Source organism: Sus scrofa, chromosome 15 (assembly GCF_000003025.6).
Source record: "Sus scrofa isolate TJ Tabasco breed Duroc chromosome 15, Sscrofa11.1, whole genome shotgun sequence".
NCBI classification, from domain to species: Eukaryota; Metazoa; Chordata; class Mammalia; order Artiodactyla; family Suidae; genus Sus; species Sus scrofa.
Window position 1 is genome coordinate 115,157,021 of NC_010457.5, and position 72,089 is coordinate 115,229,109.

At 36.7% G+C, this 72,089-nt stretch overlaps 1 long non-coding RNA gene across 2 annotated transcripts; it reads left to right on the plus strand.

Annotated features, from left to right (window-relative positions):
- LOC110257139 lies at nucleotides 4,734-27,704 on the plus strand. Of its 2 annotated transcripts, none has more exons than XR_002339385.1 (3): nucleotides 4,734-4,798; nucleotides 6,671-6,753; nucleotides 24,949-27,704. It is a non-coding gene; the product is annotated as an uncharacterized LOC110257139 (long non-coding RNA). The 2 variants fall into 2 exon arrangements; XR_002339384.1 differs by having other exon boundaries at nucleotides 4,773-4,894.

Here is a 72,089-nt window from a genome sequence, read left to right on the forward strand (position 1 = left end):
CCTATGAAGAATACAGTTTAGATAAACTCAATAAGACAAACTTGAGATTCCTTTCTTTCAGAACAAGTAATGGAGTTACAGCTTCAAAAATGTAAAACTAATTGTGGAGTCATTTTTTAACAACTGTTCTAAGTGGAACGAAACAAGAAGAGAACTAATTGGCATCTCCTGCCTGTAATCTTACTGCTTAATTTACACAGGCACTGGAGTACTAACCTATGGCAAAAATCTGACCTACGAAATTGTTTATTACGTGCCTCTGCAACATCTCCACAAATGGTTTCATGATACATAAACATATTGAACAATACTGAACATATTGTTTGAATCAAACATTCAAACGAATCCAGGAAAATGTCAAATATCATATTGGGATTTTTTTTTCTGACCTAAACAAACATTGCTTATGAACAGTTAGTGAATGGGTTATTAGTAGGACAAAGGAAATGCATGAAGGAAATAAGCATTGTCATGTTCCTTTTTCAAGAACCCACAAAGAAGCACATTCAACCGTTTAACTAAATCATTAGTCAATGATTTAGTCTTTACAGATCTTCAATCAATGCTATTGAACCCAGCATTTAGTCTTTACAAATCTTAATTTGTAAAGAAAGGACTCATCTATTCTTTGTCAGAGTTTGAAGAGTAACTACAGTTTCCTCAGCATTGAAAGCAGTCCTTTTGAATGATAGTAATAGGTACCATTTAATGAACAGTGATGTTACAGACAGAGCTAGGCACTTTATCTTGCTATCTTGTTAACTCTCATACTACCAATATTTAAGAAAGTTATGATAAAATATTTAGTTTTCAATTTTCAGTAAGTCCACAAACTAAGAGGAAATTTTAAAAAACTTGATAATATGAAGACACCAATAGCCAGCAAATTAAATAGTGTGATTTCAGCTGTGCCAATATGGTCTCTCTACCTACACCACAGGGGAAAAATAAAACTGGACCATTGAAAAACCACAAAGTGTGTTGTGGTAGGACAATACCAAAGTAGTAAGGATATTAGAGACCATTTGATTTAATGCTTTCATTTTGCAGTTGGGGAAACTAAGGCCCAAAGAGTTTATTTAATTTGCCCAAAATTAAACAGTGAATCAATGGAGTAAGTAAGATTAAGCATTATAGTTTATTAATTCTGAAACAGATTATTTTCAAGGTAGAATATTGAGGCTAAAATTTCTTCTGTTTATTTCTAAAAATAATTCAATTCTTCAGAAACTGGTTTTGATCTGATTGATTTTTATCATACATGTTTGTATGTGTGTTGTATGTTTATGTGTGTCTGTGTGTATTTTTTGCTCTGAAAGATCAAAAAAGTCACACATAAGAAAAGATTCTCTTTTCAATTTTCCTGATGTATTTGAACAGTTTAAATTTATTGAAATTCTCCTTGAAATCTATATGCATCAGCCGATATACCAAAGACAAAAGATACTCTTACTTGCCTACTCAAAACTTAGTTCATCAGCCATAAAGGAATACTAACTGAGGTATGGTTTATTTCCTTTACAGCCAAATGGATAATTTTAAGGCTCATTAAAGTTATAATTTCAATTTGAATGGCTGAATAAAGATGGTGGTAGTTTCCCCAGCTGGTTTCTTTCAGCCTCATATTTGTTACCACAAAAGCTTTATTAATTATCTGCTGAGGTTTTCATCATAATGATAATCAAGGAATAACAATTTTGTTTATGGAGAAATGCATGAAAGCTGCTAATTTAGCCAAAGGATTAAAATGAAATATCAAGAAAGCAGGGTAATATTTATTTCTGTATAAATAATTAAGCGAACTTAGATGGGAACTTTGGGATGACTGAAAAGCTAAAAAACTACTCTATTATTATTTACCAATGGAAAAGTTAAAATATAAACATCAAATTATCAATGTAACTATTTCTTTAATCTTGCTACAGAATATGGAAAATGAGTTTGAGACTTTTTCCCCATGTAATTAAGCAATGGTATAGGTGATATGATGGTAAGTTCCAGAGGTAAGTTACTAAAATAGTATCCTGATTCCACCAGTTACTTACTATATGTGATTCCAGAAAAATTACCTGAACATCCCATGAATGATTCCAGGGCAATATTAGCAACTGTGTCATTGATTTGGAGTGTGGATTAAATGTAAAGCACCTAGAATAGTGGCTAACACATAGTAAGCACTCAATAAATGCTGGCTGTAATTGTTACTATTTGAATATATTTACTGTTACCTACACCAATGTATGCAAGCCTTGTATAAACAGTTTTACACAGATTATAGTAACAAGTGATCCACAAGCCTAATGATGTTTACTTTTAGTACAGTAACCCATAGTAAGTAAGTAAAAACTTGACTAAATTAACAATAAATAATCTATTTTGACTCAACTGCTATAAGTTTTGCTAACGGCAGCAAAGAACTTTTTTTTTTCTTTTGAACTTGTCAATAGTCCCTAACCTCTAGGATACTCCAACCTCTAGGATATAACCCTATCAACCATATAGATGATACAGTATTGATGTGATAAAAGGGGTACCCTCAACACTCTCAGAAGGAATAAATTGTCACATTTCTTCAAAAAGAAAGTTTGGAAGCACAATTGGGACATTTGATAAAACATCATCTTTTGACCTAGTAATTTTATTTCAATGGCTCATAAACAAAAAAAGTCACTACTTGGCCATACCACATGTTCATCAGAATGAGCTTCAGTTGGGTTCAATACTGTCTTTTTTTTTTAGGGCTGGGCTGCACCTGCAGTATATGGAAGTTCCCACATTAGGGGTTGAATCAGAGCTGCATCTGCCAGCCCAAGCCATAGCCACAGCAACAGATCTGAGCCACATCTGTGACCTAAGCCACAGCTTGCAGCAACACCCGATCAAGTGAGACAACACATCGAGTGAGGCCAGAGATTGAACACACACCCTCACAGACACTATGTCAGGCTCTTAACCTGCTGAGCCACAACAGGAACTCCACCAATACTGTCTTTAATCTAGGGTACAAACTGAAAGAGTAGCCCTGGTCGAGTACATTGCAAGTCTTGCAAAAGGAGAAGTATGGCTGTTAAAGCTTCTACCCAGAATTAGTACATATCGCTTTCACTCATATTTCTTTAGCCACAGCCAGTCATTTGCCAATCCTGATGCCAATCAGACAGAGAGGTAATCCTCCCACAAGGAGAGATCACAGATATGTGAATGGTGCAATAATCTAGTCCATGGAAGAACTAGAATAATTGTACTTTGAGGTTTTTAAATATTCTATATCTAAAGCGACAAGACATATGAAGCAAGGTGCTAGTTGGCATTCCTCAATTTCTCCACCTGTAAAATGGGGATCACAAAATCTCTGTCAAGTTGCTTTGAAGGGGAAAGGATAAAATGTATAAAATATTCAGTTACTATCAGTTCTCATTACTTTATTTCGTAGATCCTTGGGATGCCAACAGAAAGAGCAGGAAAGTAATCACCTCAAACTGAATTGCCTTTTGCCTCCAATCATCTTCCATTTGCAGTCTCCCCATCTCAATGGATGGGAATTTCATCCTTCCAGTTGTCGGGCAGTCTTGATCACTGCAGTCATCATTAACACTTCTCTTTAGTTCCACACCCAACCCACCAGGAAATTCTGTCAGCTGTTACTCTGAAACATATTCAGAATTCACCAGTTCCTACCACCTCCACTGCTACAGCCCTAACCTGAGTCATCAAAGCTTTCACCTGCATTACTGCAGTAGCCTCCCAGGTACTCTCTCCACTTTAACCTTACCCTATCAAATTCTACTCCTAATACCAGAGCCAAATTTTCTTTAAAATACATCAGTCAAACCACTCCTTGCTCAAAACCCTTCAATGATTCTGAATTGCACTCAGAGTAAAGACCACATCCTTTAAATGACTCTAAGGCCCCAACTTATCTTTTCCCTGTTATCCCTCTGACCTTACTTCCTACTCCTTTCCATTTTATTCAACCTCTGAACCCTTTGACACTTGAGCCATTCTTTCTATCCCTTGGATGTGCCAAGTACACTGTTACCTTTGGATCCCTTCAAGCTCTTCCATATGCCTGGAGGGCATTAACCCCAGAGAGCTAACACCCTTGCTTTGTTCAAATGCCACCATCTCCTTAAGGCCTTCTGTGGACACCCCAAAAATTTAGGAAATCCTCCCTTACCTTATTCTACTTTGTCAATTTTCATGCAACTTTTCACTTTCTAACATACGATATAGTTGCTCTTTATGTTTATTTTGTATTGGACATCTCCTGCTAGAAATGTTTGTTCTTTGAGAGCTGAGATCTGCATTTTGTTTACCAATGTATCCCAAGCACCTGGAAGAGTACCTCACCTAGTAAACTTGTGGTGGATTAAGGAGTATAATATTGTGAAAATAATATATATAAGATATTGGTCAGCAGTTGGGTATGATATAAGAAAGGCAGCATTTAGAGATAGGGAGAAAAACAGGCACTGCAAGGTTTTTAAGCCTATACTTATGGCACTCTTTTCTTATGAAACTAGTCCTTGGTATAAAAATCCACTAAAAAACTATCTATTCAAGGATAGCTGAATTTTATAATTCAACAAGTCAAATGTATGCCTAATAAAAAATTACCTAGTAAGACAAGAAAGTCATAGTTAAACTAGTTAAGTTTACACTTAGAAAGTACTGATAGATTTATCTCGAGGTGCTTAAAAATAAACTTGGAAGTGATCCCTAGGAAAGAACCATGCAGCAATAATATTTAACGCTTCCTCTCTGCCCCAGCTTGTGCTCGATTTGGCTTTGGAAGGAGGTAAAGACATAGTACAATTAATTTTGAAATAATAAAATAGGATATCTTCTCCCCCTCGATATTTTCTCCTGAAATGGACAGGTTGGCTAAGGAATGGTAAGAAGGATTAATTTGCTGATCTATTAATTCATTTACTATTTTACTATATAGGGAAAGCATAAACATGTTCTATTATTTTATATTTATATTATTTTATTTAGAATAGGGTATATTAATTAGTATATTAAATTTCATTTTATATACTATAATCTTATATGTTCATAATATTTTATTTATAATAAGGTATATTATTTAATTAGTACATTAAATTTTATTATATATGTATATACTATACATGTATAAATGGTATGGCTCATCAGACTAGTAACAGACAAGGATTAAAAACAAGGGTCTGAAGGACTCAGATAAGAGGGAAAAAGAAAACATCTTCAAGGTAGTTGCCGTGTTTTATACTGCTATACTATTATCTGCATCAGACACAGGGCAGCATACATAGTAAGAGTCTGGAAGTTATTTGTTGATAGATTAAACAAGAGATGAATTGCTTGCAGTTTAAGTACCAGCTAAATTGAAGACTTGGCTTCAAGGTCAGCTGTGCTTAGAGAAATCTTAAATCATTAATCTAGAAAACTGCTGAACCCCATCTTTATTAGAGCATAAGTATAAATTTTTTAAACTAGTCATAGCAATTCTTTCTATAGCATGGCTTGCAAAGGGTATTATATTAGTGAAAGTCCTGGAAGAAAACAGAAAACACATTGAAACTTGATTATTGAAGAGAATTTAACAAAAAGGATTAATTACGAAAGTGTGGACAGAGTTTGTGGAAGAACTGCAAAAGACAGTGCAGTTTCTCAGGGGAGCTATTAACACACCCTTCCCCTCCGTTCCTGACTGAAGAATCTGAGGATGGAGCAATTACTGATACATGGATAAAATAATTCTATGGCAAAGGCCGCTTGTCAGGAATCATGGCAAATTGCCTGTATTTGTATTCCAGGCTTCCATCTCCTGTTGCCAATGCCTAAATCCAACTGGACTAAATCCAACTGGAAGCCAAGGACAAAAAAACACATGGAAGTGGTCCATAGGGGTCCACTTCCCAGGGTATAGGATAGGCAGGAGAGGATAGAAGGTAAACTGAATGTGAAGTGGAAAACATCAAGCACAGGTACAAATCACTCATTCCACTAAATATGGAGAGAAGCAGATGTCACAGCAACCCTGATACCAATGAATAAAAGCAAGTTAGAATAACACCTCCTTGACATATGCAAATGAACACTGACTTCATTGGGAATTATGTATATATAGAGTCTCTTGAGAATTTTTATATATACAAAAGGACATATTTCATGATAAAATGTTATAGAAATAAGTAAAAATGACCAATTAGAAGCACAATGACTAAATCTTCAAAAAAATCTTTATACCGGAAATAGATTATAAAACTTCCTTCCATTACTTACCATTTTTTGCATTTCTACAAAAATATCACTTCCCATTAATATCATATAAATATTTTAGAACTAATTTCACAATTACATTTCCACTAATATGCTGCATATAATGCTTTCCATTTACAGAATTCATTTTTGTGAAGTATATTAATATATTTTAATTTTACTTTGTATTTCCTTTATAACCACCAGAATTTTATCTATTTTGTTAAATGTTAAGTATTATTTAACTTCATTGACAGGTTTAATTACTCTTCAAAATTTATTCCTTAGTTTTGTTACTGCAAAAGTCTCATTCTATGAAGTGTGCTGATAAAAATACAGTGAATACACATATACTTAAAAATAAAAACTACTGTTTAAATTGTCTTCGGTAGTTTGTCATCTCCTCACTTATGGTCTGTATTTGCAGGAACTAAAAAACTGGAGCTGAATTTCCAAGTATCCCTGCCATTAGAATCCAACAATGAGAGTCTCTTGCACAGGATTCTGAAGGTAAAGGAGAAACAAAAGACAAACGATTTTCTCTCTAGTAGAAGTTGAAAGAGCTGGGGATTTGGCAGATTTTGCAGAAGCTACTCAGTATTCTCCAGACAATTATCCACCTAGTGCAGGAAGCAGCTGTGACCATCACTGGTGTTTCCTATGGATCCTGCAATCTCTGGACTACTAGAAATGAACCCAGATTTAGAAGCAGGATTTCTGATTTTAAATCCTCCAAACTTTTCTATGGATTTATGAGCACCTACTTTACTGTTATTAAATACTGTTCTATAAATACACCTTCCTGCTTAAAACATTTCAGGTTGTTTCTCTTTTCCTGACCAGATATGAAAAGATACAAAATTTGGTTAAAAAGCAGGGCGGGGTGCTGCCAAACAATAACTTAAAATATGGGGTACTGCTTATTGGATAGATAATGAGAGGTGAGTTATCAGAGAGCCTGCAAATATGAATATGCAACTGCAAGAATATTTGAGTAAACTGTCACATGCAATAACTTGGAAGGTGTACCCACTGAGCGCCTCCACAGAGTGGACCCTGAATCTCAAAGAACAATGATACAAAGACAAAGCAGGAGAGAGATTGCTACTTTTAGAAAAGCCTGCTTGCAAAGTTGGCCCTTGGCTGGTATCTGAAAATTCAGATTTCAGGAGGGCTCTTCTCACCATAGGAATGGCTTGTTATGCCTAAAATATCTATGAAACAATGTGGTTTCTGCTAAACAGCTGCTCTCATTCTGGGAGACTGAAACTTAGGTACGTGCTAGGCAGAAGGTGCCTACGTGACCGGTCCCTGGTGAAAACCGAAGGCAATTAGTCTCTAATGAGCTTCCTTGCTAGACAACATTTCACATGGATTATCACAGCTTGCTGCGGGAATTAAGCATATCCTGTGTGAATCCACTGGAAGAGGGCTCTTGGAAGCTTTACCTGGTTCCCTCCAGACTTTACCCCCATGCCTTTTTTCTTTGCTGATTTGGCTTTCCTTTCATTTCAGTAAATCACAGCCATGAGAATGATCATATCATGAATCCCAATAGTCCTCCTAGTATATCCTCTAAACTGAGGATAGTCTTGGAAACTGCCAACACAAACGGACAATCAAGTTCCTACAAGAGTGTCTAATGGGGGGTGTTAATTAAGGAATTTCCCTCATTCCTAAGGTAGAGAATCCTGATGCATCCTGCCCAGTGGACTGAATCATCTCTCTGGTTATGGGCCCATGACAGCTGTGTGTCTCCTATTCTTTTCCTTGCTGAATGGGCAATTTTACTGTAGTTGCCTTGTCTACTCCACCATTGAGAATTCCATGTGGGTGTCTTGTCTACCAGCTTCTAACCTACCCTCCTATATTTGCTTTGCTATGTTGTTCTTAGACTCTGAAAATCATATTTCTGCTTTGCCAGCTGGTTCCCCAGTAGGCTATGCCCAAAGGGGATATTTGGAGGAGCCTAAAAGTCTGGTTAAAGGAAGAAGGAACCCTACACGTACTGTTTTTTCTTGTTTTTATCTGTGCCACACCAGCCTTACTCTTTCACACTGGAAGTCACAGTCCATTTCAGTAGCAGCAGTTGAATCCATTTTGCAGTTTTCTCCAACCCCTAGCAGAAACAGCTTTGTTTATGGCTTCTCAGAGACATCAACACCAGCTGAGCAATGTCCCTTCCTCAGAGGTTGAGGCCTCAACCCTATAGAGTTTCTCCCTCCAAATTTAGAGATTCCAGTAGCAGTTGATCAGCATCTCTTTCATGAATTCTACATTTCAGCTTCACAGAGCCTCTTCTCCACGCTCCTAAATATTAATAATTCAAACCTCTTCCCTTCATTCCCTACGTCCTGGCGGTGGTGGCTACTAGTTTCTATGACCTCTTAGAGTTCTAATTTTCACTCAGTTTTTCAAAGACCAATTTTTTTTTATTAAAATATAGTTGATTTCAATGCTGTGCCAATTTCCACTGTGCAGCAAAGTGAGCTCAGTCACACATAAACATGCATTCTTCTCTTAATACTATTTTTCATCATGGTCTATCCAAGAGATTGGATATAGTTCCTTGTGCTATACGGTAGGCCCTGGTTTATCCATTCTAAAGGCAACAGTTTGCATCTACTAACACAACCTCCCAGTCCATCCCACTCCCTTCCCCTACCACTTGGCAACCACAAGTCTGTTCTCTATGTCTGTGAGTCTGTTTCTGCTTTGTAGATAGGTTCACTTGTGCCATATTTTAAATTCCACATATAAGAGATCTCATAAGTTATTTGTCTTTCTCTTTCTGACTTATTTCACTTAGTATGAGGATCTCTATTTCATCCCTGTTGCTGTGAATGGCATTATTTCATTCTGTTTTATGGCTGAGGGCTATTTCATTATATAGGTGTACCACACATTCTTAATCCATTCATCTGTCAATAGAAATTTAGGTTTTTTTCAATGTCTTGGCTATTGTGAATAGTGGCTGCAATGAACAAAGGGACTTAACATGTATCTTTTTGAGTTACAGTTTGGTGCCGATATATGTCCAGGAATGGGATTGCTAGATCATATTGCATTTCTATTTTTAGTTTTCTGAGGAACCTCCATAGTGTTTTCCATGGTGGTTCTACCAATTTACATTCCCTCCTACAGTGAATGAGGGTTCCCTTTTCTCCATACCCTCTCCAACACTTGTTTTTGTAGACTTGTGGCCATTCTACCTGGTATGAAGTGATAGCTCATTGTACTTTTGATCTGCATTTCTCTAATAATTAGTAATGCTGAGCATCTTTTCATGTGCCTAATGGTCATCCATAGGTCTTTGAAGAAATGTCTATTTTGGTCTTCTGTCCATTTTTTGATTTTTGTTGTTGTTGTTGAGCTGTATAAGTTATTTGCATATTTTGGGAGATTAAGCTCTATTTTCTCCTTTTGTCCTTTTGGTTTCTTGGTTTGTTTGTTTCCTCTTCTGTGCAAAAGCTTATAAGTTTGATTAGGTCTCATTTGTTTATTTTTGTTTTTATTCCTATTGCCTTGGGAAACTGACCTAAGAAAACATTTGTACAATTTATGTCAGAGAATGTTTTGTCTATATTCTCTTCAATGAGTTTTAAGGTATTTTGTCTTAGGTTTAAGTCTTTAAGCCATTTTGAGTTTATTTTTGTGCATGGTAAGAGGATGTGTTCTAATTTCATTGATTTACTTGCAGCTGTCCAACTTTCCCAGAACCATTTGCTGAAGAGACTGTCTTTTGCCCATTTTATGTTCTTGCTTCTTCTGTCAAAGATTAATTGACCATCAGTATGTGAGTTTATTTCTGGGCTCTCTATTATGTTCCATTGATCCATATGTCTGTTTTGATACTAATACCATGCTGTTTTGATTACTATTCTTTTGTAGTATTGCCAAAGACTATTATTGTATTGTATCAAACTCTCTCTTTTAACATAGCTGGTCTGCTTCTTGATTGTATTCTATTTGTGGCAGGGTGAGGAGAGGCAGAAATTTGGGGGAGGTAACTACTTGTCTTACACTTCACAGGGCACCTGTACATGAAAAACCACACCCAGACTTAACAAGAATACTGCAGCATCTAAAGACCTTGGACTATGACCCTGCTGCAGGAATTGGAAAGAATTTTCTGTTGTCTGTCTTAGAAATTTTGTGAACATGTTCCACAAGTGGGAGGAAATTTGAAATGGGTATTAGGTGGGCGGAAGAGCAGATGGTGGAGAGACCATTTAGCTGTTCACCAAACTTGTTCCCCTTCCTTCCTGGGTAAGTAGCTTGATTACAGTTTCCAGACCCCTTGCCTTTAGGTGTGGTCATAAGATGGTTCTGGCTCAAACTGGGTGACTTACCCAACAGTAATTTATTACCTCATGATTCTAGAGGCTAGAAGTCCAAAACCAAGGTGTTGGCAAGGTTGGTTCCTTCTGAGGACTGTGAGAGAGAATCTGTTCCATGCCTCTCTCCTAACTTCTGCTAGTTGGACAATATTCGGCATTTTCTGATTTGTAGAGGTATCACTCTGATGTCTGATGTCTGAATTCATGTTGACATGGTATTCTCCCTGTGTGTATATTCATCTCCAAATTCCCCCTTTTCATAAGGATATCAGTAATACTGGATTAGTTAATTAATCTGCAATATTTCCAAATAAGATCACATTCAGAGATAGTGGGGGTTAAGATTTACCATGTGAACTTTAGGCGGACACAATTCAACCAATAATATTGACAACAAAATGTAGTATGATGGATAACACTATTAGGTCTGGCCCATAAAAACATCCATATTATTATGATCTTTGCCCCATGTCTTCCTTTGGGATATAACATTATAGGGACCTTGAGGTCCACATATTGAAGAAATCTGGAACCTTGAGTGATGTATGGAGTAGAATCCCAAATGCCACCTCATCCTTATACTGACGACTTTATGTAAGAGAGAAATATTGATTGTGTTGATACACTAAGGTTTCTGCAGTTATGTGTTATAGCAGCTAGCATTACTTTACCTAACACAATTACTTAGTTGAAAGTAAACGCCATACTCTTAAAAAGAGTATGATTATTCTACCTAGACTTGTATCTATACTCCTGAGAAAGCATTTATACTTACATTATACCTATAAATGCCTAATCCACCTCTAAGCAAAGAGCTCCCAGGGGGTAAAATTTAATTTTCACTTTTTAACTCCTACATTGCCTAGCATAAGTTTTTGAATTAGCACTCAACAATATTTATTCAACTGAATAAAGGAAAATAAAGGTCAAAGCAAACAGGGAAATTATATTGATACAGAATTCATATGCCTTGATTCATTGTGACTGTCAAAATTCTTAACTAAGCAATTTAAATAATTTTCTTTAAATTAAACCTATTAATTTTAATGAAATTTTCCATTCAACAGAGTAAAGATGATTTATGCCTAGAAAGCCTAAAGAAAATGACTCTAAATAATTTTCTTGCCATCAGATCACACAGCTGATACATTAATTGGGAATCCTTAACACTGAATGGGGGACAAACACTTGTACCAACTCAAAAGTCAAAGAACAGAAGTCAAAGAATCAAACAACAGACTTCTTGAATAAATATAAAAGAAAAAAAAAGAACTATAATGGACATTTAGACAATGGTAGGAAAGTTTTGGTGAAACTTCCTGAAGGAAAAAAGTAATGTTTAAGCTGAAGTTGTTTCTGGACTTAAAAATAAACTCAGTTCTTCAAACTAGTGGTTACCAGTGGGGAGAAGGAAGGGGAAGGGGCAATACAAGGGTCAGAGATTAAGAGGTACAAACTATCTAGTATAAAATGAGCTACAAGGACTTAGAATTTCCGTCGTGGCTCAGCAGAAACAAATCTGACCAGCATACATGAGGATGCAGGTTTGATCTTTGGCCTCACTCAGTGAGTTAAGGATCCAGAGTTACTGTGAGCTGTGGTGTAGGTTACAGACGCGGCTTGGATCTGGCATTGCTGTGGCTGTGGTATAGGCCAGCAGCTACAGCTCTGATCCAACCCCCGCCTGGGACCCTCCATGTATCATGGGTTCGGCCCTAAAAAGACAATAAATAAATAAATAAATAAATAAATAATAAATAAAATAAGCTACAAGGACAGCATGGGGAATATAGAAAATATTTTATAACAACTATAAATGGAATATAAACTTTAAAATGCATGAATCACTATCTTGCACATGTGTTAACATGTAATATCACATTTCAAACTATAATTTAAAAATTTCAATAAATAAACTGTCAGTTCTTAGTGAGAGTTTGAGAACCACCATAAACACTATTCTCTGTATGAGGAAGGATAGGCTTAGATTTCAGAGTCATCTTCAAAAGTAGAAATTCCAGAAATTTTAGCAAATGGTAAAACACTGTATTTCCCCATAAATTAGCATATTAGCATATTACATACCAGCTTTATGTATGAAAAGAAATGGCTGAAGTGAAAATCAATTTGAACTCTTGCATTTCTAGAGAATGCAGGGACCCTGTCCTAATACACTTCTGTGGCTAGCTGCTAGCAAGTCAGTATAAATCACCCATTTGTTTTGAGTATTACAGGTACTTAGAAAGAGAAATGTGTTTAAAGTCATCAACAAAATTACTAATCGAAGACATTCTTCCCCCTGGGTTTCTGGTGAAAATCGGTACTAATTGGAAGACTTGGGTTTAGCATTCCACTATGTAATCACGGTTTTTAACACAAATCTAGGAAATTGAGTTACTGAAAACAGAATAATAGAATGATGTCTTTGGTTCAGAGAGATAATATTGACCATAATGACTTTCCAAGTAAACATTTTGATGAAAATTATTCAATTGCACCCAAACTAAGTAACTGAAAAAAAGCAAAACAAAACTCCATTTACCACAATATAAGGTAATTTTATTGGGGGTACAAAAATAAGAATGATAGGGTACAAAAAAGGAGAAAAAATTATTGAGATTATAAAATATTAATAGTTTAAATTCAGTAAATATTCTTTTAAAGGATAAGGAATTAAATGTGAATACATGGAAATTACATAAATTTAAATGCACTAGATATAACTTAGATACAGGAAGTACAATACTATAGCTGGAAGGCTCTAGTCTTTTACTGGGCAAACAAAAAGTGAAAGAACTTTTCTTCTTTTCTTCTTTTGAAGTGAAAGAACTCAGATGAAATGAACAAATAGCAGTCAGCAAATATTTATTCAGCATTCACAAAAAATGAAATGCTAGGACATACTTTGGAGATAGAAGATTCTTTATGAAAGGGAATAATTTAGCAGGCTCTAGATGCTTGAAATTATCAAAACATTATCTAAGTAAATAAATTTTGGTAAAATTCAATAAAAATATTTATAGACAATTTCAGCATATAAGAGACCTTCTGCAAGTCATTCAAGCTCTCTGAACCTCAACTTTCCTGTCTGTGAAGGGGGAAAATAATGGCTAAAAGCTGGAACCTGTGAAAAGTACATGAGCTAATACATGCACATTCCCCAGAATATCTTCCAGTTAACATTTTCTTTATAGAACTCCTTTGGGTTAAGTGGTCAAACTTCATGAAATGTAAACATTTCTCAAGATAACTCTTTTGGCTGACGTTTACCAGAAAAAATGTAATGCCCAAAACTCACTACATTTTTAACAGCATAGTGTGGTGGAAATATCTTTTAATTACCGTCCAAATACAACTGTTAGACCATCAAAACCACATGCAGAACTTTTGAAAACCAAGTGTCAACAAAGGAAATATATAGTATGTTTCCACCCACATAAACAACTGTTAGGGAACCAATATATTGATTGGTGATCAATAACTGATGGTTTAATTTGCTTACTTCTTAACATGATTGTGTATAACCCATACATGGGCAGTTTACTTTGCCCTATTTACCTTTTAGGAAATTGAGTGGGAGTTACAGGTAAACAAGAAATACTTTAAAATATTTCACATTTTAAAAGAAAGGGGAATAGTCCACCAACCAGTATTACTGTGCAGAGCATCAGATTTTCATGAATGTGTGCTGACATCAAGCAGATGGTGACTATATATATTCAACATAATTGCCACTTAATAGGGGATCAAAATATGTGAGGAATCTTATAGCAAACCACGATAAGACAGAGACACCAGATCCTTTATCACTATATAATTTTGAGAATATTGTTGCTAGACATAGTATAAGAAAATACTTATCTACTAGAGCTGTCATTAGAAGACCATACTTAGAATTATAATATCACTATTTTAAAATCAAACGTGCACATTTATTTAAAGTCTATTTCTGATTGTTAAAGTGTTATTTTGTCAGCAATATTTTAAATTGCTTTCAATATTTTTTGATGGATGTGTATAAAATACAAATGCCTATGCTCTTTTGTCTGGAAAGAGTTTGTATTCATGTAGAGATGACACATTTTCATTTAAGATTTTGCAACCTGTTGGCAAATTTTATTATTCTTTTGTATCTGCTGTGATTGCCAAGCATATCAGTAAACAAAATCTCCCTTAGATAGAACCACATAATGCTAAGAATAGCTAAAGCAAGTAAACAGAGGCTCTAAGGATACAAATGCATGGCAGTAGTTTTCTGTGCTTGTGGGATGTTAAGAACCATCTTATCACTTATAACACCATTCACTTATTTGTGATTACCTTAAGAAGTATTTTATGACATTTAATTTATTTGTAATATTTAACAATACTGATATTATAGAACAGTGGTTAAGTTTTAAGCCACCCTGTATTTGAATTAATTTCTGCTGTTTTTAATAAATAAAAATCAGATATTTTCCCTTTCTATAAAAATACCATTTTTACTTAAAACCCTTATAGAAGTAATATGAAGAAACATAGCTTGAAAGGTTGTCAATGAAAGGAAAGCAAAAAAAGAAATGTATCCTCAAGAGATAAAAAAATTATAGTTAGTTATAGTAAGAACTCCAATATATATTTTATAAGCTCCAATTGTGTACCTTCCACAGAGTCATTTCTACTCCCCCTCTCCAGGGATATAATTATCTTTTTGCACCAAAATAGCTATCTCGAAGTAACAGAAATACATGATAGAATTTTATTTTATTTCTTTTTATGGCCACACCTGTAGCACATGGAAGTTCCCAGGCTAGGGGTTGAATCTGAGCTGCAGCTGCAGGCCTACACCATAGCCATAACAACACTGGACCTGAGCTGCATCTATGACCTATGCCAAAGCTTGTAGCAATGCCAGATCTTTAACCCACTGGGCAAGGCCAGGGATCAAACCCACATTCTCAAGGACACTATGTCAGGTTCTCAACCTACTGAGCCACAACTGCCAAGACAGAATTTTAAAAATGAAGTGTCATTTAGGGACCATTGAGGTAAAAGTTTTATTCATCCCTCTATATTCCCAGAATGTATTCCTAGCTTCCCATAGTAGGCAGTCAGAGTATGTTTTCGGATAAATATATTTACCGATCTAGCTCATGTTTCCCAATCTTTTTCACATTAAAGAACACATGGGAAATGATCCTTTTGTATGGCAAATGGGTAAATGGGCAGGCTACTCTTGGCAAAAGGTCTTTGGTCCAAAGATTCTGGCCAGCCAGGCCCTGTCCTGCTGCCTTGAGTGGCAGCAGAGAGACTAGAAGCCAGCTGTACTGAACTGAGCCCCAGCTGCAGAGTTGGAAGATGTCAAACCCAGCTACCCTGAAAAAATAACCCCACTTCCAAAAAGGCTTAAGTTCTAAAGACTAGCTCTTAATTTATCCTGAAGAAAACTTAAAAACACTTGAATAAGGTGTATTTTTTCCAAACTAGTATTTTTAAAGTTACATATTTGCATTGTTTTCCTGTGGAAATGAGTCCTATGGAAATAGTCTTAATTACACCCAAATATATATGTAGCAATAACATGAAATCAAAGGCAATCTTTGGCATTCAGTTGTGGAAGCTCTTGCCTTTCATATCTCAGTATCCTATAGAGGTATCTGACTACTCTTTGACTTGTGAGTATCTGGTATACTCCCTTGATGTTTGATGAGATCCTGCTTTCATACTCCAGGGTCATTTTCAAGATCTTATGTACTTACTCAGATCAAGTCATTCATCCTGTGCTCCACAATTCCCACAGCCCTGAGTCAGGGGTCCTTACTGGATTTAAAAAGGAAAGAAAAGACATTAAGTGGGTGGGAGAATAACACTTTTGGAATTTCATGCAGCATGAGTGCCTTTTAACTTTCATCTTCTTTGTTCCATCAAAGATGAAACGCCTCTTTAGGGCCATAATCTTGGGGTGAAAAATTTCCTGTTCTCTCTGGAATATTTTTGTTCAATTGTCAGAAATATCAGTTTATCAGCTAAATGAATAAGTCCCTTTGGTAACATTTACCCCACCTCATTGATGAACAAGGTATAAGCCATCCTTACCCTAAAAAGACTTTTAACATAAGGGTGTTCCCTGTATTATGTTAACATTTAAATAATATGCTTCCTTCATATGACTGTCAAAGACAAAATCAACACCCAAAATGTGCTGTCAAGTTTGCTAAGCAATCCTGAAATTATGTGTGTGTGTGGAATGCAGCTCTTACCTAACAAGAGATTATCTATCAGCTACATCATTAGAATATTTTGGCAAGTGTGGGAATAAAGTGAATATGCACTGGCCTGTGAAGGGAAAAAATATATTCATTAAGAATGAACTTGTGGAGCATTTTGGATTAGCAAAGTTCTGACTCATGTTGTAAAAGGGAACTTCCTAATTCTCATGCTACACCCTTCTCCCTGGGTCAGCAATAATCAAATAGGGGTAGTCCTTCCAAGGAGTTAACAGAGCGTTTCATTTTTTTTATTTAATAAATAATACAGATATACTATGTATTTCAAAATCTATTAAAAAACAAAGTTTATGTATTATATTTAGAATGGATAAGCAATGAGGCTGCATGATATACCATAGGGAACACTATCCAGTCTCTTGGGATAGACCATGATAGAAGATAATGTTAAGAAAGGGAATTTGTATACACACACACACACACACACACACACATATATATGTATGGTGTATGACTGATAATATTAAGAAAGGGAATATATGTATATATGTATATACACACACACACATATATATATGTATGTATGGTATATGACTGGGTCACTGCTGTAGAGCAGAAATAGGCACAACATTGTAAATCAACAATACTTTAATAAATAAATAAATAAAAAACAAATTATGCCTTCATTGAGTCTGCATTCTATATACACAAATGCCAGCTGATGATAAGTTCCATGAAGGAAAAAAAGGGGGGATAGAATGGTGGATCAAACTGCACTTTTCAATGAGGTTGCCAAGAAGGTCTCCCTACAAAAGCAAGTTTGGGGATCAAGGAGAAGGTGTGAAGTTACCGTCTGGGGAACTGCATTGACCTGGTAGAAGAAGGAAGTTTGCTGGACAACACTGAGGGCCTGCCTTAAATTTGAGATGATTTTAAATTACAACCGGTCAGTGTGGCCATGGATTATTCTCTGGCCGCACAGAGCTGCTCAGGTGCAGGGGGAGAAAGGCAGAAAGCTGGATTTAAAGAACTTCAGCAGAAAGGAGCAAGGAAGCTGAGGGTGATTTCCATGATTGATCAGAGAATGTGAGACAATGAAATGAGGTGGGGATGGTGTGATGGATGGAGAAAAGGAGATTGGGGAACAGTTTAAAAATCCTGGTGTGGTTGAAGTGAACTTGGAGCATTGCCTAGAGAACTGAAAGATAACCTGAATTCTGTGCCAGGAATTAAGAAAAGGCCTTGAGAAAGTTGGAAACTCAAGCTAAGTAAACATAGCAATGAAGTCTTTCTCCTGAGTTCCCTAGTCAAGCTCTCAGGAGAAATAAGCAAACAAAAGAAACAAAATCAAAAAATAACTGCTTTCTCCAGAGAAACACAACCATGGCCATGCTTTCTGTTCCCTAGTGACTGGCATTGGTGAGTTTAAAAAAAAAAAAATATATATATATATATATATATATACACACACACACACACACACACAACAGCCTTATGATGCTAGGAATTGCAGTCAGAACTTTACAGGTTGATTGATTTCCAGGTGAAAATACTTTAACATTGAACCAAACTGAAACATTCCCTTAACCGGCATTATTTATTTATTTATTTATTTATTTATTTATTTTTTAGGGCCACGCTTGCGGCACATGGAAGATCCCAGGCTAGGGATCGAATCTAAGCAGAATGCAGAATCCAAGCCGTGTCTGCAGCTTACACTACAGCTCACGGCAATGCCAGATCCTTAACCCACTGAGCAAGCCCAGGGATTAAACCTTTGTCCTCATGGATACCAGCTGGGTCAATTATCCCTGAGACGCAACAGGAACTCCCCATCCATCTGCATTCTTGACACAGATAATTTTTCTAGTTACTGTCTTTTTTCCCCCATAACCCTGATGGTTGGAACTTCTGAGACAGACTAAAAAATCATTGCTTGCTTTATATTACCTAGCAAAATTATCTTTTTCTGTGACTACTGGATGGAAATCTAACAGTGGAAATTTGCTTTCTCTCTCTTCTTTTTCTTCTTGTATATTTTAAGTTTTTTCTCAGATTTCATATTTTGAAAGATAATTTCAACATCTAGGTTTTCTGAGCAAGTGGGAGAGTGACTCTGAAGCTACTGAATAAAAATTACTTATACTTTTTATATCTTTAATTACAACTATGAATATAAAGATTTATGTAAACCTTCTGAAGGTGAGTGAGCTATGGAAGTACACTGTAATGACAGTGAGTTGGCTCACCACACCTCCCCTCAAAAGTAACTTTAAAATGAGACGTCCTTGTAAATATTGGACTAAACATAATGGATGAGACTAATTAAACATATGAGTGGGAGGTTCTCTGTACTCCAATCACAATGGATTAAGTCTCATCATAGAGGAGGATATAATTACAGCCAACGAAGATGTGCTATACTCACTGTGTTGTTTCAGGCCTAAAGAAAAAACATGTAACGGAGAGAGATACCCTGACACCTTGAAAAAAGGCAGCAGATCCCCAACTGTGACTCTCACCCCCTGCTGCAATATCTGACCGCAAAATAGTGGAAATTTACCCTGAATTTAAAAAGTGAATGCTGAAAATAAACACATGTATACGATAAAAGAATTAAGGCCCCAAATACCTTGTAATACATGGTTTCAATGGTGGTTTCCTTCACCTTTCACAAGATGTGTCTGCAACTTTGCAGCAAGGGAGCTAATATTAATGAAGCCTTTCCCATTTTACAAAAGCCGACTTATGCTAGTTTTTATAAAATATTTTTATTACAGAAAAAAACAATGTATAAAAACAACAGAAAATTGGAGTTCTCGCTGTGGCGCAATGGGATCAGTGGTGTCTGGGAGCGCTCGGACGAGGTTCAATCCCCGGCCCAGTGCAGTGGGTTAAACATCCAGTGTTGCCACAGCTTCAGTGTAAGTCTCATTGAATGTTGATGCCCCCAAATTCATATGTTAATGCACCTTATTCATATGTCCTCTTTCCCCCCCTTCCCCCCCCCCACCCCAATCCTCCTTGTGATAGTATTTAGAGGCATAGCCTTTGGGAGTTAATTAGATGTACATGAGGTCATGAGGGTGGAGCCCCCATGACAGAATTAGTATATTTGCAAGAATAAAGCAGGGAGCTTGTCCTCTCTCTCCACCATGTGAGAATACAGCAAGAAGGCAGCCATCTCCAGGTTACTAGATTTGGCATTCTACGTCTTATGGATAATTAAGCTATTTCCACATGTTTACTCCTGTAAACAATGTCATAGTAAACATCCCTGAACATATGGAGAGAAGACAGGCACCAGAAGAGAAATCACTGGGTCAAAGTAGATGACTATCCCCCTATATTAAATGTCATTAAATTCTGGGTTAAAATATATGAACATCTTCTTATACTTGGTATTATAAAATTTCTCTCCAAGGTATCAGTAAATCCTTTAACAGCAATAGCTAAGGGTTCCTGTTTCTGCCCATCTTCACTAATACTAATGTGATTATTCTTCTTAAATTTTCCATTCCATTGGATATGAAAGGGTATATCATTGTTGTTCTACTCTGAATTCCCTTGGCTGTTAATGAAGTCCAACATTACAGTGACCTAAGTGATGCACCAAGTAGCTCTTTAGAATAATTTCATGCAATGGCACATCATGGTATTATGCTTCCCCTGTTGGTTCACTATGTGAGCAATACTAATGGTTCCGGGTGGAGGTCAGAGAAGGTGACAATCTCTGAACTCCAAGTCTAAGAGGATGTTGGCTAAATTAGAACCTGACAGAAGGAATGAAAATATGGCTGTGAAGTTTCCCTTAAGTACCTTAACAACCTCAAACGGCTTGTATGACCACGTGAACAGTCTTTAATAAATTTAATTTCTAAGTTGTATAGAAGTGAACTCTAAGATCTGTCTTGCTTGTACAACAAAGACTAATAATTAACTCAAAGCTAGATGTGGTTGACAATAAGCCTGATGTTACCTAGAGATTCCTGATGGGAATAATGTGCTTTTACGGTTTTGTTGTGGGATAGCACAAACTAGGCTGTTGGTCTGTATCAGTTACCATCAATGCCCCTGTCTCAGCCTCCAGCTCAGTTCTGAAGAATTTCCTGTCTTATTAAAGCTAGCAAGTGCTTCTATAGAAAAGAATCATGGACTGGAGTTTCCTCATGCACCAAATAAAATCTTAGCTTCACCTTTTATTCCAGCCACTGCCACAGAGACCAGTTCTGTCAACATACATGCAACCTGACTACACTTTACATCAGGCCCAGAGAAAAGGTCCCTAGCTTTCATCCAGCCACAGGCTTCTTTGATGCCACATTGTAGGACACCTGGGGAAACCCACTTCTTACTCATGCACTCACATCTTGTGATGTAGAGGAGCTGATGATTCACTGGTCAGTCCTTGACCACTGGGGATGGGATAAATGCCTCTCCCTTTCTTTCCCCTGGTGAGCAGTCCTGACACATACTTTATAAGGATCTAGAAACTAGTCTTATCTTAAAGGTAGATAAAGGTAGAAGAATCCAGCAAAGTAACTTATGAAGGAGATAAAGTGAGATAAGAAGACCAGGAAAGGAAAGGAATCACTGTGGGAGCAAATTCTTGAGGTGGGAATGAGATGCAGATGTAAGTGTAGGGGATGCCTACAGACTGGAAGAGTGCATTGGTTGCATAAATTTGAAAGTTAAAATGTATGAGGTAAGTGTGGCAGCGGGAGGATAAAGTGTTCTTCTGCTTTCTTTAATTCAGATAAGTTTAAAGCATTGCCATCCGCTAAGGGTTAGCAGAAGAATTGAGGTGGTTTTTGATGTTTAAGAAGAGATGTATAATAGCTGATGAGGAACAGAAGTCCTAGAGAGAGGAAGTGAGGTGACTAGGGAAAGCAGTAGAATTAGCAATAACATGCTACCTTCTTGACCTCTTTCCCATGCACTACCCAATCTTCAAGAGATGCTTTCATAATTATTACAACTTAAAACTCTGCATTCTTAGAACATGTTAGGTCACGACAATGATTTTCAAAGTGAGGTCCCTGGATCAGCAACATCAACATCACCTGGAAATTTGTTAGAAATGAAAATACTGAGGCCTTCCCCAGATCTTTTGAATCTGAAACTGTGGGGGTAGAGGGGGCAGAAATCCATGTTTTTAAAAGCCCTCCAGGTGATTTTTATGAGAGCCAGAAGCAGAAATCCGCTAGACTACTGTATGTTCTTACTTAATTTATCTTTTACATAATTTATTTGGGTATATTTGATTTCTAAAAGTATTCTTTTAAAATAAAAATTCTACATGAGGAACACAAGCTTTCATTTTAGAGCATGTTAATATCTAGAGCCAGCCATTTTCTTTAAATTATAAAGTCAAAATTTTTAAAAAACACCAATTATACTACTTTTCAACTGGGGCTATTATAATTACTATGATTTTAATTTGAGGCATTCAAAAACTCCTATAAAATGTAAAAACATTTTTTTCTATATGTGTTAACTGATGTTCAGCCTTATATTCTTATTGCATTTTTAAGAACTGACAGCTGTTGGTTCACCTGAGATCACAACATTGGCATTAATTCTGAATGCTAATAAGGCATAAATTTGTCCAGAGTTTGCAATGATGTTTTATATTGGGATTGAAATGAATTTTTAAAAAAATAGTAATGATGATATTGAACATTTCCATTATTTGACCTTTTGCTATGCTAAATTACTAAACAATTTATGTGTTTTTAATGCCATCAATATGTAAGAACAGAAACATTTTAAAAACAATTAGGCACATTCTAGGAAATAAAGAGAACTATAAAGTACAAGGGGTCTTTTTATTACCATTGAAATGCACATTAAAAAGAATATTTCAATAACTTGACATGTAAAGACATAATAAAGGTGCAGCTCTATTATCAGTAGTTATTGATGAGAAACACAAAAGCATATAAGTCCAAAATACCTGCTTTATCATTCTCAATAAAGTAGTTTTAATGTGGGAGTTGATATTATCTTACATATATAGCACACAAAAGAGTTCTTCTGCCAAGAACATCCCCCACAGTGCCCTATAAGGAAATGCCTCCTTGATTTGATCAGTAGTGGTAAAACAAAATAGTGCTTATAGCACAACACCATCGCTGATTCCCACTTTCTTCCCATCTGGGGACTGCTACAATCTAGTCTCTCTACCTCCCTCAGTAATAATTTGTCACACATTTTAGGTATTCCTGTGAACATGATCACCATCAAAAGACATATTAAATATTGATTTCTGTACAAAATGAATAAGAGACATGTTGTTTTGTCATCTTGGAGTAAATAAAAATGAAGACCTTTCACTGCACGTTGCTGGGCTTTGTTTCATATTGTACCTGCATTCCCTTCCTCCTCTCCTTATTTTTCCAATTGTTTCTATGACATTCTAATATAAAACCAAGTTTAATCAGGATGATTTGATATAACATCTGTAATTTGCTACAAAATACTTTTATGGTGGGTATGGGGGAGGAATGGGAGGAGGTAAATGAAATAAGGTCTGACATTTATTGATAACTGTTGAACCTAGATCAATGGGCACATAGAGGTTCATTACTCTTTTATTACTATTGAATATATTTGAAATTTTCCACAATAAAAAGTTAAGACAAAGTTTAATCACACTTAATTTTGTTTGGAAATTAAGAACTTTATTGCCATCCTTGAAATAATTGGAGGCATACTGGAGTGTTGCAAAATAAAGACTGAGAACTAATGTTGAATCTTGTGGAACAAATTTTCACATAAGGATTTTTAAAATCTCTGATAGTGAGCAGATAGCATAATAATCTTTCTGGAGATTGATAGGGAAATAGCACCAATTTTCTCATCACTTTCAATTTGTGGTAATTATGAATAATTCCTAAGTCTCTCCAGGGTATTTCTGGGGTGATTTGACATCTGAACTGAACCTAGTCTCAGATGGAGCCAGTTACCATGGAAAACAGCTCAGCTAAAATCAGACAGGGATTTTACTGTCTACACAGAGATGGTCTTAGATGAGCATGTGTGAATACAAAGCATACTGGAAAGAAATGAAGGTTACAATTCTGAGAGAGAAATAACACCAACTGGCTCAATAACTGGATGAAATCCCAGTGCTTTCATAGGTATCCTACCCAAACATAACATACACAAACTTTAGTATCAGCAGAGCTGTGTTTGAACTCCTTGTCATCCGCACCACAAGGGAAAACTTACTTTTCATCCAAAGGCTTGTTTCGGTTTTGGTTTCTCTTTCATTTGTAAAATGTGGATGATAATACATATCACAAAGAGGTGTTGTAAGGATTGAGTAATATTTGTGCATATAACATTCCTGAAACATATCAGACAATACAGCGGATGGTAATGATTCATCCTAACATGTATTACATGCCACTCTACTTGAAATGAACTGAGTTTCTTTTTTTAAATTTTATTTATTTTTAATTACTCAATGAATTTTATTACATTTATAGTTGTACAATGAGTTCTGATTCCATGACATCAGTGGATGCAGGTGATAGGAAGAGAGACACCTTATTCCCACATATGACTGTCTGCAAACTCCAACTACCCCTTCGGTGCTACCTGAGGGCATTTCGTTAACTTGAGGTTCAACCAGATAGGATCAGAGCTGGTCATGGTAATATTGTATGAAGATGCAGCTTCTGAATGGTTTGGTTAAGTAGAAAGGGAAAAATCCTAATGGGAATACTGAACATTGCTCTTGTTCTCTCAGTCTATAAAACTGTCAGATCAAGATAGTCTGGAGCTGGATGGTAGACTATCTTAAAATTGCCATGGAGCTATGAGGCAAATATTTTGTTTTATATATATATATTTTTAATAATGAAAGGCCTACTTTCTTTGGACAATAAAAAGGTATATGGAGGAAACTTGGTGTGAATCAGTTTTGCTTCCACTTTATGAGTGTTTAATAGATTGTTGTATCCCCAATACCTAATACTGACCTTTATATCTTATCCATTTATTCACTGAACAAGTAATTTCTGAGTGTGTACTAAGTGCTAGGCACTGCTCCAGGTGTTGAGGATATAGCAGTGAATGAAAGAATGTTCCCTCATAGAGCTCATATTCTAGAAGCAAAGGCAAAAAAAAAATAATGTTTTCTAAATTAATAGGTACTTCAAGAAGACGCTACAAAGAGGCTCAAAACTTCCCCAAAGAGTAAGTTCGGTCCTGTTCAAGACCCAGATTTCTGCACTATCATCATGAAAAGAATAATCATCTCGAAGATTATTTTCCAGCAGAATGTCGCCAAATTCTAACTGTACAATTGGGTTTTGAGCAGAAGTCTCACTTGTTTTGCAAATCAAGATAATAGGTCTTCAGGTACCTACATAGATAAGTAAACCCTTCAAACTATTTACCTAGGTGCCAAAATTCCACTAAATATAAATTTAGGTTTGTCACTAAATAAAATGCATGTGATCAGACAAATGTGAAAAAGTTTAAAATAAACCTGCCTTTAATTTAAAGGTGATAAATATTTGAAGCCAATATTTACAAGTCACTAGTGTATGAAAATAACACTAATTGTTAATACATATGATATTTAGTTACCAAATAACAGGCACTGTTTTAATCACTGTACATACATTAACTACCTCAATCCCCACAAAACACTATGAAATAAAGATCACTATTGACTCCATATTATGGATGAAGAAACTGGGGGACAGATGAGGTAAGCTGTCTTTCACACAGTGAAAATTCCTGGACATTTATCTCTTTTATTCATTTGTTCATGATTTTATCTACCAAACTACCACTTTTCATTAGTTGGTGATTCGTAATACTCTGAAGGTCATTATTCCTCTGCTTAAAATTTGGGGTCATATCCCTTAAAATTAGACATATTCACATACATATACACAAATTCGGCATCTGATTTCAGGGGTTTAATTGAACCCCCAAAGCCTCTAAACCATGAAACCAGTATGAAGAAGTTCTGATTTAAAAGTAAGTCATGGTATACATAAAGACAAATAAGGACAACAGAAAGAGCGTGATGCACAAATACACACACCCACATACACACCCACACAACACACCAGACTTGTACAGTAGGTTATTTTCTTTCATTTTCATTTTATCAAATTTCTACTTCTTTAGTAATATAAAATTACTCCTTGACAAAGGTAAAATAACTCATAGTTCAACTTGGATATCTAAATAGTTTGGAAGCAGTAACTGTTAACATTTACAGTAAAATCTATATTCACAGCTGCTCTGATTGATGTGAAATTTATCTGCGGTTGTCTGTATATGAAAGTGATATTACACAAAGAGCTGTTCCCTGTTTTACCAAATTCATTTAGCTTGAAGCTGTTTCCTTCAAAACTCCTTTGTCAGACACCTGTAAATGCTTCCAGGGTGATTCAGATTGATACTCCAACTGATATTCCTGATAATAACGACAATAACAACAACATAGTTACAACAAATTAGGACACTGCTGTTTGTCAAGGCAGGGTGCCTTAATATTTCCATGGTAACTTCCTCCCACTTCCATGTTCAGCCTTTCCCACCCAGTAATAATATGGTGAAACTCTTTTACTTATTAATGCCATCTTCTTTTTTCTTTTTGTTATTGGTTTTTTTTTTTCTTTACCTTTCTTTCCTTCCATGTCTTTCATGCCCTGACCTCATTCTCATGTATCTCTTTTCCTACTCTGATATGTATTTGTCTTCCTTCACAATCTCTAATATTATTTCTTTTGTGTCTATTTTCAAAACAGTGATCATTTTTCTCTGATACATAGACATATATTCCAGTAGAAGTCCAATTATTTTAAAACCAGTTTAACCGGCAAAGTGACACCTCATTCACGAAGTCAGGCTGCCATGTTGCCAGGACAACTGTAAATATGATAAACTCCAGTCTTTCCTCATGGAACACTACTCATGTTGCCATGACAACCTATAAAACTTGGTTCCTGTCATTTCTATATGGAAGATCTGCATGCACTTTGGTTAAAATCAGGAACATTTGACATATCTCTGTAAATTTTCACACTTCAGATTCACTTCAAACTTCCAAACTAAAAGTAATCATCTGATAGTTTAAAACATGAGAATTCTTACCATTCTACACAGTCAAAAAATGCTATGATTGATACAGAATACATAAAGCAATGGAAGTTATGATTTGTGTGATATTTTAAAAACTACTGGTAACTTGTGAATTGGTTTTGCCTGATTAATATATAAAATTTGGATGTGTAATGAAGAGACTGATGCATTCTTACTATCTATGGAGATAGCAGTAGAGTAAGTTCTGAATTAGTGATATTTATTTCTTCAATAAATCCTCTTCAAGCCATAATACATAATGACATCAAATGTTAAACAAAAGGAAGCTTTGATAAGAGTGAAAACTTATTACTGCTCTGCTAATTGTATCTCTCTCATAAAATGTTTTAATGACGCATTGATTCAGAAGATGTACAGGCTTTCTTTTGTGATCGAAAAACTGCCTTATCACTTTACTCAAATCTCTATTACTCATCTCTACATTGGATAGTAAATTACTGACAGAGTAAAAACTGCATTGTAAACCTTTCTTTTTAAAAACAGTCTCTTATTCTCTGTTGTTTATCATCTCTAGAATGTACCCCATGTTACATTTCTTCACAAATAAATCAAGAATGGATTTTAACTATTTCTTTTCTTTTATCCTATTTTATAAATCTCAAATTGATCCCATCTCTGATCCTTAGCACAATTTCTTTGGCACTGATAAGGAAGAATTGTGATTCAGGTAATACTCAGTTGAGTTCTCTGTCAGGCTCAAGTTTATGCTCTCAAGATCCCAATTACATGAATTCAGAGCACTTCTGAAAGAGTTCATGGATGGACTTTGGAGTGCCCAAAATGTGCCTAAAACCATATGCAAAGTTTTAAGTGTATGTTCACATGTGCATTTTTATAGGAGAAAAGTCACAGCTGGCATCACATTAGCAAAGGAAGTATCACCAAAACTTATTAAGGAATATTACTTTAGGACATAATATGACACTGTAAAACATTCACGATGAAGTGGAAAAAGCTGATTTTAAGTCAAAAGGACTGATTTTTAAATCCCAAATTTTCCCTACCAGAGTAACATATATGAGAAAACATAAAATTATGTATCCTACTATGAACTTTAGAATATAATAAATATTAATAATTCTGGAAAACATTGAAGACTATTACAGGAAATTAAAAATTAAATGCAGGCGGAATTTCCATCATGGCTCAGCAGAAACGAATCTGACTGGTATCCATTAGGATGTGGGTTCAATTCCTGGCCTCGCTCAGTGAGTTAAGGATCTGGTGTTGCAGTGAGCTATGGTGTAGATCACAGACACAGCTCGGATTTTATGTTGTTGTGGCTGTAGAGTAGGTCAGCGGCTACAGCTTCAATTCAATCCTAGCCTTGGAAACTCCATATGCTGCAGGTGCAGCCCTAAAAAGAACACCACCAAAAAAAATTAAATGTAGGCAAAATCATTAATAGTAATTCAATTTAGAGTCTTTCATTAATATAAATTAATTTCCCCATAATATTCCTTAAAGAACTATCAAGGAAGTTTTTGTTGTTGTTGTTGTTTTTAGGGACAGCATTAGCATTAATTGGATTTAGTAGGTTCCCAGTAAATCAATAGACGTATTTCCTAAGGGATCTTCAAAATCAAATTAGGTGTTGTCTCTGTACACACGAACACCTTCTCTTGGACAAATGAAGAAAAAATGCTCTTTAGGAGAACACAAAAAATGAGTTTTGGGTAAAGAAAACTGAAACAACTGAAAATCCGGTAACCAATCCCTACCATAGTGCCTTGAACAGATACCAAACCAAAGGAAATAATATCCCTTCAACTCAGTGGCATCTCAATAGATAAATCTGAATGGGAATGAAGCAACCTATTAACTAAAGGAAAAAATATGCCCATGAAAATGATAAATCGAGAAGAAAATCAAGTTATGGAAATATTACTTATATAAAATGAATACTCCTTTCCTAGTAAATTTTATTTACTAGAGGATTAAGCTAATATTTAATGCACTTAATTTAGCACTGTGCTTACAACTGCACCCAAATAAGTTAGTTTGGAAGGAGAAGACTTTTGTTTCAATTCACCTGGATTAACTATCTCATGAACATGAAGGCATTTCAAGAACAGGTGAATGACTGAAATCACTAGGAGTCTGGTGGTGAGAGTTGAAGGAGGGCGGGTTTCCCTAATACTATCTACACTGTTATATAAGCATTTGTTCTTGGTCTCTGAAACGTATTGAATACATCCTACATAATATAGCATGGTGTTAGGTTGCTAGCATGTGTCACAAGAGGCAACGTGAGACACGGTGGGGGCTGGAAGGAAAACTGGAGCACCACGAACACCATCTACCAAGTGGAGTCAGGCCAGGATATTGACTTGTGGTGGCCAGCATATATGGGGCGGTTGACTCAGGGGCTGAGTCAGACTAAATTAGTACTCAGCCTGGAAAGCCCTGACAAGGAGTGAAGACTGAGAAAGCCACAGTAAGGGTGCCAGAGTGTTCCAGCTCAGGCATGACAATTCAAGCTAGCCTGGGCTGAGAAAGATAAATATTCGGTCCAGTGGACTGTGGTTGCAAAGTGAAAAAAATCCAAGCACAGCAGGCCAAAGAATGAGAGCTTCTCCTGTGGGTCAGGATCCAGGGCAAAAGTAAATAGAGGAAGTAAGTTTCTGAAGCAAAGCTTGTGGTTAAGAAATAGTCACTATAGTATTTTTAGGGACAAATAACTATACATACTGGAAGCCCTCCTTGTCTTTAAGGAAACACTTTGTAAAGGTGATCCAGACCTTTAGATACATTCTAACAGATATAAGTCACTGCCCTTGTTGCCATGAAACTAGTTCCAGAGACAAGACATATATATAAAAATCCAAACAAAAAATGTTGTTGTGCTTGCAGCATGTAAGACATCATGGTAAGCCTTGTAGAGGATACATAAAGGAGACCAACATGGTCACTACAATTACAGTTTTATAGTCTAATAAAAAGGTAAATATGAAGACTGTGTTGACTACGTTTACGTAAGAGCCGGGTACATGGAAGTAAGTGTAAGGCCAGGTCTGAAATGACAGAATTATGAACTGCTAGGGAACTACAATAGCACTTAGTACAATAGCAAACAGTACTTAAACACGGGGTTAATCATTTCAAGCAAATATTTCCTTCAGGAAAAGGAAAGTCCTGCCAATAACAACAAGAGACCTGAAAAGATTGCCCATTTAGTTAAGCAGTAATGGAAGCCCATGCTGTTGACTTTTCACTTCAGTCACACCCATATCACAAAAAATGACACCTGAGCACAAAGTGTGTGTGTGTGGGTGTGTGTGTGTGTTTGAGTATTCTTAAAAGCTGACAGTCTTCCTTAAATACTTCCATTCCTATTCTCACTATTCAAAAGAGCTTTTCTTAACCTCTCATTTAAAGACATAGAAAGTTCCCTTGTGGAGCAGCAGGTTAAAGATCCCATGTTGCCACAGCTGTAGCGCAGGTCACAACTGTGGCATGGGTTCTATCCCTGGCTCAGGAACTTCCACATGCCACAGGTGCAGCCAAGAAATAAGAATAAAAACAAAGACATATGTGTCAGTTACGGCATGTTTGCTCCCATTTAATTTCTTCCTTTTTTCTAGAATGGAAACAAAAATTTACCTTGAAGATTCACAAATTAGTTTTCCTTGCCACTTCTCTCCTTCCACCAGGAAACTATCTTTGTGTTAGTGAACAAAGTATAAATATAAAATGTCAATGGAATGCAAATGGATTATTTGAAAATAAAAAATTCAGTCTAAGTAAACCATAAGTTCTAAACAGAAACTGTGCTCTCCCACATGTTTTATGCTGTCCTAGTATCAACATACACTAAATAAAGAGTGGAAACTTTGTCAACGTGATTTTATGTTAGAAATTATAATTGAGTAGTTGAAAAAACTGCTTCTGAAATATGTCTAAAAGAATTGGTTTAACCATAGGATCTCTAGAGACTTCAAGTTTATCTGTTCAAGAAAGTCAATACTCAGAAATCAGAAACAATGAGTGTGGTAATGGAGAATCATGAAAATTTGAAAGAAGTGAAATTATTTCATATATTACATGACTGAAAAAAGTCAGCAAATTGACTTAAATACATCTATGCATGGAAAAGGTAAAGGGAATAAGGACTCATATACCTGCCATAGAAACTAAAAAGAAGTTCAAGAACTGTACTGTGATCCCGAGTGGCTTATGTGGCGATCTGACACTATGTCCATGAATCTTCACACGGTCATTTCATCTCTTCTTTGTCATGGTCAGGTTGACCATTTTACACTTTTTAAACTATTTTTATTCTTAGAAATATACTTACATTCCTGATAGGTTGTAAATGAAAAAAAAAAGGAAACATCGATGTTGAAATGCAACCTCTTGTTATAGACATTTTGATATTTTTGCAAATTTACTTAAGATCATTCGTTTACCAACAAATACAGAGTGAATGACTTCTATATATCAGCTATTATGTTAAATGTTGGGTCTAAAATGAGCAAAACAGACAAGATTCCTACCCACATGGAATTTATAGTTTATTTGGTAGTTAAATAAATATAGGAATAAATATATGGTTATATTATGATCACTATGAGGTACGATAAGCACATAACTGAAATTGGAGGTCAAGTAAGATATCTCTGAAAAATTAAATATTTAAGATGATATGAGATTGATGGAAATTGGGAGCATTCCAGAAAAAGGAAATGGAAAAGAGATTGGTACGATGGGAAAACAAAACAATGAGAGTGTGGTATCCAGAGGAAACCTGCAGTTAGAGAGTTAGAAAGTGAAAGACCCCTCTTGTCTGTAGTAAGTAACTGAACTTTCATCCTAAGTGTAGTTGGAACCATTAAGCAATGGAATAAAGTGATTTGCATTTTCAATGATTATTACAACTTCTATATAGAAATGGCTAACGAGGGAGTGAGGATAGAGGTAGAAATGTCACATGGGAGGCTACTGCTATATTCCAGGGAAGAATTTACTTTGGTTAGGGCTATAGGCAAGACTACAGAGCGACTTGGAATATGATGGGGTCAATGGAGATGGAGAGAACTGGATATATTTGACAACGTTTTGGTAGTGGACTGGACAGGATTTAATGATGGACTTTTCAAATGGAGGATGGAAAAAAAATGAAAAAAGGTAAAGTTTGCCTTTTGCTATAGGTCCAATTCCTAGAATAATACCTGTCACAAAATACTTTTAAAGTATTTCCTGAATGAATGAAGTTCTTGTCCTATATAATTAAATCAACGTAAATGTCATTGAATACAATGAGATAAACTTGAGGAGTTGGTTTTTGACAGAGTTAGATATGCCTGTGAGAATTCAGAGCAATATATCTGGAGCTAAGAAAAGGGGGTTAGAATGCAAGCTATAAAGCCAGAGAGCAAACACAGGGGGAAAAGAAGAGGACTCCAGATTGAGCCTTGAAAAAGTCCAATATTTAGAGGATAGGCAAAGAAAGGGATAAATAAAGAAGACTGATGAGGAGCACCCAAGTAGGGAGGCAACATCCTGGATAGTGCAACATCAAGGATGCTAAGATAGGCAGAGCTGTACAAAACATGGTGTGGTCAATTCTGCTAAGACATTTAGTCATATGAAAAAGTTAAAGTCCATCAGATTTCCAAACACTGAGATTCTTGATACCTGTGTGAGAGCAAGGGTTATGAATGATAGAGGCAGAGGCAAATGGGTGCAGACTGAATAGTGAAGGAGGCTTAAGGATGTGCGAACCGCTTAAGTGGACAACTCAATTATAAGTTACATTTATGTGATTCAAACTCTTACCGAGTATATGCAAATGTTTTTCTGGAAACTAAATGTTAATAGACCATATAAGAATGATTGTGTATAGCTTTAATTTATTGAGAAGAACAGCTATCCTTATTTGAAAACCACTCTTTATTTAAAAATAAACCTCAAAAATTTAAAGATCTATTTACGTTCTAAAAACAGAAAACTGAAAATTTCAAAACATCAATCATGAATGCTATTTTTGCCTATTTTTGATGTTGAAAATTTTCAGAAAATAGTAGCATGTTAGAGCGTAGAGGAGTAAAAACAGAATGACTGTGGAGCAGAGCCACCTGGCTGATCAGAAGGGCTGGCTCAGACTATCACGTATGAGAAAAATACACTGACTGACTCTTTAAAAATCTCTTCATAGTCACTGAGACTACCACAACTAATACACTGAATTAAAAATAGAATAGTTCTTACTTAAACCATTTGTTTATCATATAAAGTATGAAAATAATTGAATGTTTATTTTTTAATTCTAGAGCTTAAGAGATTTATTTTACCATGAACTGGGTCAATATATAGTTGGGAATTGCTACAATTTTCTAGTGCTGAGGTTCAAGGAGATGCCTTGGTTCCTATCCTTTCTATGACCTCCTCTCCCTCAAGTCTGGTCCCCATATTTTTTCCTCATAAAAACAGCTATCTTGAGCTGGCTCCTTGTACTGCCAAAAATTTAACCAACGCATTGTTTTTAGAAGTAGCCAAGAGAAGGAAAACAGAGAGGCTGCATTCTTTAATACTAGTGTTGGCAAAGAAGAATCCTAAGAGACTAAATGACAGCAGTTGTGTTGAGGTCTGAAATTCTTCACACACATACACACCAGATGGAGAGCATGAGAAAATGACAAGGAACTGAGGTAACACTGAGAATGAATTAGCTGAATTGACCTTCATGATACTAAATTCATAGTTGCTTCCTTCAATTTAGTTAACTTGCATGACAACTTCTTAATCTATGCTTCTGGTTTAAACTTTCATTTAAATGGAAAGATGAAACTTTAAATCTGAACTGCTCCCTCTTAGCCCTATCTTGTGGAGTTTTTATTCAAGTAAAGAAACATCTAAAAGAAACAGACACAGATATAGAGAACACACTTGGGATTGCCAAGGGAGAAGGAAAGTTGGGAGGGATGGATTGAGAGTTTGGGATTAGCAGAGGCAAACTATTATATATAGGATGGATAAACAACGAGGTCCTTACTGTATGGCATGGAGAACTACATTCAATATTTTTTAATAAACAATAATGGAAAAGATATGAAAAATAATATATATATGTATAACTGAATCACTTTGCTGTACAACAGAAATTAACACAACATTGTAAATCAACTATACTTCAATAAAATTTTTATAAAGACAACAAAAGGCATATCTGCAAATGACTAGATAAAACATAATAACACTAAAAAACTCCTTCGAACATGACCTCTTCAAATAATATCAAGAATGTTTAGGAGTTCCTGTCGTGGCGCAGTGGTTAACGAATCCAACTAGGAACACGAGGTTGCGGGTTCGGTCCCTGCCCTTGCTCAGTGGGTTAACGATCCGGCGTTGCCGTTAGCTGTGGTGTAGGTTGCAGATGCGGCTCAGATCCTGCGTTGCTGTGGCTCTGGCGTAGGCCAGTGGCTACAGCTCCAATTCGATCCCTAGCCTGGGACCCTCCATATGCCGCGGGAGCGGCCCAAAGAAATAGCAAAAAGACAAAAAAAAAAAAAAAAAGAATGTTTAAGGGCTATTGAAGCAAAATAACTTTTTTCTGAAGTTTCGAAACAGAGAAAAATGAATAACCTGAAAGAATTAACCACTCTACAAACTGCTTGGATGCAAACACACATACACATAAACATACATGCGAATACACACACTTTATACTATTTTAAAGTTATACTGAAATAATGATTGAGAACAGTCCAAACTTTCTTTCACTTTACTTCAAAAAATTAGGTTGTTCAAACATAGAAGGTAATTAAGAGCAGTGCTCTACCAAGATCAGACCACACTTGAGATATTTCGCCCAGCTCTGGACTACGACTTTTTGGCAGACACTGACAAAATACACATGGTTGAAGGACAATGTCAGATAAGGATGGATTGATGGGGGACTAGAGTCATTCAACCTCAAGAGGGGATATAATAACTACAAACATTTGTGAGGCCATCAAATAAAAGGTGTCCAACCTTTCCTGCCCCACAGTCCAGTGCCCAGGGCAATGAGGTACCAGAACACTATTAGGGGCCTCGGATTCTGGAAACACTTGTTTTAAGATTGCATCACTTAGAACTGAGAGAGAAAAATCAAAACCACAGGGAGAAGTCAAATCTACAGAAGCATTCTTCAGGATCAATTCCTGGTTTTAAATAAAACTTGATTATTATTATTATTAGGTTATGGAGGAGAAAAGACTACTAGTGTGATTGTGATATACGCAGATGTAGCACATATCACAAAAGAAAGCATTTAAACCTTCCATTTAATTTTCTCCTCTTAAACTTAGAGCTGTGACATCAGGGTAGACTGAACACTAGAATCACTTGAGGAATTCTAGAAACTATTGATTGTTTGGGTTCTACTCTTGAGAAATTCTGATTTCATTCACTGAGCAACCAAGATTTTTTTTAAACATTCCCCAGGTGATTGATCAAACAACTGAAGTTTAGAACCAAGTTTGAAACCAAGCCTAGAAAAACTAGAGCTGCTTTATAACACTGCATAGTCACTTGAAGATACACTTAGAAAGCTGATCTTTCCTTTGGGGCCCTCATACACAACAGATTCATTACTCTGTGCTCTGGGAAGCCATTCTCCCGAGCAACATGAGTCACCTTCATGCCTTGATGGGATAATGCCCTATCTGCTCTTTGTATGTAGCTCCAAAAAACACTGCAATTCCTGCTAACAATTCCTGCTAACACAATAACCACAGAGGAGAACAGTCTGGTTGAGTCCTGCTTGCATTTAGGTACAAGAGGTGTCTCCTGATATGTTTCAACTGTATGCATGGCTAGACTTCCCACCAGAAAAAAAGACAAAATTAAAAGCTTCCCACTCTCTCTACATCTATCCAAGAGACCTCAACAGCTGATCCACAAAGGTGTTGCAAAGTTTCTCACACATTCTGAGAGAGGTAGACAAAAAAAGATTGAAAGGCATTTTAGGAGACATCATCACTGGAAAAAGGGAGGCTAAAACTAAGAGACTATGTGGAGGCAGAACTATTATAAGAAATAAAACACATACATACACACTTATGCACACACACATAAGCACATATATATTAAATCCCAGTGCGCAGCACTAGATTAATCATCACCCTTGGTTCATAAAAACATCATTTTTGACAATCATCAAGGTATGATTGTCAGTCATGGCCTACTTATTGATTTTATTATTTTACTTTTAAGCAATAAAATTAATACTCATAACCCAAGATCTAGAATATTACTTACATTTATTTATGTGTTAATTCCCTATCTATTCTTATCACTCCTCCAGCACAGAGATAACTACCATTCTGAATTTTATTTTATTTATACACTTATTATTAAAATAGGTAGGCCCAAGTACTATTTAATTTTGTTTGCCTTATGAACTTTTGAGAAAGGGAGACTTTCGGTACTTACTTCAGGACCAAACCTGATGTTACTAAGATTTATGTACACAGTTGCTATGTATTAACTGATTTTTATTTTTACACAATAAAATGGATACACCACAATTTATCCATTGATGAGTATTTGGGCTGTTCCTAGTTTCTTGCTATTACAGACAATGCTGCCATAAACATTATTTCCATATCTCAAACCAAACATATACAAGCATTCCTGTTTGGTATATGCTACTTCCACTTGGGAACTGGTGAGTCCAATTCATAGAAATATTCAACTTATAAAATAATGTCAAATTGTCTCAATGAATAAGAGATCTCAATGATTTCAAATCTTTTAACAATTTTTGCCAATCAAAATATATAAAACCTCAGTGAAATCCTGAGGTCCTTTATAAGGTATGATTCGAGTCTAAAAAGGTTTCATTTAACATCAAAGATGCTAGGTTTAGATGAATTTGACAAAGTTCTGCCTTTCTTTCAAGAATGGGTGATTTGGATAATATTCTACAACACAGAAACATTTTGAAAGTATCTCCACACCTAAGTTTACTAACCTTAGAAACTAAATTTTATTTTTATTTTATTTTTTATTTTTATCTTGATTTTTTGCTGGCATGTGGAAGTTCCAAGGCTAGGGATCAAATTGGAGCTACAGCTGCCACCTACACCACAGCCACAGCAACACCAGATCTGAGCCACATCTGGGACCTACACCACGGCTCATAGCAATGCTGAATACTTTAACCCACTGAGCAGGCCAGTGATCAAACCTATATCCTCATGGATCCTAGTAGGGTTTGTTACTGCTAAGCCATGACGGGAACTCCAAAACCTAAATTTTAAAATGCTACAAAAAGGCAAGCTATAGATTGATTTCATTTATGGCCGCTAAGAAAAAATCCTAATCTGTAACTTGAATCCAGTGGTATATTAATATAATCAGATGTCAAGACAAAGTATGGTTTTCCTTGGAATGTAGGAATATTTGATTACTAGGAAATCTATTAAGGTGACTTATTCCATCCAAAAATTAAAAAGAGGAACTAAATGGATAGTCACTTGATTTTGAACTTTGATAAAAATTCACCAGGTTACTAAATTTAAGTAACATAGAAATAAAATGAAACTACCCAAATGTGAGACATATTCACACAGCTGTTGGAAAATTCCTTAAGGACAGTTATAGTTTTTATTCATTTTTATCCTCATTATCCAAGTTTTATCACCTACTAGAAACTCAGAGAGAAAAAATATATATATATTCCCATTTACTTCCAGCTTAAAAGAAATAAAACTATGGGGGAGAGGGAGATGCTGCAATCACAGAAACTCTGATGTTATATTAAAAAGCAAGCAAACAAAAAAGAAAAATAATCTTCTTAATCCATTCATCTGTTCATGGACATTAGATTGTTTCCATGTCTTAGCTATTGTGAATAATACTGTAATGAACATAGGGGTGCATATCTATTTCTGAATTATAATGGATATATGCCCAGCAGTGGGATTGCTGGATCATATAGTAGTTCTATATTTAGTTTTCTGAGGAACCTTGATGTTATTTTCCATAGTAGTTGTACCAATGCACATTCCCACCAACAATGCAGGAGGGTTCTAATTTCTCCAAACCCTCTCCAGCATGAGTTATATGTAGACTTGTTAATGATGGCTATTCTGACCAGTGTAAGGTGGTATCTCATTATATTATACAATGGAATACTACTCAGCCATAAAAAAGAATGAAGTAATGCCATTTGCAGCACCACGGATGCAATTAGAGAGTCTCATACTAAGTAGAGTAGTCAGAAAAATAGATACCACAGAATATCACTTACATGTGGAATCTGAAATATGGCACAAATGAACCTATCTACAAAACAGAAACAAATGCATAGCCATAGAGAACAAATTGAAGAATAAAAACCATATGATCCTCTCAATAGATGCAGGAAAAGCCTTTAACAAAATCCATCACCTATTTCTGATAAAACCCTTCAGAAAGTGGGCATAGGGGGGAACCTACCTCAAAGTAATAAAGGCAATATATGACAAACCCAGAGCTAACATCATTCTCAGCAGTGAAAAGCTGAAAGAATTCCTGCTGAGATCAGGAACAAGACAAGGATGTCCGTTCTCGCCACTACTCTTCAACATAGTTCTGGAAGTCCTAGCCGCAGCAATCAGAGAAGTAAAAGAAATAAAAGGAATCCAAATTGGAAAGGAAGAAGTAAAACTATCACTATTTGGAGATGACATGATACTATACCTGGAGAACCCTAAAGACTCTACCAGAAAACTTAGAGCTCATCCATGAATTTGGCAAAGTCACAGGATACAAAATCAATACACAGAAATTGACAGCATTGCTATATACTAACAATGAGAGATCAGAAAGAGAAATTAGGGAAGCAATCCCATTTACCATCACATTCAAAAGAATAAAATACTTAGGAATGAACCTACCTAAAGAGACAAAAGACCTGTACTCTGAAAACTATAAGATGCTGATGAAAGAAATCAAAGATGACACAAACAGATGGAAAGATATACCATGCTCGTGGATTGGAAGAGTCAATATTATCAAAATGATTATACTACCCAAGGCAATCTACAGATTCAATGCAATCCCTATCAAATTACCAAGGACATTTTTCATAGAACTCAAACAAAATATTTTAAAGTTTGTTTGGAAGCACAAAAGACCCAGAATAGCCAAAGACATCCTAAAAAAGAAAAATGGAGCTGGAGGAATCAGGCTCCTGACCTCATACTATAGTACAAAGCAATAATCATCAAAACCATATGGTACTGGCACAAAGACAGAAATATAGATCAGTGGAAAGGGATAGAAAGCCCAAACTACAGTCAACTAGTCTATGACAAAGGAGGAAAGAATATACAATGGAGCAGAGACAGCCTGCTCAATAAGTGGTGCTGGGAAAACTGGACAACACATGGAAAAGAATGAAATTAGATCACTTCCTAACACCAAACACAAAAATAAACTTGAAATGGTTTAAAGACCTAGATATAAGACCAGATACTATAAAACTCTTAGAGGAAAACATAAGCCAAACAGTCTCAGACATAAACCACAGCAACATCTTCTCAGATTACCTCTTAGAGTAATGATGGTAAAAACAAAAATAAACAAATGGGACCTCATTAAACTTAAAAGTTTCTGCAAAGGAAACCCTAAGCAAAATGAAAAGACAACCCACAGAATGGGAGAAAATATTTGCAAATGAAGCAACTAACAAGGGATTAATCTCCAAAATTTATAAATACCTCCTACGACTCAATAAAAAAAAAAATCAAAAAATGGGCAGAAAATTTAAGCAGATGATTCTCCAAAGAGGACATATGGATGGCCAAAAAAACACATGAAAAGATGTTCAACATCACTCATTATTAGAGAAATGCAAATCAAAACCACTATGAGGGACCACCCTATACCAGCCAGAATGGCCATCATCAGTCTACAAACCATAAGTGCTGGAGAGGGTGTGGAGAAAAAGGAACCCTATACTGTTGGTGGGAATGTAAATTGGTGCAACCATTGTGGAAAACAGTATGGAGATTCCTCAGTAAACTAAACACAGAACTACCATTTGATCTAGCAATCCCACTCCTGGGCATCTATCCAGAGAAAACGATGACTTGAAAAGACACATGTACTCCAATGTTCATTGCAGCACTCTATACAATAGCCAAGACACGGAAACAACCTAAATGTCCATTGACAGAGGAGTGGCTAAAGAAGATGTGGTACATACACACAATGGAATATTACTTAGCCGTTAAAAGGAAAGAAATAACAGCATTTTTAGCAACATGGATGGACCTAGAAATTATCATGCTAAGTGAAGTCGGTCAGACAATGAGACACCAATATCAAATGCTATCATTTACATGTGAAATCTAAAAAAAGGACAGAATGAACTTCTTTGCAGAACAGATACTGACTCACAGACTTTGAAAAACTTATGGTTTCTGAATGAGACAGGTTTGCGGGTGGGGGGATGCACTGAGGCTTTGGGATGGAAATGCTGTAAAACTTGGTTGTGATGATTGTTGTACACCTATAAATGTAATAAAATTCATTAATAAATAAATTTAATTTAATTAAAGAAAGATACAGACAAATACCACAGGATATCACTTACATGTGGAATCTGAAATATGGCACAAATGAACCTACCTACAAAACAGAAACAAATGCACAGCCATAGAGAACAGACTTGTAGTTGCCAGTAGGGAAGGAGGAGGAAGTGGCATGGACAGGGAGTTTGGGTTAGTAGGCACAGACCATTACATTTAGAATGGACAAGCACGTTGCTGTGGCTCTGGCGTAGACCAGTGGCTACAGCTCCGATTCGATCCCTAGCCTGGGAACCTCCATATGCCGCAGGAGCGGCCCAAAGAAATAGCAAAAAGGCAAAAAAAAAAAAAAAAAAAAAAAAAAGAAGGGACAAGCAATGAGTTTCTACTGTACAGCACAGGGAACTATATCCGATCTCTTGGGATAAAACATGATGGAAGATAGTATGAGAAAAAGACTTGTGGTTGCCAAGAGGAAGGGGGAGGGAGTGGGAGGGACTGGGAATCTGGGGTTAATAGATGCAAACTATTGCCTTTGGAATGGCTAAGCAATGGGATCCTGTTGTATAATACTGGGAACTATGTCTGGTCACTTGTGATGGAGCATGATAATGTGAAAAAAAAGAACGTATACATGTATGTGTGACTGGGTCACCTCACTGTGCAGTAGAAAATTGACAGAACACTGTAAATCAGCTATAATGGAAAAAATAAAAATTATTATTAAAAAAAGAAAAGAATGTATATATACATATGACTGGGTCACTACTCTACACAGCAGAAATTGACACAAGAATGTAAATCAACTACACTATAGGAAAAAAAAAAACTAATGGAAGCCTGAAAAGTGAAAAAAAAAAACAATAAAATAACCTTACACATAAATATTCTCATATGTACATGATAATAACACTGAAACCTTTTCAAACATTTCCCTCTCATTAACTTCTAAGAGTCTTTGGCATTAATGCGAATATGAAGGTCTGTCACACTCCCGTGCCTATTATACAGTTACTGTATAAGCACATCCAGGAGGTCACAGAAACCTGGAAAATACTTTATTAATCCATAGGAAAACCCTCTTGTCAATCCTAACACAATTTAATATGCTGCCACTGACTGGTCTTCATTTAATGCAATTTTTTCTTGACTGATTTGTGTTCTAGACCATCTATAGTTTTATGAACCTCTGCCATGCAAAATAATTTATATCTGAATTCTCAGCAAGCTCATAGTAAAAACTTACAGATTTTATACCTTCTTCTTTAGATACTGAACAATAAAGTATTTTCTTTAATTAAAGCACCTATGCCTATACACACCCATAACTATGCACACATATTCTAGGTTGGATCACTTGGTGGCCTAATCCATTAGAAATTATGACATTATTTTCCCCCAAAATACAACATTTCCAAATTATGTTAGGTCAACAGGAAGGTAAAACCATTTTTCTGAATGCCACCAGGAAATTGCTTGGAAAAGGGAAACTACCTCTAAGTTGTTGGCATTTAAAAATGTGTATTTTCAGCAACTGTTAAAAATAAGAGCTATCTTGGGAATTCAAATATTAAGACGCCAAGAATGATGCTGGGAGAGGAAACAGTAGCACCATTTTTATTACTATCATTAGATTTTCTTGCACTCTAGGAAGCACTGAAGGTTACATACCTCAATTTTATGTAAGACCTAAAAAACTATTGCCCTTTGTTACATTCATTTACAGCTACCAGATGGAAAGAAATTGTGTCAGTCGTACTTCAGAAAATCACATTTCTTTTCATCAAATGTTCATCTTATTGTAAAGCGAAATCACTCAAAAAAAAAAAGAAACCCACTTTCACATATTCATTTTTAAACCATAGAATCCTTTTGAAATAAGGCAATAAGAAAACCAGACATAAACATTCCTAGAGAATTAAATTACCCACTTGTAGCTAGTACAATTTCTACACTTAAAGCTGACATACAGGGGGTATTCTTCTTCGTTTTCTTAAGGGTCAGCAATGTACGAATAATTCTTCCTAGGAAGTATACCAAGTTATATACATTTGTGATAATTGAAAGACTTGCACTTGTTATAAGACTTGACCAAAAAATAAAACAAAGAAAGCCAGAAACAAAACAGGAAAAAGAAAGAAACATTTACACAGTGTCCTATTGGAGGGATTTAAATTTAACTTGGTAGTGTTTTTCAACTGGAAGTGCCCCTTCCTTTGATTACTTGAGATAATATATACATAGGCATTGCCTGCCTCTTAATATCCACTAATTAAATGATAGCTGTAGTTACCATTTGTTGAATACTTTTAATGTGCTACCACAATACGGTATGCTGTAAAGACTTTAAATTTGTCCTTTCAAACACCACTATAGGACATACCTATTACATCGTGTTCATATATAACAAGAAACTGAGGCTCAGAGACTTAAACTGCCCACAGCTCTGTAGTCTAAAAGTAGCCCAAGATCATATTAAAAACTCTAGAGTCCTAAAACAAAAGAGATTTTAGTGCTTTCTCCATACATATCCATGATAAGCTGAAAATTAAAATAATTCTAGACTATAAAATAAGTGTTAGTCCAACCAAGATCTTATGTTTTCAGGATGATTTTTTTCCCTTAAATATCAAATTCTTTCATTTGCGGAGTGAGATTGAGTCCGGACTTTGCATTCAGATGTTTGAGTTCAAATTCCTGCTCTACTGCTTCCACTCACTCATTCCTTGACTTGGACAATTAAAAAACCTCTTGGTGCCTTTGTTTCCTGAGGGTCACAGCGGTAATATATCTTTGTAGGACTGCTGTGAAGGTTAAGAGTTAATCTACAGGTCAAGCGCTTAAAGGAGTAGCAGGCACATAGTAAGCCTTGAATAAGTATTAGCTATTATTAGGAATATTTATATTTTGTCTTCTTTTTGAGGTACCAGGCTTTTCCCATGTCCCTGACAAGGAGCCTGGTCTACCTGATTACAATCCACCCAGAGCACCAATCCTTCATGCAGCTATTTGGTCTTAGTTAGTCTGGTAGGAGTTGAATATTCTGACACAGAAACTCAGGGCTGTGGAGGAATCATCATCATATTTCAGGAAACCAAAGACTAAAGATGAGAGTAGGAAGTGAAAGAAGGTGGGAGTTGGGTTGAGGCAGACACTTTCTCAGGGCAAAGAGAAGCAACAGGTGAGGACCCCGTAAAGACGGACTCTCAAAAATGTCCTTGAAATCGGGCTTGAGAGTTTCAATGTGACTTTTCACATCGATCCTGAAATTTAGTTCCTCTGACACCAAACCCTCCAGCAGTGCCCAGCTGTTCAAGCTCTGGAACAAATGTTCATAAAAGTATAACATTTCACTGATAGTGAAGTAAAGGGTCAGGATAAACAAGGAGACAAGGGTGAAAGATGCTAACTTATTCAATTCATCTGTTCAATCAGTCTGGCAGCCTTATGAACCCGTCATCCCCTACCCCTTTACCCATCCTTCAGGCTTTTGTATACAATGAGAAGTAGACTAGGGTAGGGAGAAATAATGAAATGATAAGAAGCTTCCTTTACCTTCACCAAGGCTGTCTTAGACAATACCTGTAGACATTCACATTTGTTTTTCAAATTAGATCAATGGACCAGTGAAGGTAGAAGGTAGATGAAGAGTTAAATTATATAACTTTTGCACCATGTCTCCATGTCAGACACCCTGACGTCTAACAATACCTCTCCAAAACACTACTTCTAAAGCAGAGGCTCCAAGTACTTCTTACCTTTGAGAGCTCTAACTCATGGGAGTGATGGATCAACAGAATGAACTGCAGAGGGACCCTTCTGCTTGCATTTCTGTTGAGAGATGTGTAAACATCTGTATATCTTGAGAAGAAATACCCTGACTCTGGATTTGTGTCGGTAAAGCACACATAGATTCCCAGGTACCGAATGAGAACATATGTGAGGGTAGCAGGCTATTGCTGCACAGGGACAAGTGGTAAAAGCTACTGAGAAAAGTGAGAGGTCTTTAGAACTCTACAGGGTAACCCTGCTAGCTGAAGACATCAGAGCACAAGGCCTTCTAGGGGAAAAAAAAATGAAGGTTTCTTTGGCTATCTATACAACCATAATGTCTGTGACATTGTAAGAAGATTGTGCTTTCAGGACTGCTGATACCAGAGCATTTATTACCTTTATATTATTTATTGACTGTCTCATTTGCTACAGATGCTGGTAATTGGAGGAAGACAAGCTGATCCAATAGAAATAATTTTCCAAATTTACTGTCACAGTTAACCCCAGGAAGGATATAGTACAAAACTGTGTCAGGAAGACACTTGATTATTGGTATGAAATACTCACTATAGGGAGCTTGGAGGAAAAGGGATATTTTATTCCTTGAACACAGAAGTACTTCAGAATATCCACAGATGGAATAAAAACTCATCTCAATTAGACACTTGAATGAGAAAAAAGAACATTTTCAGGAATCCAGGAAGTATATCTTTCTTTTAACTGGTTGATTCTTCTCTCTCTAAACCTTGGCTGTCTTTTTCTTTCTAATTATTTGGTGTAATGTCTGTCTTACATTTGCAAGTCTCTGTGTTCCAGATCCACAGATAATGAATGGCTCTCTCTTAGTCCCAACACCAGATCTCTGGGGCAGAATATGGACATCCCAGCTTGAATCTGATTAACCTCTGGTCCAGTAGGTTATGGACTGAGAGGAGAAACTGTTGAAATCACACATACATGCTAACTCTCTGGTTTAGGAAATTGTTCTTGAAAAAGAGAGGGGGAAATAGCTCATTGGCAAAACACACAGGCTAAAGCTGTTCACAATGACAGTGTTTTTGTTGTTGATAATGCCGATGAGGATAGGATGTTTAAGAATTCAAGCACTCAATACAGTTTCACAAACTGACTGCCCTTTAACCCTGCAATTTAACTCCTAAGTTTTTATTAAGACAGATGAATGGATATTCTACCAAAAGGCATAAACAAGAATGTTCACAGCAGCTCTATTTATAAAAGACTACACCTGGAAGCAACCCAAATGTCCTTCAACAATAGACTGAGCAAACTGTGATAGAATCACAAGGGCTGTCTGAAGATATTTAAGAACACCTCTGAAACTATAGGATAATGTTTTTAATCTCATCAATGAACTGGAAGGAAAAACTTTTCCATATAATATAAAAGTAATTGCTAGAACTTTTGTGTCTGGCTCTAAATATTTTGCATTTACTAACTTTACTGAGCCCTCAAAACAATTTCCACAGAATTCCCACTTTTACAAGTGAGAAAACTGAGGCACTGCTAACTAGCACAAAGAAATAGTGGGACCACTATTTTAATCCAGTTGAGATTCAGAGTTGGGATGAGTTTAGGAGATTTCTACTTTGTACTTCCATCTACAGCCATGGTTTCATCTCGTAGTATGTGGTATTCACATAGAGTGATAACAGCGCTTATATTAATACATAAATAAATTTGAAAGATAAGTACTAATAACTGGTCTCTGTTTTCCCAAACCTTTCCAGACTCCACCTAACTAACGCTGAAGGACTGTGTGAGGGCCTTTGGACACAGATGTTTAGGAATAGCGAATGCCCTATCTGGAGTGGTGGGGAGATGACTGCAATGCCTGCTGGCCGTGTGGTGTATGTACCAAGTTGTAGTATCCGAGGGAGTTCCCTTTGTAGCTCAGCAGTTAACGAATTTGACTAGGATCCATGAGGATGAGGGTTTGACCCCTGGCCTCGCTCAGTGGGTTAAAGATCCAGCATTGCCGTGAGCTGTGGTGTAGGTGGTAGATGTGGCTCCCGCATGGCTGTGGTTGTGGCTGGCAGCTGTGGCTCCAATTCGGCCCCTAGCCTGGGAACCTCCATATGCCACAGGTGCGGCCCTAAAAAGCAAAAAAAAAAAAAAAAAGTTGTAGCATCCAAGATGCTCGCAGGCTGTTCTACTCTACTAGAGACAGATATGAATAAAGGAACTAACTAAGGCACATGAATATAATCATTCTGTTTATGTTATATTTTCGGATAATAAATATATATATATTTTATCTTAACATACAAAGATACATTATATTTCAAAAAATGTATTTTTGAAAATTGTTTTTAATATGGCTATACCGCATTTTTAAAAAAACTGTCAGGAAAAAAGGAAATAGTTCAAGAAATTATGTGATGTTACTGATGTTTAGTGCTCTCCTTCACTACCTAAAGTATACTTGTTGGGACGATGCATTTTGTTCCTACCTATAATTCTCTGCTTCACCCTTCACGTCCAGGCCAACTGATCTTTCTCTCAGCCTCACCCTGAGTTAGTCATTCAACGCCTTTCAGCTGTACTTAAAATGAACCCAAGCTTCTTAGGTCAAAAGACCCACAGGGCACTTAGATACTTGATGTTGCCAAAAGAAGTATTAGTCCTGGGACAGATTTATGTTTAAAAAGTTGGCATTTCTTTCTCTTTCATGACAAACACAACCAAATGGTCTTTCTTGTCTCAAGAGGAAGAGGAAAAAAATCTATTTAACATTTACAGACATAGGAATAGATGCAGCTCCATACATTATCATACCTAATATATTATCAATTACTTTGAATCTTCTTGGAAAAGACTGTGTTTAAATAAATTTCAAAATAGACACAAAATTGTTATCTATAAACTTATCACCTTTGCTTTGGTAAATGCATCTCCTACTTTTTCTCACTTGTCCTCATTCAAATGTTTCATGTCAAGATACTTAAAAAATATTTGACATCTCTTTTAATTCTGTACGGCCAATAAATGAGACAAGATTCCATTTCACTTAAGCCCAAAATGCTGACCTCCCCAGCCATTATCTTCTAGGGAAGTCATGCAAATGGAATTTTCAAATGTATGTACATTATTAGAAGCCATGCCTTTGCTTCCCACTCATCATTTTAGCATGCTGGATCATGCACTCAGTACAAGAAAAACAGAAAAGTCTGCATAATATTCAACCAAGCACAATGTGTCAGGGGAAATATTTTCAAATTCAAAATACCAATCACTTCCGGATATGACCTGTTACTACTGTGAACCATCCCTGCCTTCTAAGCTCACTTCCTAAGCATCCAGAAGTATAAAGACTGCAAACTATATTTCTAGATTCTTTTATGAGCAAGCAGCCAGGTCAAGTCCTTCAGTGAGAGAAGCTTGCATGAGAGCTGGATAGAGATTTTGCCCAAGGTTGGGTCACTTCCTGAGATGTAGCATGTTGGTTGCTGCAGGCATCTGAAACTCTTGGTCCAGCTCAAGATGTGCTCTTCCAGAGTTCCTCCATTACACCTCTTTCAAGGTAAAGACTGAGGGTATTTTTTTACTTTCTTGACCCAAATCTCTCATCCATCAAACAAATACACAAGTGTTCAAACAACAATTTGAATAATGATTTTCTTTTCACACGTACTGTATTGAATTGTTAGAGAATTACAGTCACCATGCTGTACTTTAGATCCTCAGTACTTATTCTTTTTATAATTAAAAATTTGAGCCCTTTGACCTACCTCACACCACTTTCCCTGCCCACCAGGCCCTGGAAACCACCATTCTATTCTCTGTTTCTATAATATTGGCCGTGGTAATGGCTGTAGAAGTCTTTGGATACACTGAAAACTAATGTATTTAGGGAGGGAAAACAATTAATTTAGAGTCCTTCGAAAGACTACAATAAAGGTGACCTGCTAAAAGAAATACAATGGAAATACAATGTAAAAAAGACTTGGAAAAACATAAAAATCTACAAGGATTCCTCAATTGGAATATTTCAAAAATATTCTTAGCTCTTGCTCCATTTGAAAGAAACTAAAACTGGAAATAATAAACACTGTGTTATAGATGTGGTTAATATAAGAAATAAAAGTCATAAATCCAAAACAGCAATGCATGAAGCCCCTGAAGCATCAGAGAAGCCCTGAAAAGGCAAGCGTGGGGAATCAGAGAAAGTTTCACAGAAGGAGTGATCATGTCTCTGAAACAGTGTTCACCAAACCCTGAAAAGGTACAGATGATTTTTCAACCAGGAGCCTGAAAGCCACGTGATCAGGATATGGTTAAAGCTCTTATGTTCCTGGAACACAAAGCAGGTGCCGAGAAGGAAAGAGGAGAGAAATGCAAATGGAGAGGTAACTCAGGGCAAAGATGTCTTACTCAGGATTATATATCTTATTTTGGCAATCCAAGAGATCCAGCAAAGATGTTGAAGTGAGGATCAAGCAAGTGATGCAAATGTGCATGAGATAAAGAGAGAGGGGGCTCTGTCTGCAAGGCAGACTGCTTGGAGGGACAAACAGTGAAGGTTCAGAAACCAACTCTGTGGTTATTCACTATCAAAGCAGGAAATGCTGAGACCCAAACCACAGCAATGTCTACAAAGAGAGAGAGGAGAGGTTGTGAGGATATCTTTATATAGAATAGAAAAAGATGAGTGGCAAGGACAGAGGATAAATTCCATGAGGACAGAAAGCAGATGGTTTTGCTCACAGTTTGACCCCCAGAGCCTAAGTCCCGGATACACAATTAGTATTCAGTGTTTTCTGACTAAATGAATGAATTTGACATGTGAAGGAGGTAAGGGAAGGATGACACTTTTTTCCCACTTTCCAGTATTATTTTCTAGGTTTGATAGTGATATCTTTAAAGTGAAATGAAGATTGCAAGAGAGACCTCAAAGGAGAAATGGTAATTTTGATGAGACAACTTGGAAGTATCAGAAAATAAGAAAATGGAAAACATGTACAACAGGCAATTAACTGGAAATATAGGACTGGAGTTCCAGAAAGAAAGGAAAGCTGGTGAATATAAATTTCAGGAGGCCTTGAGGTAAATGATAGGTAAAACTGTGACAATGAATGAGCTTAGACCAGCTAAATCTTCAGTGAATGGGAGGATGTTATGGGTGGCAGCTTGAAAAGCTAAGGAGAGGAAGGCTTAAAAGAATACTCACAGACTTAGTGGGGGAAGATGCTTGAGAAGAGTGTTGATATTGGGGGTTCTAATCCTGTAATACAAAATTAGGAAGATTCTCCATATCTACTCAAAACCTACATGGTAGAAGAACAATGGCTCCTTGTATCTATTATTCCAAACCATGGAAACTCATTACCAAATATCAGCGTTAATCCAATTCTTGGATTTTAGAATCCATCAAATAAACCCTGAGTCATCCATCAGGAGTGTCCTCAGCTAAAATGCTCTTTCAGTCGGTAACTGAAAACTGTTGCAGTGGCTAAGTTTGCTGACTTTATTTTAAGATATTGCCTATTATAAGGCTTTGTCTTTTGAGATTTTCATGTTAAGTTAGAAAACAATCCAGGCAAAAGACTAGCCTCTGCAAATTAGATCATGGCGACCAACACATAACCACAGAAACAAGGATGTAGCTGAGGTAAAGAAACACACTGTCAGGAGTTCTTGTCATGGCTCAGTGGTTAAAGAATCTAACTAGCATCCATGAGGACGCAGGTTTAATCCCTGCTGAGTGCTTCAGACACTGGATACATGAGAGAGTAAAACAGAAACTGCCCCTCCCTCATGGAAATCGGTGAGGAAAGAGAGAGACAGAAGGGGGGGGAAGGGATTAATTAATTTTTTGTATTGTGATAAGAGTTGTGTCAAAAGTTGAATCCACTCCACACTGACTGTCCCTTCACTGTTCTTTAAACATGCCAGGTTACCATCTCACCTTAGGGCCTTTGCATACCATTTCCCCTCTGTCTGGAATGTTCTTCTACCTGTCATCTGTATGACTCACTCCTTGCTTCTTCAATGTCTTTAAATGAATGTCATTGTCTCAGGGAGTACTTTTCTTACCATACTACTTAAAATTGCAATTTTCCCATTCTCTGCTTTATTTTTCTGCAAAGCACCTACAAACCTTTGATCATACTACACAATTTAATTGTTTATTTTCTGTACTAGAATGTAAGCTATTTGAGATTAGAGGTGTTTGTTATATGAATTGACTTACTCCACATCCAGAATAGTTCCTGCTGCATAATCGATGTTCTTTCTAAAACAGATAAAGTGGTAATAAAGGAGGAAAGATTATTTTAGATTGTGGCGCGATGAGGGATGAGGATCAGAAGGCTTTGCTGACGAGTTCCCATTGTGGCTCAGTGGTAACAACCTGACTAGTAATTATGAGTATGCGGGTTCAATCCTTGGCCTTGCTCAGTGGGTTGGGATCTGGCGTTGCCGTGAGCTGTGGTGTAGGTCGCAGATGCAGCTCAGATCTGGCGTTGCTGTAGCTGTGGCGTAGGCCAGCAGCTGCAGCTCCGATTTAACCCCTAGCCTGGGAATTTCCATATGTGAGTGTGGCCCTAAAAAGGCAAAAAAAATAAAATTCAAAAAAAGAGGTAGCCATGCAAAAAGAAGCAGAAGTGTCTGCAAGGCAAAGGCCCTCAGCAAGGAGAGGTCAGCAGGACAACGACCTGGAAGGAGACCAGTGTGAAAAAGCTTAAAGCGAGAGAGGGCTGGCCTGGAAGTAACCAAGGGACAGGTGCTGCAGTGCCTTGTAGATCAGGATAAGAAATATAAGTGCTCAAAAGAAGGATGGCAGGGAGAAAGGAGGGGAAGTAGACAGACCTGGTATGTTCTATGAAAACGCAGATTGGAGGAGGCAAGAATGGGCCAGAGGGCCAGAGAGGAGATTGTTTAAATACTCCAGGCTCAAGATGAAGGTGACCTGGACAAGGGCACACCAAATGGAGATAAGAGAATTAGAAGAATTTAAGAAATGTTTTGGAGATATAACTGGCCATGTTTGCTGATGGATTCTACTGAGGCATGAAGAAGAGTGTGGAACTAAGAAAGACTTCTAGGTGTCCAGCCTAAGGATCATACTTCAGCATCAGCACCTAGAGATTCCAATAGGGAATAAAGTGCTATGACTATATTGTAAAATGAAAGGGATATAAATGAGATCAACCATTGGTTGAATGTATTGAATGTCTTTGAAGTCTACTGTCTAACTCCATTACATCCAAGTTAACTTGCATTTCTATTTTAATTTAAAGATTGCACTGAGTTTAAGCTTGAAGCCCATACATAGTGTAGCCTGTCAATGTCTTTTATTCTATTGAGGGGAAAGATTAAATGCTCAGTATAAGTTCCTTGCTTCCCGTCTTTGGATGCATGTGTTGCTCTACCGATGCTACTGCATTTTCTTCACAGCAATCGAATTGTGTCTGTATTGTCATTACTTATGAGAAAACCAAGGCTCTAAGGCTGAATATTTTGTCAAATATCACTGAGCTAGTAAGTGTTGGAATAAGGATTCAAATCCAGGCATGATCATTCCCAAACCACTTTTTCTTTATACGATGCTACTTCTGATGGTTTGAATTATTTGAAATTCAAAAAAGCAACTCATCCCCACATTCCTGCCATTTTTACCTTTAAGTGCATTATTTCATGATTTTACACAGTACTTTTATTCACATTTAGTCTCAGATTAAAATAGTTGTTGGGCTTTCCTGAGGGAATGCCACCTGGACAAAATGGGAAAGGAAGCAGAAAGCTAGGGATAAACCTACTTTGAGATTAAAGATTGGCCATGAGTCTGATAATGTTCTATAAAAAAATCTAGAACAGATTGTGACTTATTTATTAATCAAATCACATAGGATAGTAACATCTTATTAAAGAATTTTATCCCATGACCTAATTATAAAAGAAGAACTCTAATCATTTAAGTAGGGGCACTTTAATTATGAGCAAATGATATTTTATCACCTTATTTTCATCTCCAATGTCTAAATGTCCTTAAAAAGATATCTGATTGGAATATAATAGCTCTCAGCCTCAGGAGCATTCGCTGTTGATAGGAATATCATAGCTTACACATATGAAATACAGGAGAAAAGAGTTCCTTTCTTCATTTGACTTGGGATATAGGGCAATCTGATTTCATCCCTTTATATTTAAATTAAAATATTCAAATTCAGAAATATATGGAGTAATAAAACTGCCTGCGTATGTAATTCTTTACCTAATTTTATAAAGTTTTAGTCTGACCAAAATGAAGCAAAATTAATAGAAAACTGTGTCTTGGGCTGTCTTCAAATTTGAAGGTTCCACCAGCCAGTTAACATTTTGCCTTCTTTTTACATGTTTCTATTATGAAAGACCTATAGAACCCTAATACACATATTTATTCATTTAAAAATGCATATTAATAGTAAAACATAAACACCTAGAAGCCTGGATACTGATTGCAGTATGCATTATTCATTGAACATAAAAGATCATATGTGAAATAATTTATGGACTTTTTTTTCCCTGTCTTTCTGTCTTTTCTAGGGCTGCTCCCGTGGCATATGGAGGTTCCCAGGCTAGGGGTCTCATCAGAGCTGTAGATGCTGGCCTGTGCCAGAGCCACAGCAATGGCCAGATCCAAGCCGCGTCTGTGACTTACACCACAGCTCATAGCAACACCGGATCCTTAACCCACTGAGCGAGGCCAGGGATCAAACCTGCATCATACATGGATGCTAGTCAGATTCGTTAACCACAGAGCCATAATGGGAACTCCTGTATTTTCTTTTTTTGTCTTTTTTAATGTCCGCACTCGTGACATATGGAAGTTCCCAAAAGTAGGGGTCAAATCGGACCTACACCATAGCCACAGAAACACTAGGTCTGAGCTGCATCTGAGACCTACACTGCACCTTGTGGCAATGCCAGATCCTTAACCCACTGAGCAAGGCTGGGGATCAAACCCACATCCTTGAGGACAACATGTCAAGCTCTTAATCTACTGAGTCACAACGGGAACTCCTGTTTGTGTTTTCTTAAGTGGCACCTGGACAAATATCCCCTTCACAAGTGTAGGCTGGGAGAAAGGAAGGGATGATTACTTTATCATTATTTTTTAAATGATAAGTAGTATTTAAATTACCAAAGTAGAATAATGTATACGAGTATATGACTTTGAGGCATCATAAATATATCTTAATTACAACAATAATAACTAAGGAAATATAATAACAGGTATCTTATTTAAAATTGTATTGCTATTCTTTTTAACTAATTCTTTTAAATAAAAATTAAATATGAGAAAAAGTTGCTCCATGTTCCTAAAAGAAGTGTAAGTATTCATTATTCCACAAGGTGGCAGAAGCATGCCATGAGTTAGTCTTTTGTTCTGGCTTAAGATGTTTTACTATTTAATCCTCTTTATTCATGGTCATAGTGTTTTCTGCTATAAAGAGTTCACACTTCAAAGAACCATCTTTTTCTTAGGCAATGTTTGCTGGTATACAAGCTATTCATGTCACGTGCAAAAGGACAATAGAATCAAGACAATTTTAAGCAAATAAAATTGCAAACCTATTCAATAACCTCTTTTGAGAGACTACAGTTATTGCCTTGACTTTACTGTTCCAGATGAGAACAGAAAATAGTTTGCATTTTCCGTTTTAAAATATATTTGCCACATGTATTTAGAATATTCTCCTTAACCTGTGTCCCAGGTTAATATCTACGTTTCCTGTTAAGTACAAACCATAGGTCCTCAGAGGCTTCATGATTTGAAGTGACCAGAAGAAAGCTACTTTTCTCTACTGTCAAAAAAATCTATCTTTGTCCTAGCTAAAGGAGATAAAGTGCCCGACATCTCACCTTTAGAGAGTGATTCTTTTAGGTAAGATATTACGTTCTCTATACTTGCTCTTCTTTAAAAACACAAACCCGGGAGTTCCCATTGTGGTGCAGCAGAAGCGACTCTGACTAGTATCCACTACGATGTTGGTTTGATCCCTGGCCTTGCTCAGTGGGTTGGGGATCCAGCGTGGCTGTGAGCTGTGGTGTAGGTCGCAGATGCGGGATGAATTACTTAAACTCTATATTTCAATTTCCCCAAATGTGAGATGGAAGAAATAGTAGGACTTAATCTCTTATAGTTGTTCTAAAAAATGTTTGTACGAATAATTCACATAAAATATCTTGCTCCGGGCCTGGCATACAGTCAGAACCCAACAAACAGTAACTATTGTGATGATCATAGCTTGTTTCTTAAGAGAGCTTTGGTTCAGTGATTGGAATGGGGCAATGGAAGATGAGAAAAAGGCAGTAGAAGACCTCAAAGTAAATTTTGTGCGGTAGTTTTGTTCAGTAGTGATCTGTGTGCTATGATGTTCCTATGTTGCTATGACTTCCAAGAATTTCACTGAAGCCCTTCTTAGACTTCCATTCTGAAGTCTTCCAAATTTCCTCTCTTTATCTCACCTGCACCTACTCAACAAGAAGCCTGAACTCATCCAGAAAGAGAACCCCATCCTTCTGTTCTTTCTATGGCTCCTCTCCCAATCTAAAATTCATCCAGTCCTCTCAAGGGTCCCTGAATGCTGAGGTACTCAGTAAATACCTGCTGGCTGAGGCATCTTTATTCAACATGCACCAATAACTGAGAAGGCTTTTGTCTCTCAAGTCTCTTTATATATTCACGCCAGTATATAGTGTCAATACTAGCAGACCATCTGCATTCTCACATCTCAGTATTAGTTCTGTCTTGCTGGGTGAAGTTAACAGGTGCCATTGATCAGCCTGTTACAAAGCCAGCTGTATCCTCCTGAGCTATGATAACTTATAAATTTTGATTGAATATACTGTTATTCTTTTAAACAGGGGTGCTATGTTACAGTATCAAGGAAGATGATTCCATCTTTATATTTTTGTATTCCACATAATTAAGCTAAACAAATAAGCAGAAGAAATAAGCCTATATCAAGCCCAGCCTCCTGATTTTTAAGAAAATAATTCATCACTTTCACATCAAGTATTCTCTGCATGATAACTTTAAAAATATATAAGAGCAACAGTAGAAGAAATTTAACTGCCAGTGTTAGATAAGTACAATATCGTAATCTTAAGACTAGACCAGTGAGATTGGGCCAGAGCATGTACTGCTTCAGGGTCTAGAGTGTTTCAAGGGGGGTGAAACACTCTAGACCCACAGTTCTCAACGTATGATCTAGAGACCCCTGGAGTCCCCTGGACCGTTTAGAAGGTCCATAAGATGAAAGCCATTTTCATAACATTAAGACATCATGTGCCCTTTTCGTTTTCATTGTCACAAATGCCATAGCAGTGACAACACCAGATCCTTAACCTGCTAAGCCACCAGGGAACTCCATGCACTGTTACTATTAACACAACATGTCAAGATACCTCTATAATCAGAGCTTTCAGGTGTAGTAAAGAAAGGGTAATTGTTGCAATTAGCCAAATATAAACTATGAAAATGAATACAGTTTATATAACTCCAATTTGAGATAAAAACCTTCATGCCCATTATTCTCCACTTGCCCCAGATCATTTTCTATCCATCTCAGCCCTGCTCTGGGCCCTGGGAGGCTAACCTCCACAAAATGCGTTACCTACTCTCAGGAGGCTCTAGTGCTCCTGGTAGGATTTGGCCAAGAAGGTTGCCAATAAGAGGTCACAGAGCAGGAGGAAAGAGGTTGAGGTATTCAGTCCTCTTACCTTTTCCTGCTTTCACTCAGTTCTGGTGGGGTTGTGTGGACTACAGCTTTTGTTCAGCACCTTCCTGGTTTTAGCTCTCAACTGAGCTCCTTAACTCTTGTTTCTTCCCTTGACCCCTTGCCCTACAGAGGCGATGGCTTCCTTTTGTGGTCAGTCCAAAGGTGCCCAACCACACTTGGTTCTTTTAAATCTGGCTGCACTTCTGTAAACAATATTTGCATTAAAACATTTCTTCAAAAGCCCTGATGAATGTGTTTGGTTTCTGCTGGAACCCTGAAAGATATGCTAATTAAATTCACTATTTGATTTATACTTAGGACTGTCATTGATACTTCATTCATTAAAAACACTTTATTCAGTATTAGGTTTTCATTTACTTGAACCCCAGTGGTAGGTTCTGAAGACACATAAGTCACCCTTCCTAACTTGGGCAAGATTTTTTTGGTTTGTTTAAAAGTTAAAACTATTAACACTTTCCAATTCCCACAGCCTCAAGTGTGATGACTTTTAAAACTCTATAACCTACCTTTCTTACCTGTTTGACTGGAATCTACAGCTCCTTAACCATGCATCATCTGCCTCATAGAGCATGTATCTGTCTACTGAGTCTGTCAAATTTCTTCCCCACTTCAAGTTCTTTTTTCAGTTGCTAGGACAATTTCACATTGGGTTTTTATTTTTCTCCCTAAACTGACCTAATATATTTCATGCTTATATCTTGGGTGTCTTTAAGGTTTTTTTTTAATATGCTTTACCAAATTTGACATGACATTAAGCAAATAACAATTGTTCACAAATACTCTCTTAGCAATTGTGAGAAACAATTTAGTTAATATATAAAATACTAAGGAGTTCCTGCTGTGGTGCAGTAGTTTAAGAATTCAACTGCAGAGGCTCAGATCACTGCAGAAGCTCAGGTTCAACTCCCAGCCCAGCATAGTGGGTTAAACGATTGGTGTTGCTGCAGCTACAGCTGCAGCATAGGTCACAGCTGTGGCTCAGATTAGATCTCTGGCCAGGGAACTTCTATATGCTGTGGGTGTGACCATTAAAAAATAATAAAGTAAAATAGGAATAGAGAATGTAGATTTACAGGAATAAATCAGTAATCAGAAGAGAATTTAAAGGAGTGAATTCTGACTTAGTGTACTATATTGATCAAGATTTAATTTTCAAAGATACATGAGCTAACACTTCATTTAAAATAATTGATAAAAGGGAAATTCTCCAGTCCTCAAACAGAATTAGAATCAACACATATTATGGATGTGGCCATTCATATGGAAATTGACTAACATAGTCCGGAGACTACTTTAATAGAGTTACAATTTTGAGATTTAAGTGGGACCTATTACTAAAGTACAGTAGCCAATATATCACAGGAAACCTAGGCCTAAGTTTTTTCCTTCAAATTCCAGTGCACACATCTAACTGTGTTCAGAATACGGAGGTAACAAGAGTCACACATTGCCCCTGAATCCTGACTCAGGTCAGATTCCAGCAGATGCTACCCCCAGCAGCATCTGCAGCTGCCTCCAAACAACTTCCTAAGCAGCTCTCACAGCTGCATAGTGAAATGTTGGAGGGCTCGAGGGAAGCACAGCTGTGCTCCCAGACACAGCTGTGCACCAGACAAATCACCGGGTGGGGCTACACTTAGTGCTTGCCACCCATTGTTACAGACCCAAGCTAATGGGACCTGGTAACTTGGTTTGCATGAACACAGTACCTTTAAGGCTAGGCGCAAAGGGCATAAATCCACAAAGTTGTATTATGAGCTGCTGTTCAGCTTCAGAACAAAGAATTAAGTGCATTTTCTCTTTTCCCACACAATACACCTCTCACTCACATACACACACATGCTTGCTCTATATTGTGTTGTTTCTTTGTGGAGTTAATCTCACTGGATTATCACTTGAAATGACACTAGTTTGTGTCTGCATTGACCCTGAAGGAAGCTTTACACACTGATCAGCTATACCAAAAAAAAAAAAAAAAAAAGAAAAAAAAAAGAAAAAAGAAAGAAAGAAAGCTTAATCTTTCCATTATGTAGCCAAGAAAGCCCAAACTAAAATTACACAGATAATAACCACTAACTCAGCCTTTAAGTAACAGCTAACTTTTCCGGATAACTTTTGAATCAACATTTATTCAGCAAAATATTTATTGTGTGTCCACAATGTACAAGGTCCTCAGAAACAAATCTTGGATTATTCTTCCCCACTGAAGAGAAGAAAGAGCACTAAGAAGAAGGTTGGTAAAAATACTTCTTTCATATTAGTTAATTTAAAAGCTCAACCTGCAAACTTGGTGAAAAGATACCTTCTAGATCAATTTTTAGAGTTTTTTGTCATTTCAGCTTTAAGTTAAACTTTCAGTTTATCCCTGTGCTGCTACAAGTGTAAAAAAGTCTTATATGGTATACCTAACATTTTGGAAAGCTTAAAAGAAATGCTTACAGATTTAATTTATTCTGAAGCTCACAATTTTAAAAGCACTAAAACCAGAGTATTTCAATTGTATAGTGTTTCCTTCATGAAAGAATCCCAAAACATGGCAAATGTTAATTGTTTTTTTCAAAATAATTTTGATATGACAACTTTAATAACTAATTATTACACATGTAAAATGATACATAAAAGTCAAATGCTATAAATGTTGGGAAAAAATGGACATACTGGGTTAGTAAGATTGGATAATAAAAGCAAAATAACATTTGCCTTTTTTCTATCTGTTAACTATTTCCCATTGTTTCCTAGAATGCCATTTGGCATTCTTCTTGCCTAAAATTAGTCGTGACAATTACTGGATTTATCATGCTGCTCTGTGCACCAGTGCATCATTTGTTTTTTATGTAAGGTGCAGGAATAGTGCTATGCAAGAAGCTGGCTATAACAAACTGCAGAAAAAGTCCACGTCAGGATTAACCCTTCAGTATCCATGCAAAGATTTATACAGGGAGACTTGCAAATCAAAGCAATTTTTTAAAAAGATTGATAGTAACTAGTAAAATATCCAGTTATTCACCCAGAGAAAACATATCATTTGGCAATGCCTACATTTTATGTCTCAACTGATATTAGAATTTTTTCCTCTATTCTGTGCACACTTTAGGTAGTGTTATTACAAGTTCACCAGCCCTCCCATTAACAAAAATATTCTCTTTCCTGCTTTTTCCTGGCATAGGCTTCTTCCTCCTCCCTTCCCACATATCTCCTCTTCCAGTAACTAATCTCTACAACCCTGGCAGAAAGAATCTGAAATGTTTAGTGTAAGATTTAAAAGAAAGATGGAAGCATAAGTGCCAGTGCTTTAGCTCTAAAGTACAGAATTAAAATCATATATCACTCTTTCCCACAAAAGTCTTTACTCATTAAATTTATTTTAAACATAACTGTCTGTACTAGAAATAACCACGTTGCTATGCATCAGCATGTAGATGAGATTTGAAGAGCAGGCTTGTATCACTTTAGCAACAACTTGAACTCCACACTGTTCTATGAATGACAGAATTGTGGGGGTGAATATTTTGATACAGTTGAAATAAAAAAATCTTGAACTTATGCCACTCTCTCAAACTGATGATAGTACAATAGGAGATTATGATAAAGGTCAGAAAGAAAAAAGATGTTTAGAATTGGATCTGGATTCAGATGGAAGGCAACAGGAACATTTATAACCAACACTCTTCACCTGGAGAACATTGATGTAATTAAATAATAAAATCCAGTGGAGAATCCACGTATGGCTCCCAATTCAGTATTAGGTGCTTTCCTGTAGTGACTCAGGATGCTCTAGGAATATTCATAATGGATACTTAAGACTTTAATTTCATGAATTTTTATAATAAATGCAAACAGCAACATAACTTGCTGAAAGAAGAAAATCAGCAGCAAAGACATGAAATGATTTTTGTTTGTTTTTGTTTTTGTTTTTGTTTTTGTTTTTTGTCCTTTTGCTATTTCTTTGGGCTGCTCCCGCGGCATATGAAATGATTTTTAACAAATAAGGCAAGTGAAGAAAGCATCAAAAGAAATAATATATTTGGCTTAGAAGAGAGAAGGCTTGAAATTTTTAATGAAACTTTCAGTGAGACAGAGATTGTGCACACATATTCTTCTTTTTTTTTTTTTTTTGCTTTTAAGGGCTGCACCCGCAGCATATGGAAGTTCCAGGCACTAGGGGTGGAATCAGAGCTACAGCCACCAGCCCATGCCTCAGCCATAGCAAAGCAGAATCCAGGTGGTGTCTGTGACCTACACCACAGCTCACAGCAATGCCAGATCCTTAACCCACTGATCTAGGCCAGGGATCGAACCTTCATCCCCATGGATCCTAGTTGGATTTGTTAACCACTGAGCCACAAAGGAAACACCTGTGCACACATATTCTTTACATCTTTTAATGCTCTTTCTCCTCATCAATGGGAAAAAAAATCCTAATATAAATACTGTATGTATTTTGTATAATATAAATATATAATATATAAAATATCCTGATATAAATACTATATATATAGCTTATACATATACACACATATGTGTACTCTAGTGTATATATATACACACACATATATATACACATATATACATACACAAATATATATACACATATACATATATATACACTAGAGTATACTAGAGTATACATATATACACATATACACACTAGAGTATACTACAGTACACATATATACAGGTATATACACATGTATACTAGAGTATACACATATATACACATATATAGTAGAGTATACACATATATACACATATACACACATATACATGAGAGTATACATATATACACACTAGAGTATATATATACATATATATACACATATACACACATATACACACTAGAGTATATATATATACATATATATACACATATACACACACATATATATACACACACATCTATATGAATATACACTATATATGTGTGTATATACATATTATATAGATACCTGTGTGTGTGTGTATGTATATACTTTGCTAAAAGAAAAACCTTTCTTAATGGTTATGACTGCTAAGCACTTAGAATGTATTACCGTAAGAAGCGGTCAAAATTTTTTAGTATTCTTTTTTAGTTTCTTATCTGCCTGAATATATTTAGTTCTACAAAGAGAGATGAAATAGCTAAACTTCAGTGTTTTCAGTTAAATTGTTAGGGATATAATAATATTCTGCATCATAAGATCTTGAGGATACATCTTATCATAAGCCTCCAGTCAAGTGAGGAAAGCAGTTCCATATTGTTTTGGAGGAAAATTTAATTCACATGACTTGGTCACTTAATGAGTGATTTTTCCCACTGTTTATTAAAAAACTCAGAATAGACTTGAGTGATTTAATTAATGTGCTGCAACATTTAGTGGCAAAATCATCATACACAAATTTCCCACTGCATTAAAAAAACAAAACAAAACTTCAAAATATGAAGGGTAGCTTATAGGTCTGAAAGTTTCCACCCAATTCTTTGTGTCTTTCACCCTAATTCATCACTAGTTTGCCAACCACTATTAAAACACTTTCACATCTAAATGTAAAGGCCCATATCCTGACATTGATCCAAGTGCGGAACTCCCATTGAAGTCGATGAGAGTGTTGCATAGAAATCAATGACAGGATATGGACCTCAAGGCTGGACCATCTCTCCCTTGGAACCTTTTTTTTCATTGACACTCAGAAATTTGAGAGTATTACAAGAAACAAGATACACAAAGCAGAGAATTTGCGGATGGGTTCCATGTTTCTCTGTTCCCTCTCTTGCAAAGTTTATTACGGGTTGGATGCCAATTGTATTTTAAAAAGGACGGGACTGTAAAAGTGCCAACTTCAGCAGCAGAGATGTGCTTGACTAGAATTTCATCTCTCACTGTGCAGGTGAGCAGACCTTGTTTTAATCACAGCCTCTGTTTTGGCAAAGACACTCCTTACATACTACATGAGTTCTTTTTCCAGCTCTGATGTCTGAATTGGCAATCATAAAATATTTTACAAAGTATACTTCCTATTCAAAACTTGAATAATATCAAACATTTTATAGTCTAATTTCTAATAACAAACTACATGAATTATTCTGCCATGCCATAAATGCTAGAAATAATCCTTCAGATTTAAATTGAGTCTCTATTCCAGTAAATGTAAAAGCATTTCAGGCATATGAAAGGCAATTCTTTCATTTTTGCAGTCTTGAACACAGTTTTCAAAAGTCTTTAAGAAAGTGGAAACATCTTAAACTCAAAATTCATTCCATCTTTAGCACCACTGTTATATCCTCATTCTCTTTACTTACAAACATAAAGGAAATAGAAAATTATATGTTTGGTCTAGTTCAAGTTTTAAATAAGTCAAGGATGAGTTTTCTAAAAGAACAGCTTTGGTTTATGTTGTTGTTCATATTAACTCACATTTAAAGTGAACAAGCCAATTACTCACCTTGGCCTTGATTTCCCTCTAGGTCAACTGGATAGATTGTCTAGAATCAGTGGTTCTCAAATTTTAGCTTCCTTTATTATCAGCTGGAAAGCTTGTTAAAACACAAGTTGCTGGAGCCCATCCCCACAGTTCCTGTTTCTGTGGGTTGGGGGAGGACTGAGAATCTGTATTTCTCACAGTTTCCCAGGTGATACAGATTCTTCTACAATTTTAGAACCACTGGTCAATGGACTTCAACTTTTAGCAGGTAAAAGAATCATCTGGGAAGCTGTTTATATTGTGCTTCCCACCCCTCTTCACCCCTAGTTTAGACTGAATAGGTGGGGAAGGGTGAGGGGGAGTCTGGGTTTTCTCTTTTTAAGGTACATTGCAGCTAATTCTGATATGGCTGATTTCAGAATACTCGAGAAAAAACGATCTTCTAAGTCTCCTCTAGCGCTGAACTAGTATGATTCTTTTTTTTTTTTTTTTAATACATATAAGTCAAATTAAGAAGGCTAAAACAAAGAGCCTAGGGACAGAAAACCAGAGAAAAAGACATGACAGAGGTAATGCCAGAGCTGCTCTACACAGGTAACCTCTTAGATTCTTTGTTCAGTAGCAAAAACCAATGACCAGGCCCCCTTCCACCCTAAGCTTATCCTTTGCAGTGTTTATGCATTTGTAGTTGTATAACTGCCTATTTATAAGAATGCATATGAGGTCTATCTTATCAATGGCAATAAGATGACCAGGTTCCATTATTTAGAACTACATAATCGACCCAAATGTCTATCATGTCAAAAGTTTATAATATTACATGGTTTATATTTAGTGTTAAATTGATAATATTATTTCATTCTTACTCAGGCTCTTAAATACCTTCATATTTGTTTTTACCTAAAATTAAAATATTTCTTTAAGGAAGATCTCCTGTTAGTTTTCTTACCACAATATAAATAAATAAATAAATAAATAAAAATGCTTCTCTTTGGAATTTGAAAAAAAATGAAATGTTCTGTTCTTTTGACCATTTGTTAGCATTCGTCACATTATGATTACCTAGTAATTAGGCTTTTTTTTTTCATTAGTCGAAAGGACTGGTTATAGCAAATTAATTTCTCTAATTTTTGTATATTTTTCAAATACTATGTAAGTCCCTGCGAGTATGATAATTGTAACCTTTTATAATTGGCAGACATTAATTACTGAAATTGTACTAGAACTTCCATATAATTTTATATAAGAGCCACATGAATACTGAATACATTCATCATGTTTAGAATACCAATGGGAGAAATTAATTTCCAAATATTAAAATATGCAAGAACTTATATGAATATGATAAGAATGAGAGATGTGGATCCTTGAATCCTATGTCCTAAGCAACGTGTGTGTATATTCAAGTGTACTAAATCCAGGGCAGCTGTTCCCCTATTCACTAAAATTAATCCAGTCCTCTCTTGCTAGAGGAATCTCCTTCAGTAGAAGAAGGCAAGAACCAAATCATTAAAGAGCTCCCAGCCAAGAGTGGAAGGTACAGACTAAGAGGTGATGACAGCTGAATACCACAAGCCCACCTTGCAGCCATCCTGATTTCTGCAGCTCTTCCAAAGAGCCAGGCTTATAACTTCAGAGGCATTTTCAACTCCCTACTCCAAGGTACACATTCTATAGATTCAAGCACCATAATCTCTTTTAAGATCAGGATTTCTTACTTCGGGGTTCATGAATTGCCTCACAGTTCTATAAACCTAACTGAAATTGCATGCAAAGCTACATACGCATGTATGGACACCCTTTCTGAGCAAAGGGTTTATAGAGTCTCAAAGATGGCTATCACTCAAAACATTTAAGGGTCACTGGGCTAAATAAAGCTTTTTCAATTCCACAGCCTCCCAGCAGGGCCAGGTCCAGGGTTCCCTCTTTTGGATATCAGGGTTCCTCCCATCCAATCTCCATGCTCCATTTTCCTGTCTCCTTAATCTATACTACGTGGCGCTTTCAAAGTCACCTTCCCAAAGCTTACGACAAATCATGTTGATTCCTCCTGTTCACTAATCTTCAGGTCCCCCTTCAACCCACCGAATAAAGTCCGGATTCCTAGGAGTAGACACCATGTCTTATTCATCTCTGTACCCTCTGTTTCTAGCCAGCCCAAGAGATTCTTGCTTTTGAGTTTTCCTGATGTCAGAAGCCTTTTGTGTCCTAGATCCTAGCTCTTTCCAGTGATATCTGCCACTGTTTCTTTTCATGAAGTCTATGCTCCAGCCAATTCAATCATCTGACCTCCTGCCTGTTCTCTGAACATAATCCATGTTTTTTCTCTCTCCTTGCATCTTTTAATCATAGATTTTCCTTTGCTTGGGTTGCTTTTCTGACCTCTCCCCACCCAGATCATTTCTACCTGATGAAATCTTATCCATCCTTCAGTGCTTGAAAAATGCTTTTCCATGAAGGCTTTTAAGCTCTGTCTCCCTGTGAGAAATAATTGCTTTCCTTTCTAAACTCTTGTCTATTTCTTAGGAATTTACTTTTACTAAGCACATAGCACTCAATTTGAATACTGATTAGTCATTTATATAGTTTATATGTTACAAGACACTGTACACTCCATAAAGGCAAGGTTGTATTAGTTTTTCTCTTCCTCACAATACCTAGCACAGTCTCACATATCATAATATTTAACAGATAGGTGCTGAAGAAATAAATGAAAGAATAAACAAACACAAAGTCATTAATTTTTTGGATGCTTCGGATTATGATGAGAGGTTAACAGTGGTTTTACTGATGTAGAGTGAGAAGTTCAGAGAGGAAAAGGGAACAGCACAAGATCACATAGCCAGTGATTGTCCAGTTGGGGCTAGAGCTCAGAGTAGATATTTGAACTTGATCTAATTCTCTGCCCACCACACAAGGATGCCCCTTTTTCTGACAAGAAGATGCACTTAGATGTGTTTCTTTTAAGCAACTATAATCTTGTTTTTATAATTCTAAATACTGGTTTTACCATTTATTGTCTGTGTGTGAGACTGAGTATTTTACTTCATTTTCTCACCTCTGAATTGAGGATCTAAATTTCATGCTCTTTGTGCCTCCTTAGTGCTGTGAAGTTTGAATGCACCTCTGTCACCTCACTTTCTCCAGCAAAAAGGGTAACTTCCCCAGGTTTTCCCAAGTTTCATGGTGCTTCACCTCCCATTCCTGGTTACCACCTGGTTATCAGTAGGTGGTAATGACAGATACAGTAGATGGGATTAAAGAATTCATATGCAAAAAAAAATAGGCTTGTTAAAGACAAGAACTTAAAGACTTTTTATTTTTTTGCTTTTATTTTTTTTAGGGCCACAGGTGCAGCATATTGAAGCTATAGCCACAGCAACACCAGATCCAAGCTGTGGCTGCAACCCACACCACAGCTCATGGCAACACTAAATCCTTAACCCACTGAGAGGCACCAGGGATCAAACTGGCATCCTCATGGATACTAATCAGGTTCATTTCCACTGAGCCCAATGGGAACTCCCAAGATTTAAATAAATAAATAAATAAATAAATAAATAAATAAAAGATCCTTTAAGGGATATAAAAATGACTTTTAATAATTAGGTTAAAAAAAAGCTAATTTCAAAGATCTGATACTTAACCTATAAGGTTCTATTATGCGAAGGCTCCCATAAGTTTCTTCATTGTGACATAAATGTATAGTAAAGTAAGGTTGAAATGCAAATGGCTCTGAGTGCCATCTCCAACAATCAAAAGCAAAACTTTTTCTTTCATTCTTAATATTCCAAATGTTTTCACATTGTTTCCCATACACTGCCTTGTTTCTTCCAATTTATATATTCTACCCTGTAAAGCAGTCTCACCCCACTTGATTCCAACACAACATCTTGGGCTAAAGCAGACATTACCACCAAGTTTTGTAATTCCCTAACCTGTCTTTCTTCTAGTAAATCATATATGGCACACTTAAAAAGTGCCCACATTCTTTCCTTGGTAATGAATGTATATCACAGGCATAGTCTTCAAAAGAACACGTTTTTCCTTCTTTAAGGGCACATACTCTAGAGGGAATAACATAATCTGTGTTCCAGTAAGAGGGCAGCAGAATCGATAAGGAAAAGTTACTGCATGAGATGAGCACTATAAAGAAACAAATTTGCCCATTTATTAGTCAAGAGACCAAGTGAATCCCTTTAAGGTCTCCAGATTTAGCAGAGGGCACAAAATCTCAAGCTTTCTAAATTTGTTTCACAAATTTATTACTTTCTCTCAGGATACATTGATTTTCAGTTGACTTGATATTCGAGTCTTTAAATCAAATCTAACTTATTGTATTTTTCTGTCATATAGAAGCCTGAGCAAAACAATAACAGGTGATCATAAGGGAAATTAATCCTCAATGTCATTTAAAAATACAAACAGCCTTATAACTCAAAATGCTACCTCATTCATAGGAGCTACTTTGCTATTGTACTCTCCCAGAAGAGCAAATAATAATGAAGATAATGCGATAGGTAGTGACTATCCACAGAGTGAGCTTAGGGTTTTCTTCTACATTTATATACATATGGATATTTTGTGCCTTATTTTTTTTACAGTATACTTGATTTATAATGTGCCAATTTCTGCTGCACAGCAAAGTGACCCAGTCATACATATATATGCACTCCTTTTCTTATATTATCTTCCATCATGTCTATCCCAAGAGATTGGATATAGTTCCCTGCGCTGTACAGTAAGACCTCATTGCTTATCCATTCTAAATGTAATACTTTGCATCTACTAATCCCAAACTCCTCTTCCATCCCACTCCCTCCCCCAACCCACTTGGCAACCACAAGTCTGTTCTCTATGCCTGTGGGTCTGTTTCTGTTTTGTAGATAGTTTCAGTTTTTCTTTTTATGGTCACACCTATGGCATATGGAAGTTCCAAGGAGTTGTAGCCACAGCCACAGAAACACTGGATCCAAGCTGTATCTGTGAGCTGCAACACTGGATACTTAACCCACTGAGCCAGGCCAGGGATCAAATCCACATCCTCACATTCACTATGTCAGGGTTTTTAACCCACTGAACCTCAATGGGAACTCTGATAGGTTAAATTTTGCCATTTTTCTTTCCTTTTTGGCAGCCCCACAGCATATGGAGTTCCTAGTCCAGGGATCAGATCCTAAGCAGCAGCTGTGGCAACACTGGATCCTTAAGCCACTGTGCCAAGCAGGGGATTGAACATGCATCCCAGTGCTCCCAAGATGCTGCTGATCCCATTGTGCCACAATGGAAACTCCTGTGCCATATTTTAGATTCCACGTATAAATGATATCATATGGTATTTGTCTTTCTCTTTCTGACTTACTTAGTATGAAAATTTCTAGTTACATCCAAGTTGCTGCAAAAGGCATTATTTTACTCTTTTATGGCTGAGTAGTATTCCGTTGTGTATGTGTACCACATCTTAATCCATTTATCTGTCAATGAACATTTAGGTTGTTTCTATGTCTTGGCTATTGTAAACAGTGCTGCAATGAATATTGGGGTTCATTATCTTTTTGAGTTATAGTTTTTACATATAGATATTTTGAATAAACATTCCTTACCCTCTTTAAAGTATAAGTATATATATACGTGTGTGTGTGTATATATATATATATATGTATATAGATATATGGTATATATTATTTATAAATGTATATAAACACATGCTCATATCACAAACAGAAGAGGATGTTTCAATCTGTGAAAAGCCCTCTGCCAACCAACTGTGTTCAATTCTTGTTAAGCCTTATAACACAAGTTAACTCATGGTCACTTTCTTACAACTGTTACATAGTTGTAGTACTTCCAGTCAATTCTGATCTGTACTAGAAATAATACAAGAAACTGAGATATTAGGGCCAAGGGACATGGTGCATTAGAGGAGTTTTGGGGTGATAATGTCAAGGTACAAGAAATTTAGTAAGTTCCACCTGGGCTATGCAAGACCTCAGACGGGTGGGGTGAAAGGCCCCTCTTGCTGAGGAAATGGCAGAGACTTGGGATTTCCACTCTGAATTTTCCCAACTGATGTTCTCTGCATTCTTTCAGCTTCTCAGAGTAAAATAATACCTTACATGAAATGTATACATTGGCATGTCCATTTTGTCAAGCCTCTGTAGGGTCAATTCACCATTCAGTTTAATTAAGAACACATTGCTAAAAAGGGGGAGGGGGGAAGAACCAAAATAACATCAGTTCAATAAGCCAGCAAAGATCATGCATTTTATGTAAGTCTCCCAAATACTTTTAACATTTCAGGTATAATTTATATTATATAAAAATGGACAATTTAGTTTAATTCTACCAAGTTTTCAGCCAGAACCACCATATATACATATATTATATATTTCCCTCCTTGTACAAGAAAATCTGATTCTTCTCCTAAAGACTAAAGCAAGTTAGGCAGCAAGGATGAGAAAATGATCCAAATCATCCAAATCGTAGTTTTTAATGAATGTAATGTTTACACAAACTCTGAGAAACACAGCTGAAAGGAAACTGCAGTGAAATGTGAGCAACCCAGAGAAGATGGTGCCAGATCAGCCAACTTCAAGGACTTAAAGGGCCTTCACTGCAAGCAGTTCAAAGTCAGGAGCCTTGGCCTTAAGCTGGCTATGGACCTGAACCTTGAGAGACAGTTGGAACTGGAGGTAAGTTACAAGGTAAAGGAGAGAGTCTGAGAAGAGATTTGAAGTCATAAAAGCAACCATACTACATACGTAAAAAATCCAAGAAATGTCCAGGCTAAGCTGTTTGAATTTTGATCAGTTGGAAATAGGACGCTACTGAAAGTTTCTCAGCAGAAGGGGAAATACATTTCATTATAAAGGAATATGTAGGAAATATGTAGAATGAATCAGCAGGGAAAAGCTTAAAGGCCAGGAGGGCATTATATTTATCCCAGTGTGAGGAAACAAGAGGCTGACCTAAGCCATGGCAATAGGAATAGATATACTTCAATGAAGGAAAGAAGGAAGCAATGGGATTCAGTGTTCATGATTTCACCCCAAGAGGGCTCTACACCTAATCTGTGCCTCCCATATAAGAATGGTAATTAGAAATTCTAGGGGATTTTGGACTTAATGCATTTAATTTGAAGTTTTGTCTTCAGTTAGTAAGCATGTCTCAAAGAGAGAAACACCTATAAGATTTTATGTTATAATAAATTCTGTTATAATTTCATATTGGATGCACATATTATCAAAAGAATAACACTGAAGTGGGACTGGGCTAAGTTCTCTGTGCCTCTTTATACACATAATGCAAAAGCCACACAAATAGTCACTGTATCAGTTAGGAATTGTGTTCATCTGCTAATAATCAAAATGTACCGAAACAGAAGTTTATTTTCTCTCATGAAAAAGAAAACTGCAGGTATTGCAGTTTTACGATATTTCTGGTGTCCTTTAACTCTTATTTTTTCTGCTTCATCATCCTTATTATGTGGCTTTAAAATGATAACTGCCATTCTGGCCAGCTCATCTATGTTCCAGGCAGCAGGAAGCCACTGCCCTCTTAAACGACCCCCAAAACCCTTCCCAGTGACATCTACTTGGCATTCATTGGTTGTGCCTACCTGCAAGGGAAGGCCAAATGGTATACTCTTTCACCTGGGTACACTGTCACCAGGGTTCTGTTAGTAAGGCAGAAGGAAGGGGCAGGGTGTCGGGGTTCACTAGCAGTCACTGCTATGGACACAGAAACTCCTCCCAGCTCTAGATTTTGTGGTCATAACTCCATACAGAACTCATGCACAAAGAAATAGCTACTGATTTTTTTCCCAGTGTCCTTTGAAATAAAAGCCTTCTTTACTGAATTATGGAAAATAACCATGTTTTAACCTAATATAGAAAGAAAAAAAGGGAGATAAAGAGAGAGAGAGGGAGGAAGACTCAAGATGTCAGAGGAGTAGAACGTCCTGCTTACCTTCTCCCACAAACATATCAAAAACACACATTGTTCTAAATGCAGAATGATTCACACAGAACATCTACTGAGGGCTGGCAGAAGAACTTAGAGCTCCAAGAATGGTAAGAAGTCCTCCACCTAACTGGGTAGAACAAAAGAAAAAAAAGACATATATAGAGAAAAGGAATCAGAATGGAACTAACACTCCTGAGAGGGAGTTGTTAAAAAGAAAAGGAACCCACATCCTGGGAAGCAACCTAACCAATGGGGAGATCAGTGGAGATGGAGGGACCTCAAAGTTGCTGAGAAAAGCACACCAGTTGGACTGAGAAGGGCAAGGAAAAGTGAATCTGCAAAGATCATCTGTACCACCACCCCAGACATCATAGCCTGAGACGCTCAGGTGGGTGCTGGGCTCTGAGACTCAGCCTCTGGAGGTCAGTTCCAGGGAGAGGACTAGGGTTGTGTGGAGATAGCCCGATGGGCTATGGAGAAGTGTGCCACAGGCTGGGGAGCAGAATGCCACAGCTGAGAGAACCCAGGAGGAGGTCTGGGACCACAGAAGCAAGGTGCCACTGTTGGGGAGTGGAAAGGCGAGAGGAGGAGAGGCAGCCAGCCATAGGACTCTCCATGCGTGCACACACACACACACACACACACACACACACACACACACACACACACACAGGCTCTCAGAGGGCCGGTGCCTCTTGCACAGGCTATGGGTGGCAAGAGGCCACTTGCTTGGGCTACAGGAGACTGGGTGCCTCTTGTGTGGGCTAAGTGTGATACCTCTTGTATGATCTACAGGCAGCGGGGACAAACTGAAGCAGTCATCTCAGAAACCAGAAGGAGGCGTGGCCCACCACCCCTAGGGGTCTGTGAACAGTCTCCTCCTGTGACCCCATTCACCTCAGAAGTCACCAAGAAAAGAGGGCACTGCAACTGTTGCTCTCACTCCTCTGGGAACACACCTGCCCTGCTGTTGCCACTGTCAAATGCTCCAGGCAGCACCCACTCATGCCTGATCACTGTCACTTCCCAGGACTCTGAAACTAGGAGCAGCCTGCACCTCCTTCCTGCAGGTCCTTGCTACTGTCAAGAGCCCAGCAACCAGGCCCTGACTAACAGCCCTGCCCATTGCCTCCTTCTCCCTGGAAACACACTCAGAACCCTATCAAGGGGATAACAGCCTGTTCACAGCAAAGAAAGAGACAGCAAATATCCAAATACCCATGCAAAAAATAAATAGTAACCCACTACAAAATACAAAGGGGAGCTCTTGCATAGAAATAGCCCTCCAGACTAGAGTAGTTGGTTTCCCTAAACTCACAGAAAAAGAAAAATATAAGCAAAATGAAGGAGCTCAGGAACCATCCCCATTTAAAAGAACAGGAGAACTCACCTGAAGCAGCAAACAATGAAACAGACCTCTGCATTCTAAAAGCTATTGAGTTCAAAAGAGAGATAGTGAAAATACTGAAGGAGTTAAGGGTAAATATGAAGGAATTAAGAGTGGATATAAACAGTAATGCAGATTACTTTAGAAAGGAAATAGAAAATATAAGGAGAAGCCAAGAAAAATTAGAAAATTCATTTTCAGAGATGCAAACTGAATCAAAGACACTAAAAAGCAGAATGAATAATGTAGAGGAACAAATTAGTAACTTGGAAGACAGAATAATAAAAATCACCTGATTAGGACAGCAGACAGAAAACCAAGTGAAAAATTACGTATACATGTATGTGTAACTTGGTCCCCATGCTGTATAGTAGAAAAAATAAATAAAT